General features: G+C 37.8%; 1 protein-coding gene across 1 annotated transcript; it reads left to right on the top strand.

Moving 5' to 3' along the window:
- Positions 1 to 17,879: 17,879 nt before the first annotated feature.
- Positions 17,880 to 47,525, top strand: LOC149261283 (serine/threonine-protein kinase SRK2A-like). Its single transcript, XM_089421971.1, has 9 exons — positions 17,880 to 18,781; positions 20,529 to 20,603; positions 20,692 to 20,793; positions 20,876 to 20,929; positions 21,053 to 21,145; positions 21,336 to 21,428; positions 46,328 to 46,432; positions 46,591 to 46,689; positions 46,832 to 47,525. Exons 1-9 carry the CDS (start codon positions 18,602 to 18,604, stop codon positions 47,117 to 47,119), a joined length of 1,089 nt encoding a protein of 362 aa, XP_089278097.1. The 5' UTR covers positions 17,880 to 18,601; the 3' UTR covers positions 47,120 to 47,525.
- The last annotated feature ends 16,563 nt before the right edge of the window (positions 47,526 to 64,088 follow it).

The raw sequence follows: 64,088 nt of genomic DNA on the forward strand, positions 1-64,088 counted from the left end.
TTCTCAACCAAGGCTTTGAACTCACAAAACCTTGAGAAGGTTTGATCCTTCTTTTTCATGAAATAGATCCAGCATATATGAGAAAAATAATAAATGAAAATGACATAGTACCTTTGTTTAGCGGTGGAGGCTGCCGAGAATGGTCCACACACATTTGTATGAACTCGCTCCAAGACTCCTTCAGCTCGACTGTCTCAATCTTGAAAGGAAGATTTTGCATACTTACCCAAGGTACAACCTTTGCATGTATCTATTTTCTCAAGTTTACCTTTGGGAATTCCGGTAGAGATCTACTGCATGATCTTCAAGGCCCCATGATGCAAGTGGCCCAACCTTCTATGCCATAACTCACCAATATCTTGGCTTTGCACCAACTCTGCTTTGGAACTCAATGCAACATAGTCATCTACCTCCAGCTTGTAGAGATTCTTCACTCAAATCCCAATCCTCTTGGTCTAACCCATGGTGATGTGTCTCAAGAATGCCTTTCCTTTACTGAAGACAACGTCATAGCCTTTGACTTCCAACATTGCGACGAATACCAGGTTCTTCTTCAGTCCATGCACATACTTTACATCAGTTAGGGTGAGAGGATCTCCATGCTCCCTCTGAAACACAACTATGCCTTCACCTGAAACATGGTACTTTCCATCATCACCCATCTCTATGCGCATCTAGAGGTCCTTCTCCTCCAAGGTACTGAATAAACTCTTGTCGTCGGTCATGTGGAATGAGGCTCCACTGTCCAGGTACCAAACACAACCCACCATCAATGAAACCATGCATGCGATGAGGGTAAAATCCAATTCGAATTGTGAGGCCAGTGCCTCACCATCTGATCCCTTCGAGGATCCCTTCTTGGATTTATTCTGTGGACAATTTGTTGCATAATGGCCCACCTCATGACAATTAAAGCATCGCACTTTAGATTTGTCAATCTTATTCCCACCATGGGAAGAACTCGATTTGGAATGGGAAGCCTTCCCTTTCCTCGCCTTACTTTCTAAGGCTAGATTTTCTTCATCATCATGCTTTGATGAAGAACCATCTCTGGTGCTTCTCTTGATCTCCTCCTGCATCAGCTCCGACCATAGTCATTCCCAATTTGGCAGTTTCTCTCTTCCATTCACTGAGTCTTGGTAGCTATGCCATCTCTTAGGAAGAGCGAGGAGAGCAAGACTCGCCATGTCATCATCGGTTGTCGTGATTCCTACACTTCCAAGCTCATCCTTACAGGTGGTGAGTTTGTTCAGATATGTAGAGATCGTGTTGCCCTTTTCACACTTCATTTTCCGAAGCTTGTCTTTCAGCGACAACTTCCTCTAATCGCTATTATTCTAATATATAGATCCTTCAATGTATTCCACATTGAAAACGGTGTCTCCTTCCCATGGAGACTTGAGACAATATGGTCTCAAACTCCCTCCAGAAGAATCCTCCTCACTCTCGCCACACATTTCTTCCATTTCGCTAATTCTTAGGCATTAGTTGTTGCTGGTGTTGGGCCTAAGAATTATCCTTAAAATTCATCTACTTTCACTCCATTCAACATTCACTTTCTCTCCATTCACACATTTTCTCACCTCTATTCCACCACCATGTCATCACATCTACTTCACTTTCATCATTATATGGGTTACCTTTGTGTTTTCCAAAATATTATTAATTCTTAGTATTTTTAAGAGAATTTGTGGTTAAAATTTAGAAATTAATATCCATATACTTATACCTAACAATTAGAATGAGTTTGTTGACATGTGTAGGTACAAAGGAAGCTTCCAAGGCATCTTTATGTGGCACTCTATGTTCAAATTCGAATTTGAGGAGATCATGGACCTCACAGAGAAGATAATGGAGGATAGGGTTATGTGTCACCATTGGTTGAGAAATATGTGGATCAAAGGAGGGAATAGTGGATTTACATTTATGAGTTTGTTATCATAGCTTTTGTATAAATAGGAGTGTTATCTCCTTCATTTTTAATCTTCATCTTTTGTATTCTTAATTTGTAATCTTAATTTTTAGAATCTTAGAACCTAGTAGAATCTAGAATAGTTTTGGTTTGGATCATATGAGCTTATAGCCATTGTACTTAGAAAATTATGACGAATAAAATGGAGCTTCTTTGATCCTCTACATTTGACTTCTCTTTTGGTGTGCTTGTGAATCCTTGGAAGGATCCCCATTGCCTAGCAATTACACCTTTGCTTTGCTAAGCTTTTATTTTATGTTTGTGAATTTCATTAGACTAAATTATTAGGTTCATATGTTTGAAATATTAGTGAATGACCTTTCGTAAGAAAGTATTAATGTTTCCTTCAATGAATCTGATTTGTTATTTAATGTTTGATTTCATAAGGTTAAGTTTCTGATTTATATACTTGAGATATAAAATAATAGTCTCTTGTAAGAGAGCTTTAATATTTCATGCATTCAATCAAAATTATGTTTAAAGAGATTTAATTTCATTAGTTTAAATAGTTTATTAGAAATATTAACGAACAGTCTCCTGTAAGGGAGCTTTAATATTTCTTCACCTAATTTAGTTTAGTTTGTCTCTAAGTCCATATATATTGGATGATCCTCGAAGTTTACTTACCCGGATTGATAGTAAATGAAACTTTAATTTGCATCGTATTTTAGACCAAATAGCTGGATTGGGGACTTCTTGATCAATGAAGTCCTTCAGCACGTTTTCCTCTAATACCGCTTCCATACGATCCTTCCAGGCTATGTAATTCGAGCTGCCATCCAGGGCATACTTGAGTCTCAAGCCATTGAACGCCATTAGTGAATTTTGAGATGTGATAAGAAATCGATTATGTACCTACAATCAAGAACTTCAAAACTTCAAACTTATCCCTTCTTTGTGTATTGTTCTCCGCTTTGATCACCTTTGCTCTGATACCATGTAGAAATTCTCACTGTAGATCACCTGATAATGCAATGTAACTAAAGCAAAATACTTGATCTACTTCTACAACAAACTTGTGGAAGCTTAATCGACTTTGAGCAAGATCAAATAGAACACATATAACAGATGAAGAAGAAATCAATCACACATGAACACAGAAGAATACTCTGGGGAAAGCCTCAGCTAAAAACCCCGCTATCTATATTACCATACAAGTGGAAATATCTGAAGATTACATAAAGCTTTAGCTCACAAGCTATCCAGCTCTCACTACAATCCCTCACTGCTGGTCATAGACAGAATAGACAACACATATGCCTTCCTTCAGTCCTCCAAGCCTCCTATTTCCTTGCTCTGTTTCTCCTGGGTCCTCAAGCTGCCACCTGTGTGTAATTACCTCACACACTGCTCATTAACCTTTGAAATAACTGCGCAATCCTCAAGGAAAGAATTCCTTCTGCGTGCAAGAGATATCCTCATGGGAATACTGCTACCACTGATAGTACAGTGTCCCATCCTTTGATCTCAACTGGGTCTCTATCTGAACTGACATGCATGAGTTATTTATGAGAGAATATTCAGTTATCTGAAGTACACTAGTTGATGCATGCATGCATTGACTAACTGAACTCACAATCAGTTCCACAAACTATTGGAACTAATATAACTAGATTTAACTCAATTAATTGAGCTAACTAATTACAACTCAAAGTACAACTCATCCTGATCTCCTTAATTAAGGGATAACTTCCTCAATCAAAGGGATAATTGTTGCATGTATTCACATATACTTCATGTTTGATTTTCTCCAACTAATTAACTCAAGATGAATTAATTAATTATTTTACAAATAGATGCTGAGATCAAATTCGAATTTTAGTTTAGGGACTAATTAAAATTGGAATGTATCCCAAAATGTTATCTATAACAATGTTATTTTTAGTATTTCTTGTTTTTATTTTCAACATGTGTAACTCCAAAGCCTTCCCTGAAAACCTTGCCATACTTTCTAGTGTACGATAAAGAAGATATCTTTCCCCCAACTTGTATCTCCCAGCCTTGCAGCTCTCCTAAGAGTCATAAGGTAAACCTTACCTACTGGTCCAGAGAAGGGTAGATACTTTACTCAATCATGAGGAAGAGAGGCTCAATGCCAAAGAACAATTTTTCATGCATCAGAGTCGTATAAAGCATTGGTTTGACAGAAAATCCGCAGGGGCAAAGATCTTTGATGTGGGTGACCTAGTTCTGAAATGGGATAAACCCCATGAGGACAAAGGTAAACACACTAAGTTCCAACCACTATGGATTGGACCATTCACAATCAAAGAGAGGCTCGGTCACAATGCCTTCAAGCTGAAATATTTGGATGGGAGGATTGACCCCCTTCCCATAAATGTTCGAGACCTTAAGCATTATTTTTAGTAGCAGCTACGAGTTGCACATCCTATACATATCGTTTTGTGCTTTCTTTTTATTTTGTTTAAGTTAGTAGTGTGTCCACTATGTAGTTATATCGTGTCATGTCTTGTTTTCAGTCATTATACATTGATAAGGCCTGTGTGTAAAGTACATGGCCAAAATACTTTGTAGTGCAATCAAAGAGCAATGTGACAACTGTAGCACTTGGATTTCTGTTTATTCTCCTTTGTTTGGGAAATTCCATAGGTTGAGGTAAGTCCAGATGGAAAATATGATTCATCCAATAGGATAACCCTGAGGGAACCTACTAGGTTCTCACTTATGCTAACACCTGAACTACTCAACTTGGTATGCGTATGCTTGTGTGTTAATGCTTGTCCAATCCAGTAGAGAAGGGATAAGGGGAAAATCTAAAGTGATCAAACCTAAATTAGAGGTCTTAAAATACTTCTTTGAAGGGGAAACCTCCTTTTCTCTCAATAAGTTGGGATCCATCTTCCTCCCATTGAAATAATAAGTGTCAATGAACAACTCTATTAAAGAAATAAATAAAGGGTGAAAGAAGAGAAAGGCTTCCTGCATAGGGAGGTGAAGCAAGCGACTTCACTAGGGTACTGTTCAGGCTTAGTGATAGTTAATCAGCTTTTGTGCTCTTGGAGTGACTCCGCCAGGGTATTATCCAGGCCTGCTAGTAGCGGAGCAACACTAGAGATGAAAAATCTATACTTTGAATATTATAAACTCGTCAAGCATATTAACCTTTCCTGAATTGAACTAATTGTGATACAATGTATCTTTTTGTGTGAGTTTACCCAAGTAGATAAAAGAGAGGATGCTATGTATGAAATTGGGCCGAAAGGGGAAACTTGGGGCAATCAATACTTCCTAAAGGTTTGACCCTTAATTGAAAGCTATTCCTAGACAAAGAAGTTGAAGTTTGCCCACTATGTCGCCAAGTGTTGTCACTGCTACAACACCGTTCAAAATTTTACTACATTCACATTTTGGAGCCAATCTTATTGTCGTATAAAATGTCGCCTTAGTCATCAAGTGTGATTTCGTGTTGTTTGATATGTCTCAAGTGTTCTTGAATGTTCTCAAGTGTTGTTGCATTGATTAGAACATCCTTATATGCATTTCATGGTCATAACACCTTTGTTGTTGTAAAACGACAATTTTGGGTCGCAATCGTAGACACTTCACTGTTTGTACTTGGGGAATGTGAATATAGTGGAATTTTGATATATATTCATTGTTGATCAAGCCTATCTAAGTTTTCTCGATGAGTTAGTATGTGTCTCACATGGTTTTATGTCTAGAGCTCATATTGCTCACCTCGTGGCCAATCATCCAGAATTAGACAAAATTTAGTTGCAAAGCGAGCCCATTAAGGGCAAGAGTGCATGAGTGCACTCTGAAGCCTTAATGGGAGACCCTTTGTTGTTCAAAAGTACACCTTGTGCCCTCCTAGCGAGTTGGGCACACTCCAAAAGCATGAATCCCCTTCCCTATTCCGAAAGGTGCCCTCCAAATTGACTAAGTCTTCTTTGAATGCACTCCTTCGATTCGAAGAAGTATGCCCTCCTTGAGCGCACTAGTGCACCCTGAAGACCCGAAGCTCAATCATTTATCCTTCCCCTATGCGCCTTGTGCCCTCTTGAACTGTTTGAGTGTACTAGCGTACTTAGAAGGCACGAAGCCCCAAACTTCATCCTTCAAGAGTGTGCCATGCACCCTTCCTGAGGCCTATTGAGTGCATGAACACACCCTAAAGGCACGAAGCCTTGACCTTCAGCCTTCGAAAGTGCACCTTGTGCCCTCCCTCTCTCCCTTGAGCACATAGCGCACTTGGGAAGCATGAAGCCTTCCCCTTTGTCCTTCGGACTTGTGACATGCACCTTGTCTTGATTGTTTTCTTCCTTAGGGCACGTGAACACATGCCGAAGCCTTGAAGTTCCTCCTCCTAGTCCTTCAGCCTTTCAGAGTGCGCCCTAAAGATTCTTTGACCCTTTTAAGTGCACCAAAATGCCACTAACAGGAAAATATGCATAAAACATGGTAGAGTAGGATATTTTTAGATTGATAGTTGCTCATCATGAGTGATTGTAGAAACAAGTATTCCAAGGACCTCATGAGAAGGACACATAAGGAAGATCGGGCAAAGAGGATAAACAAAGGAAGCACGAAAAGAACCAATAAAACACCTGAAACTTGATGATCGAAGCACCCTAAAGACTCCAAGACTGAAGACCCTTTGGAGGGTGGAAGCACTATGAGAAGAAGATGAACAAAGAACAAACACAATGGCAACTATGTCACCACTAAAGCAGATCCATGTGTTCAGTGACTGTCAGTCCCAGTCATCCAAGATGGTGATGTGTCTAATTTCATTATATGATGATGTGGAAGTCAAGATGTAATATCATAATCATTGTAAAGGACAAACAAGTAGAAGTCCAATAGTCAAGTGTGAACTCAAGAGTCATGGAAGTCCAAAGGACATGTAATACCAAAAGTCATATGTAATTCCAAAAGTCATTTGGAACTTCAAAGGTTGTAGAAGTCCAAAGATCACTAGAAGTTAAAAAGTCAAGAGTCATGAGGATATGAAAGGTCACTCCTCAAGTTATAAATAGATCATCATTCCTCATGTAAAGGACTTTTAACCTTAGCTTCTCCCATAAGGCATAAGAGAGATAAGTTCGTACTTTTGGGGAGAAAGTAGTGGCTCCAACACTCCACTATTGGAGTAAGTGATGTTCGTTGTATTCATGCATCTTGGGACTTATACTTAATAATTGAAGCCTGACGACCAACACGTTTTTCATACATGGATTATGAATGTTTTTAAGACTATTCTGTGAATGTTTATGATTCATGTTTGCTTTCACCAATACTAAGGTAGTTGAACTATTTCGGTTATTTTAGTGCTTATTCTATTGAGAACGTGTTGTAATGGTTGTAACAATCATCATGTCTTTGTGGACTATTCCATTGGATGTTAGACAAAACATTCTTGTTTATGTGTGTCTTTATTAGGGTGGTACTATTACCTCTCTCTTAGAGGCTCACTTTCCCCCCTCTATAGTAGAAGAACCTTGATGCACCTGCAACTGAACATTCACCAGGCACACTTGCTTGCTTTTTGAAGGCACATATGTGATTCTCTATCTTGTTGATAGTTAAATCCAAGGCATATATTTAAGTAGATGGCAGTCAGGTCGTATTTCGGATGGGGCTCCTATCCTAAATGGTGTGAGTTCTAATTGGGACCACTTATCAGGGAGACCCCCTTGAATGTTGGCAAGTCCAACATTGTCAACAAACTGCTTTTTGGACAAGATATGGACACTATGAGTTTGTAGTGGTACCCTTTGGGCTTACTAATGCCCCTGCCAATTTCATGTGCCTAATGAATAGTGTGTTGCATCGTTATTTGAACAAGTTTTTCATTGTATTTGTTGATGACATATTAGTGTACTCAAAGATTGAGGAAGAGCATAAAAAGCATCTGGTTGCAGTACTACAGTTGTTGAGGGAACATAAGATCTATGCAAAGCTCAACAATTGTGACATTTTGCAGTCACAAATACACTATTTGGGGCGTATTGTCTCCAAGGAAGGGATATTAGTTGATCCATAGAAGATCAAGGGCATAATAGAGTGGCCAACACCGAAGAATGTGAGTGAGATGATATCATTTATGGGATTAGCGGGTTAATATAGGAGGTTTATCAGAAACTTCTCCAAGATAGCCCATCCCATCACATCCTTGCAAAGAAAAGGAAAGAAATTTGAGTGGACAGTAGTGTGCAACAAGCTTTGAGCAATTGAAACAGTTGCTCAGGAACACGTCGATGTTGAGAATCACAGATCCTAATAAGGATTTTGTGGTATGCACAGATGCCTGCAAGGAAGGGCTCTGTGGAGTCTTGATGCTTGAAGGATAGGTAGTATGTTATGTGTCAACACAATTGAATGAGCATGAAGTAAATTATGAGACTCATGATCTAGAGTTAGCTATCATGATTCATGCATTGAATATGTGGAGGCATTACCTCCTTGGCAAAAAATTTACACTTATGACAGACCATACTGGGTTCAAGTATTTGTTTGAGCAACCCAAGTTGAATGCAAGATGAGCTAGATGGTTGGCCATATTTAGGAAGTTTGACTTTGAGATCGACTACATAAAAGGTAAAGAGAACAAGGTTGTTGATGCATTTAGTAGGAGAATTCAAGTAAATCACTTGGCAGCTATAAGATCCTACAAAATGGACTTGGTAGGAAGGGTCAAGAATGCAGGACAACATGATGAAAAATATCAACAAATGAGAGAAAAGTTGCTACAAGATGGTGGGGATGAGGAATATCACCTCACTGATGACGACCTAATTAGGTTCAAGAACAAAATTTATGTGCCAAATGATGATGAATTGAAGAGGCTCATAATGAGAGAGTTCCATGTCAAGCCATATTCATGCCATCCAGGTTACCAAAAGACTCTCACAGCCATTAAAAAGTTATACTATTGGCCAAATTTGAAGAAATAAGTGGTTGATTTTGTGGCTAAATGCATAGAATGTCAGCAAGTGAAGGTTGAATGCAAGCATCCAACAGGATTATTGTAGCCCATTCCCATTTCAGAATTGAAATGGGATGTGATCTCCATTGATTTCATCACAAAATGTACTAGAACCTCCAGGCAACATGATGCAATTATGGTGGTTGTTAACAGATTGAGTAAGGTAACTCATTTTGTAGCAGTCAAGTCCACCAACTTGCCTAGTCAGGTGGCCAAATCTTCATAAAGGAGATTGTGAGATTGCATGGAATTCCTAAGAAAAATATTTCAGATAGAGATGCTAAGTTCACTTCAAGATTTTGGAAGGAATTGTTTGCAGGTTTGGGGACAGATTTGGCATTCAGTACAGGCTATCATCCACAAACAAATGGGGAAACAAAGATGACAAATAGGATCCTCAAAGAAATGTTGAGGATGTATGTAATGCATCAACCTAAGAAGTGGGAGGAGTATCTTCCACTTCTGTAGTTTGCATACAACAACAAATATCAAGAATCCATAAATATGAGTTCATGTGAGGCACTGTATGGGAGGAGTTTCAATAATCCTTCCAACTAGAGTGATCCAGTGAACAAAGTGCATATTGAACATGACATTCTCAAGGAAATGGAGCAAAAAATTCAGATCATTAAGTAGAATTTGAAGGTGGCACAAGATAGGCAGAAAAACTATGCAAATCAACATAGGGTGCATAAAGAGTTCCAAGTTGGGGAACATGTTTATTTGAGAATCAAACCCAAGAAGAGTTCCTTGAAGATTGGGTCATGTGCCAAGTTAGCACCACGATATTGTGGGCCTTTTGATATCCTTGAAAGGATCAGAATAGAGGCCTATAGGCTTGATTGACCTCCTTCAGTTAAAGTTCATGATTTTTTCCATGTTTCTTTGCTTAAAAGATATGTACATGATTCTAATCATGTGATTGACTGGTATATGCTACAAGTGGAACCAGAGGGAGAGTTCCAGCCAGAGCCATTGTGCATTCTAGACAAGAGGAGTCTCATGCTCCAGAATCGAGCCATAGAAAAAGTCAAAGTGTAGTGGAGGAAATTTGGGCCAAAGGAAGCCACATGGGAAATGGTTGATGTCATGAAGTCTATTTATCCATTTTTGTTTGTTGGTTGAAGCAAAATGTATATAAAATTGTAAATACTATATAGATTTGTACATGTAAAGCTTCACGAAATAGTATGTGTTTTAATTTTGTTTCTTGTGTTGCATATGAACCTAAGAACACCAAGGGTGATGTTCCCTCGGGGGGGGTGGTGGTTGTGACAACCCCAACCATGGTTTTGTCATGAAATTCCATGTAAATATTTTAACAAAAAAATTAAAAAATGGGCCGAGTCAAAGGGACACAGATTCATGGAGAGGTTGCTTGCTTGGGATATATAAGGTTTCCTTGTGTTGGAAATATGTATTGTTTTGGAAACCATTAAAGGTTGGCGGGTGTGTTTTTAATGGAATGGTTTTTTGAATTTAATTAGGTTGCAAGAGAAGTATGCAAAACATGTTGCTTTGGGAAACACTTACAAGGCAGAAAAGACGAGAAATTTATGGAGTTGGGAGGTTGTGTAGATAACTAGGGGGGGAAGGAAGAAAAGTTGACCTCTGGAGGAGTTCGATCATCCTTCAGGAATTAGAGCAGGTATTCGATCATCATTCATCATTTAACAACAGAGCAGGAGGAACAACAAAGGAGACTTGCAAAAAGAAAAAGAAAGACAATGTGATATCAATTCGGTTGGCAGGGAGAAGGTCTCTCTTAGGTGAGGAACAATGACCTCTCGATTCCCTGTATAGCTAGAGGGTGGAGATGGTCTTTCTCTGGATTCCCTTGATGGTTGGGTTGGAGGGTTGTTTCTTGGATTCCTGAAAGGAGGATCTTTGGAGCCTTTCTTGTTGGGTGGTTTTACAGTGGATTTTGGATTCCTCAAAGTGGGTGGAACCATTGTGTTATGTTTGCAAGGTGGAGACTTGTTTCTTTGGACTCCCTTGACATTCTTAGGTGGAGGCAACAAGCTCTAGATTCCCTTAGTTTTTTTATTGGCTACCATTGGATAGTTGGAGGGTGGAGGTTGTTGGCCTTTGGATTCCCTGTACATTTGGTAACTGTTGAGTAGCTAGTGGGTGGAGGAAGGAGGCCTTTGGAGTCCCTGTTTCAGTTGGAAATTGATGTTTTATTCCCTTGAGAAAGACCCCTCAGTCTTTGGAATCTGGATAGGTGGTGACAACTACAAGTGAGGACTGGCTGCAACTGTCTATGGTTGGGTGGAGAGTCATAGTCCTTGACTCAATTGCCCTGAAATATCCAAGATAAGTGTTATTGTGTATTTGTTTAAATGATAATGAATTTTTGTTGCATTTCTGGTTTGAAATGGTGTTGCAGAGCAAGATCCATGACTACATTCTAACATTATAATGTTGAATATCATATTGTGCAAGATCTTTACAAGATAATGAAAGTATGTTGCATTTATGGTTTGAAATGGTATATTGTGAGAAATACATGTATGTGTTTTTGATGTCATACACATGAACTTCATAAGGTGAAATGTTAAAGGCACTGGAAGGGTCTATAAGAAGCTAGATTAAACCATACAATAATCAACATAAGGAACTTCTTATATTACAATTTAATTATTACATTTAAGACAACCTGTTTTGACATGGTCTGTGTGCACATACTGGCTACAAGCTCATGTTATAGTATAGGTGGCATTGTGTTAATGTTGAGAATTACCTTTTTACTTAACTTAATAACTTGTGATTTTACATGAGAGGCTTCATTAGTTTGTTGTGATAAGTGCCTTGCTATTGGGATTGCATCTCCACTTCGATCAGGATTTGGTCTAAAGGATTTATGTGCACTCTTGAGTAGAGCAGGACCTTATAAGAGGGATTGACTTGAATTCTATATCCCTGCATCTTCTATAGATGCACTTTTGCTCTATTTGCAGATTTGTTGAACTTACATGGGTTGGGAGGCAACACTATTTCTTGTAAGGTTTTTGTTAACCACATGGTGCTCCCAAGTGTGTGGCAAGAGATTTGGAGGCCCTTTAGGAGTTCACTGCAAGTTCTTAGTAGGGGGCAGCTGAAAGGTCGCTAACACAGACATGCCTAGAATTCCCTGTCCCTAAGCGAGGACATTCTCAAGTCTGAGAACTTATTCATTACATGCCTGTCCATAAGGCACATGCTTATATTCGAACCCTCAAAATTATTTCCCCATCCCTTCAATGAATGTCAATCTTTGTCTAGCCTTTTTGGTATCTTATGAATCTCGTGGATTCGGGAAGAGTAGCTTTGTTGTAAGCTCGGGAGGAATAACACTGTGAGTGCTTTGGTAAGCCATAGTGGCCATGGAAGAACATTGGCATAGATCCAAAATGGTTGTAGAACCACTGCAACCAAGCCATAAGTGAATCCATGCTTGAATGGAGAAGTTTTGTTATGAGCAAGGGCTGCAAGGAAGCTAGGCGGGAATTCACCCTTATATCTCTAATCAGATAACCCTTATCTAATAGCCTGGCGAAGACCTGGCCATGGAAACTCTGTATTGGGTGCCTAGATTTCACCTCATCGTTATTGAGCGAAGGAGGGGGTGACATGGTTCAGAGGTTATTTTTCTTGTAAGTTTAGCGGGGAAGTTTGTTTGGAGGAGCCAGATGACTAGGCACCAATCCAATTGGGCTCATAGCTTGAAGGTAGGAAGCAATTCCATTGACCGGAGTGGAGCCCATATAACAACTCATCCTTGAGGCCATAGTGAGGCCATAACCCTGTAAGTTGAAAGGGGAAGCTTGCAGTGGATGGGTAGGATGATGTGGGGTCGGGACATGGTGGCCTCCATGTGATTCTAGTTGCAATCTCATTGGTCGGAACAAAGCCACCCTACAACTCATCCTGTCATCAATTATCCCGTAATTTTGTAGGAGTTTGCTTCAAAGGTGTAGGATGACGTGGGGCTGGGACATGGTGGCCTCCACGCGATCACAGTCACAATGGTATTGGCACATGGTGGGCCTTGAGACAAATCAACAAGGTATATTGACCCCAAAATCTTTCAAGGGCACTTTAAAGAAGGGAACGAGGTGATGAGGTAGCAGGGTACAGTGGCAGTCAAAGTCAAAATGGCAAACCAATGGGAAAAGAGGTTGAGCGTCCCCCACCATACACACAAGCCTGATAATGAGGCCCTGACAGATAATAAAGAAGCATATGAAGAAAATCGTCGGAAGAACAGGACCGGGATGACGTGGAAGGGGTCAACAAGCAGAGACCTTAAGCATCGAGGTCTAATTGAGTGGAAGCCACCACTTCAATCAGACAGTGGAGATTTGTCGCTAGAGATCAACATCGGGCGCCTTTGTGACCCCAGAAGGGAGGCCCCCCTCTACACAAGTTGTTGATATCTTCATGGATCTAATGGTGGAGGTGGAGTGCAACATACCCCCCGTGACGTTAACAAGGAGGAAGGAGGGTGACGCAATAGATGGTAGCCATCGGATGGGCAGAAGTGCGAAGGACTGTCCGATGGAAGCCTTGGAACCTTAGGTTGGATCCATGATTGCGACAGGGGCCCACCTTTTTTACGCTTAAGTACATTAACTCGTCATAACCGATTTGTTGCTCGTCGATCTCCCTACTCTAATTGTGACCATTGGATTTAGTTAGTGACAGTGGGGAATGCCAAGACATAGCAGTGAGTGCGTGTTTCACACACACACACACACATATATGAGAAAACAATTATCCCATTCTTCTAACAACATAAGAGGAATCATATTAGTAGTAACCATTCCACTGGGTGAAGTGGTGGGGGTGTGTTACATTAGAAGGGTGTAAACCAGATTTAATCCACTCAAGTTCTTGATGGTTTAGATTGATGAGTTTTTGGGATTGAAACCTCGAGCAAATATATCTTCTAGGAGCATGGAGAGGGCTTTGGAAGTGACTCTTAGACAAGAGGTGGTTTCCTCTTTAAAGATTGTTTTATTCTTCGAGATCCAATTTGCCCAACAGAGGTATTGCAAAAGAGATTCCCAACAGTGAATAGGGATGGATGAAGCTTTTCTTGCCTAGGGGTATTGTCTTCTCTAACCTTTGAACATGTGATCCCACAAGCTTGGAATTGAATCTATAATGCAGATAGGACCAAAAACAATTTTCCATGTTTCCAAGGAAAAGGGACAATACCAAAAGAGATGAGGGATGCTTTCTTCATATTTGCAGCATAAGGCACATCTTTTTGGATCAATAATATTTCGTCACCTAAGGTTCTCGACTGTTAAGATTTTCCCATGGACTAATGCCCAACAAAAAGTATTGATTTTAGGAATGTTGTCTTTGCTTCATATCTTATACCATAAATGACTTGGAGGAGGGTGAGGGAGACACTTTATTAGCAGGGTGTATCCTTCCCAATTTATATATTTTTGGGTAGAGTTTTTTGTCCGCACACGACAATATTTTGATTGCTTTGAGACCGGGGCCATTCCTTTTAGGTGGCGCATGAGGATATGCCATTGGGCTAATAGATGAGGTAGAAGATCTGCCCTTGCCCTTGGATCTCACAATATTGACTAAAAAATATACTAAGAAAAAAACAAAACATCAAATATTTAAACTATACCTTTTTTTTCGCGGTAACTAGTGAATTGGTAACTTCAAAGGACTATTTTGGGCAAGACCCAAGATCAAATCACAATGGTTGCCACTATTCACCTCAATATCAAAATATTAAAATTTTCTCACCTCTTCGGACTTATATAAATTACTCATTACGTCTTTCAACTTGTTCAAATTTTTACCACACAAACTCACATATCTCTGAAAAAAATAAAAATAAAAAATAAAAATAAAAATAAATAAATAAAAAATTTAAACCTACTAACTACCATTCAAACTATTTTCATTACACCTTTTAAATTATTATCATAAACTATTTCAAACTATTTTCACTACACTTTTTAAAATTATTATCATAAACCCTTTCACATAATAATAATAACTATTTTCACTACACTTTTTTAAATTATTATCATAAACCCTTTCACATAATAATAATTTTATTGCTGAAAGTTAGTCACAATTAAATTATATATTCCCAACCCTAAACACATTACACTATATCTTTAAAAATTAGACATTTAAAAAACAACCAAACCTAATACATTAAATATAGTACGCTGTATGATACTATTTTATAAACACATCTATCTTTTTAACCTTATGTGTACACCATCAAAAGATATCTCCATCCACGTACGTGTATCCATATATATATAAACTTATATTAATAAAAAAATAAAAAAATAATTTATAAAATGGAGCACATATATACACATCTATCTTTATAACGTTATGTGTAACCCATTAAAATATATCTCTGTCCATATATATATTAACTTATATTAATATAAAATATTTATAAAATATCTTTATATATATTAATATAAAAAATTATAAATATTATTTATAAAATATATATTTTTTTATATAATTTTAATGGAGCAGGTATATATAGATATTTATCAATTGGAGTTATTTTGGGTGGTTGGACATAATGGTTATTATTATTTTTTCTAGCCAAGTTTAATTCCCCACAAATAACATGATGATGAGAAATATTATTGTCACAACTATATGCCTATGACTATTAGTGAATTGAGTTTAGTTTCGGTGGTTGGGCGGAATAGTTGTTATAGAGTAATTATGTTGCGCTCTTAAGTGAGCCTATAATGAGGGTTGACCTAGTACCAACAACCTCTATTAATCAATTGAGTTTAGCTTAGGTGGTTGGGTGAAATGATGGTTACAGACTAACTATGTTGTGCTCTTAAGTGAGGCTATAGTGAGCGTTGGCTTAGTACCAACAACCTCTCTTGCCTTCGGGTTGAGCGGGAGGAGGCTCTTTCTTCCTCGGGCATTACCTAATGCCCAAAAGTTTGTCAATTAAGTTTAACATGGATGATTGTGCAGAATAGTTGTTATCCTCCCCAAGCATGTTCAAGTCTAGTAAGTTGACATGCTTACACTCTGGAATAGAATGGGTTTATACTAAAAATTGGCCTAGTACCAACAACCTCTTTCAAGCTGAAAAAGAAGTTGACTTTCTATTTTGGACTGCATCCAATGGCATATATATAATAAAGTAAAATAGACCTTTATGAATTCAGGCCTTTGTGATCTATATAAGATTAAGAAGAGTCTTTTCGGTAAAAATCACATAGGAGAAAATTTTGCCAACGCGTTTTGAACCAGCTAGTGTGGTTCATCATCAATTCCAGATGAAGATGTAGATCATGGCCAGGCTTAGATCATGACCCAAACTTAAATAGAGGGCGATGAAAGATCATATAACGACAAATTTATGAAATTTATATTTTTAATAATGATTATTAAGATCAAATAATATTCCTATAATAGCTAGTTTAAGAATAATAATAATTAAGATTAAAAGAAGAATATTATTATTATTTTTTATCTTAATAATTATTATAAATTATAATATTATTATTTTCTGTATTCAAACTTCTGTGATCCTTAATGAATTGAGCAAAGTATTTCGATAGAAATCACATAAGAGAATTTTTTGGTCGAAGTGTTTTGAACCAACAAGTGTGGTTCATCATCAGGACCAGATGAAGAGACAGACCATGGCAAAGGCTTAAATCGAGAGCAATGTAGAGACATAATTTCAAGTAACGCCTATACAATAATATTTAAATTATAATATTAATTTATTAAAAACAAATATTATTAAGGGTTAGTTTTTGAAAAAATATATTAAATAATGATATTATTTCATTAATTTATTAAAAATATTAATAGGTAATGACTATATTCAACCACTAGTTTTTGAAAAATAATATTTAAATTAATTTATTAAAAACAAATATTACTAGTTTTAATAAATTAAATATTATTTTTCAAAAACTAGTGGTTTAATATAGCCCTTACCTATTAATATTTTTAATAAATTAATAAAATAATATCATTAATTTTTTTTTTTTCAAAAACTAGTAGTTAATAATATTTGTTTTTAATATATGAATAAATTAATATTATAATTTAAATATTATTGTATAGCCGTTACTTGAAATTATGTCTCTACACTGCTCTCTATTTAAGCCTTTGTCATGGTTTGTCTTTTCATCTTGTCTTGATGATGAACCACACTTGTTGAAACGCATCAGCCAAAAAATTATGTTATGTGATTTCTACAGAAAAACTTTGCTTAACATTATTATTCTTAAACTAGCCATTACAGGAATATTATTTCATTTTATTAATTCATTATTAAAAATATTAATTTTCATAAACTAGCCGTTATATGATTTTTTGGTCTCTATATCGCCTTCTATTTAAGCTTCATCTGGTCTGATGATATTTAAGTTTGTGCAATGATCTCTTTCTTCCATCTCATCCTAATGATATTTAAGCTTATAGTCTGCTTCTTCATCATAAAACAAATTCTATTACATAACTAAAAAAAATAAATTCTTTAACAAAATAAATCTTTATTTTTTAAAATACATATATAGAATAAGATTATCCATTCATTTTTTTTATTTTTCGACTTTTAGAAAGAGTAAATTTTCGTAATCTACCCATTTTAATCCTTAAATTCAACGAATACACTTCTAAATTATTAAGAGTAATAACAAAATTATTATTAAAATTGCTCATCTAAAATATTCCGCAATAAACGATAAAAAAATATTTAACCAATCATCTTACCCTTTTTAAATCAAGAAACGAATAAACGATTCATGACAGGAAAGTCATAGAAAGTGTTACTACGAGTGATGTGGAATACTATAAGCGTCACGCTCCATGGCCCACCATCTTTGTTGACAGTGACATTTATCCTACCATGTTGATTTATCTTCCTTGGTTAACCTTTCCCCTTGCTTCCACTAGGCCATACCCCTATGTTGACCTCACCTCTGTAAAAGTGGTGATCCCGTTGTACAATAACTCTTTTTTGTCCTCCCTCCAGCACAATTTTTTGTTCTCTTTTCCCATATCTGATTTCTCTCTCCGATTCTGCTGCCTTGTTCGTGCTGTTCTTCTCTGGTTGGCGGCTTCACTAACCAAGCCTCTCTCTGCCTTTCCATCTGTACCAATCTCAGGCTTGCCAACCTGACCATGAATTAAAAAATCAATTAAGAGAATTCCCTTGTTGCTCTCTGATAAGATCTGTACTCCACCCGTGGAATTTATATTCCCAAAGTATGCAAATCCCATATAAGTCTGCACACCAACAAGCAAGAACCATACACAAATAGGCCCATAACCAGGTCATATCCATATACAGAACGCCCAGTATATCCTGCTTTGAAGATCTCTGATTGCCGAAAGCAGAGGCACAGACCTCAAAAAAAAGAATATAGTATCTTTGTTACCATACCTCCGCTGCTGCTCAGGTTCCTCCCCCCAATCACCACCAGAGGCCCACCTCTTCATTTCCTCATCGTTACACTTATACCCATCTAGGTTCCGGAGGTGCCACGTCCGGGTCTTTCGTAGGACTGTAAGTGTGTATATTATATATCTATTTGTTGGTGTTTGTGCGTGTTTCGCCCCTTGTGGACAGGGCGTTTCTGGTCCCTTTTTCTGTGGGTGAGAATGTGAGGAGGCATTCCATTGTTGAGAAGTAATTGAAGGAAATGGACAGAGCAGCGGCGGGTCTAGGTCCAGTGGGCATGGACTTGCCCATTATGCACGACAATGATCGATATGAGCTCGTCAAGGACATTGGCTCGGGCAATTTCGGGGTGGCCAGGCTTATGCGAGACAGGCAGACCAGAGAGCTGGTGGCAGTCAAGTATATTGAGAGGGGCGAAAAGGTTGGTGTCTAAACCTTTTTATAGGTCTTGAATCAGGTTGAGCATTGCCTTACTATAACCTGATTTTACTAGAATTTGCAGATTTAGTATGTAAGTTTTTCGCAACTCTGAAATCATATGATTTGAATTGGGTGCTGTATAAAGGGATAATTGATTGGCTTTTACTGCCAACGAAAGAGTGGCAACAAGAATTGAATTGTTCAGAGGCAGAAGACTGGATTTTTGGGCTTTTAAGGTGTTGGTTTCCGTCATTAATTAGGTGAACTGAACTGGTTAGAGTAGATTTAGAGACTTTGGGCTTCTGATTTTCATGGAAAGTTTGAATGAATGTTGGGAAGCAAAGTGGGCGGCTGCCCAAGACCGGATTTCTTGGTTTATAGATGTTGATTGGCCTCCATGTTTAGGGAGAAAGAAGTGGGTAAGACTAGATTTAGAGGTTTTCGGGCTTTGATTTGAAGAATTTTGAGAGAAACTTCATTTTGATTGATAGCTTGTACTTAATTCCATGCTTATTAGGCGTCTATGTTCACATCTTGGCTTTGTATGTGTTTGCACCTATGTTCTCATATTGGCTTTGGAGGTGTTTGGAGTTTGGGCGTCGAGAATTGAAAACAGGGACTTTTGGATCTGCAGCCTGCAATTAGAAGCAACCCTCTCCAAAAAAGGGAAAAAAAACTTCTGTTAAAGAAATTGAGATGTCTGAGGTTATGAATTGAATATGAGTTTGTAAATGTCTCAAGTGTACATGGTGTGATTCGCATTTGTGATTTATAATATCTAGTTTCAAAAATAAAGAAAGTGTGTTCATATACACGAAACCTTTGAGCAGTTTGTTAGATAAAAACAAAGTGAACTGTGTGAAATACGAGATTAATCTCCTGTTGCTTGACTGTTTTTTCCACTTTTCTTACTTTCGTTTGGGGAAGCTCAGGTTCAAACATAAGCCCATTCTTATTAGGCACCCACGTCCTCACCGTTGCCGGGGAGGTTCTCACCAGCCACTTACCAAACGAGGAGTAAGAGCCTTTTTCAGGAACTTTTTACCTTATAAGCCGAAGAAATCAAAGTGCTGTGACTCCTAAGGCTCTTATCCAAAGCAATGTTGAGAAAAAGAAGTAGAAATCCAGATGTCTTTACTATTGGAGCAATTCTCAAGTGAATAATAGCTTTTGAGTAAACCAGATTTCTGAAGTTCCAACTTCTAATTTGAAGCAATTATTTGAAAAGAAGTGGGTAGCAGCTGGTAGGTAGCTTTTAATTTGAAGAAATAGTCAAAAAATAAACAGAATTGAACATGTTGGGAAACTAGATTTCTATGCTTTTTGTATCATACCCGAATGATTTTAAGAAGAAATAGATGTAATTATTGTGTAAAACTAAATTTATTATCTGCTTCTCGCTTCGGATTTAGCAGTTTTTGGAAAAAGAAGATAATGCTGTGGAAAATTCTAGATTATGATTTCTAGCCTCTAAAGCAATTATTTATTTGATATAGACAATTATCCCATGGAAAAATAAAAAGTGGGTTGCAGGAGTACAGTTGAAAATAGTGGAATATTTGATAGCCTTTCGCTGAAGCAATTATCTATTCGATGTCTAGACATTCTATGAATAATAATTGGAGGTTGCCTGAGAAAACTGCATTTTAGACATCAATCCAGTAACTAGAGAATTTGAGACAACAAAACTGAGTACTGCAGAGGAACAGATTTTCAAGATTTAGGATCTAATTCGAAGTCTGTGGCAGATTGATGAAAATGTTCAGAGGGAGATTATAAATCATCGCTCATTGCGGCATCCAAACATTGTCAGATTTAAAGAGGCAAGTAGATGAAATTTATAAAAACATTGTTTATTGGAGTACATGAATTGGATTGCAAATCATGGTTGAAATTGTTGATGGATTACAGGTAATATTAACACCAACTCACTTGGCAATTGTTATGGAGTATGCGTCTGGGGGAGAGCTCTTTGAGCGCATTTGTAATGCTGGTCGCTTTAGCGAGGATGAGGTTATTTTTCCTTTCTCTGAATCATAGAGAGTTTTATCTTAATTCTATCCTTTGTATTTTGCTGATTTCCAGTGTCATGCAGGCTCGTTTTTTCTTCCAGCAGCTCATATCAGGGGTGAAGTATTGCCATTCTATGGTAAGTGGATAAGCTGCATTAGAAGTATATTTTTGGATGCTGCTTTGGGAAAGTTGACAGTCAATCCTCTGGTGCTTTTGAAATAACCTCACTGTAAGGAACTTGCATTTGGGTCCTGTGCAGCAAGTTTGTCATCGGGATCTTAAGCTGGAGAACACACTTTTGGATGGAAGCCCTGCTCCTCGTCTGAAGATTTGTGATTTTGGCTACTCAAAGGTATTCATTTTTGACGTAATTGTTTCTTCTCTGAATATTGGCCTTTTAAGAATGTTCAGGGTCCATGGAAAATACAGAGAGACCGAGTTTGATCTTGGCTTCTTGTCTCAAGTCCTGGAGTGATGAATCAAGCTAGGAGGTAAGAAACTATTATTTTTGAGATTACCTTATAGTGATTTGTTCTATGCAGTCCTCGTTGCTCCACTCCCAGCCAAAATCAACTGTAGGAACCCCTGCATACATTGCTCCTGAAGTGTTATCAAAGAAAGAATACGATGGGAAGGTAAGGGACTCGGGAGCTGATCCAACATGTTTATGTTATAACCATGTTTTGATTTGGTAATTGTGTGCAAGAGAAATGATCAAACTTAAAAGTTGTCGGTTACAATTACTTGAATTTTGTCCGTGTCTTCTGTTACAATTGCAATAATTCAGTACTCACATTTGTTTGTATACCCTTTCAGCCAGATTTTGTAATGTGAACTTCCATGATTTTCCTAGTTTTTTTTTCCATTCAGCAATAATAAATAAGATCTTGAGCTTCAAGAAGCATGTCATTTTCTGGTTTCTCTAAAAGGGGATCCTTTCTACAACTAGGACAAATTTCTACTTAACTTTGACTGATGGTCTGAGACTCTGAGTCTGTCATGGTGCCTGTGGAGTGGTCTTCAATTGCCTCTATTTTGTCCCTAATCTCTGCCATGATTGTGCCTCTGTCATCCAGCTCCTCTTTTTTAAACACCATGATTACCTGATCCTTGTATGCTTTGATGAGTTGCTCCAGGTTTTTAGTTGTCTTAACAGTATGCATTGAAGTTATGACCACTGCTGCATATATCTGGTGGAAGTCAATTAGCAATGCCTTTCAGGATGTCCACTGTGCCACCATATAGATGTTCATAGCCACCATATAGATGTTCTTGCGGTATCTCATAGTTTTGGGGTCTTCAACTTAAATGGGTTGAAAAAACAGGGTTGCTGTGTGGTTCCTCTCGAATTCCATTCCTGGCTTCACGTCAACCTCTGTGCGTTGAACTCTGTCTATCGGCTCATCAACTAGCTCAAATATCCCTGCTTTCATTATCCCTTGAAAATTCCTAGGTGCCAAATTAACCAGAAAACAGAAAGTAAACTTGAAACTTTTGGGGAAATTCAGGGATATGCAGGGGGCAGGGTGGGGGAGCTTTCATGCCCGACCCCCCCCCCCCCGCCAAACAATTTATGCTCAATGGCCTGAGAAAAAGTCAATTCTTTTACACAAAAGAATCAAAACCCTAAAGTATATGTGAATATTTATGCCATGCTTTTGTTGTTCATATTTGTGATTTGTCATTGTTTCACGTATATTTAAATGTTTTGTTTTTTATGATTTTAAATGGGGTCTGTAACATTCCACTCTGTCAGGGATCCCAACATTTCTGATGATGTTTTTAAAGTTTGGGGGTTGTCTCCACATGTCCCTCCATTCCCGCATTCCCCCATATCAGAAAATTGGTGGAACATTGGTAATTATGGGGAATGTAATGTTCGAATTTAACAAAAGGAAAGGATATGGCCTTATTTGTACCGCCTTCCTTTTTGCTGTCATGATAATTATGTTAGTATTGCCATCTACTTTATTCAACTCTCTTCTAGTAAAACAAATTAAATCTTTTTGAAGGACTGACCTGATGCCTCTTTGTCATTGTCTTTATTCAGCTGTGAATGTCAGGTATTAAATGAAATTGAAATAAGTTTAACATTTCTTCAGTCTTTGTTTTGTCTGCAACTTCTTAGGACTATCTAAGTCAACTAAGAGCGTTGTTAAAATTAAACAGGGATGTTATTTTTCCCTATGTTCTTTGTTGTAATATTCCTAGGGAAAATTATAGTAAATATGCAAGCAAGCATAGACAAAAGCCACAAAATTAAAACACACAAATCAGATCACAGAAATGCACCAAAACTGCGCTGCTGAGCCATTTTATTAAATTCTGAAGAAGGTACAATTATGTGTTGGAAAGAGTGCACCTGGGCTTGCTCAAGGCAAGCTGGCTAAGCCCAAATGAACAATGGGAAATCCCCCTCAAGTATGTTGCTGCTCTGTCTCGTGGCTCTGCGCTAAACTGCCTAGAAATATGCTGCTGGGTGATAAGATCTGTTCCTAGGGCCTCCTGTAGTGCTCATAAAATTCCGGGAAATTAACCCTGGACTATCCTCAATATACCCAGAATAATCCACGAAGGAATTGGGCTATGGTTGACCCTGGAAATTCGGCCCTCTTTTGTCTCTATGGCTCTTCTGCTGGGAAATTCAGCCCTCTGTCTATGCTGCTGCAGATACTCCCAAAAATGGCTGCAAACTCCTTGCAAATGCAAAGGCTCTCCCGGACTCCACCTCAAACCTCAAGCCCAACTCCCTTTACAACTCAGCTCCCAAGTGAGCCTCCTACAAACACTGTGCAGACCCTGCGCTGCTGGCTGAGTCTCCTCCACGCAAAACTCGCACTCCACTGCTGGAACAATTGGAAAATGATGGAACCCCCTCCTTGGGCTGGCACTCGAAGTCCGTCGAAGCAAGGGTTGAGATCTCTACTCGGAGACACTCGTGTGCTAAACAAAACTGTAGACTTGGCTTCAGCTCAAGTGTGCTTTGTCAAAGGCACAATTTTTGAATAGATGAATGAATGACCAAATGAGTGCCTTCTCTTCATTTTTGTCAAGATGCCTCCAACGCCTTGATGTGGCCCCTCCTCGATTTCTTCACACCAAATTTCCCTCCAAGGGATGTGTATTCTCCATGTGGGTCGAAATTCCCATGAGGTGGCCCCCACACTCCACTAAGGCCACAATTTCCCCCCCTGCTCTAATGTTTGTTTAAGTCAAAAATCATATGTGGGGCCTCTAATCCCACATTTCCTTAGTACAACCTTGCATTATAGCAAAATTGGTCAAAATTGATATTTCACTTAACAAAATGCTAAATGGGAATATCACAGCGCTCCCCACCAAAACGGTGCTTGTCCTCAAGCAACTGCAATTAAGGATGTTGAAGTATATGCTCTCCCTCCCAGGTGGCATCCTCATCTGGCATATTCCTCCATCTGATAAAAGACTCCTTGATGACCCGGTTTCTCAAGTGCCTCTCCCTGGTATCCAAAATGGCCTCTAGCTCCAGCACTAAATGCCCCTCATCATCCATAGGGGGTAGTTCTATAGCGGCTGTCACCTGCTGCCCCAACGCCTTTTTCAGGCAAGACACATGAAAGATGTTGTGCATCTGACTCCCCGAGGGTAGCTCCAGCTCATATGCTACCTCCCCAACCTTCTGAGTGACACAATACGATCCATAGAAGCAATGTTTGAGCTTCTCGACCCCCTTTTGCTTGAGCGAGGACTACCGGTATGGTTGAAGCCTTAAGAAGACCAAGTCCCTCACTTCGAAATGCCTCTCAACTTTGCCCTTGTCTGCATAAAGCTTCTGCTGGTTTTGGGCCATTCGTATGTTGTCTTTGAGAGCTCGCAAAATTTCTTGGCTCTCTTGTATCCAATCCTTGGCCCTTGGGGCCTTGCCGTCTCCAAACATAACGTCAGCAAAAGACAATGCATTGTAACCATACAAAGCTCAGAATGGAGACATACCTATGGACATGTGGTATGTGTGGTGTTGTAGTAGTATTCACCCAAATGCAACCATGGTATCCATGCTCGTTGTTGACCTGTTACATAGTTATGCAAGTAGCCCTCCAGTCACTTGTTAACTATCTCTGTCTGCCCATCTGTCTGAGGGTGATAAATAGTACTCAGAGTGAGCTTTGTGCCTACCAATTGAATAGCTCCTTCCAGAATCCACCCCTGAGCCGCCTGTTCAGGTCACTGATAATGGTCCTTGGGAGACCATGTAGCCGAAACACCTCCCTGAAGAACAGTTCGACCACCTTTGAGGTCGAGTACTAGGCTAAGATGGCGAAGAAATGGGCAAACTTCGTCAGGCGATCCACCACCACATAAATGCAATCCTCGCCCTGTACTATGGGCAACCCAGTAATGAAACCCATCGATATGCTCTCCCATTTCCCCTTAGGGACAAGAAGCAACTGCAATAGGCCTGCAGGGTGTGACTGGTCACCCTTGTTCCTCTGGCATGTGTCACACTCCTTGATATGCCTTAGGACATCCTCCTTGAGGCCCCTCCATGCAAAACGCTCTCTAATGGCCCTATATGTCTTCGTGAACCCTTGGTGCCCGGCTAGTGGTGAGTCATGGGCAACCTGTAAAATCTTCTCCCTCAACTGGGAGTCAGGCACCAAGTAAATCCGGTCTCTGTAGTAGATCACCTCGTTCATCACCCTGTAGCGATCATCTGTCACTGCCCCATCAAGGACCTTACATGCAAACCGGGCCTTGGAGTACTCCATCAGTAACTGCGCCCTCCAATCTGGGGCCATGCTCATCAATGAAAGGGCAGTCAGTCTCCTGGACAACGCATTTGGCACCACGTTGTTCTTCCTCCCGTAAAGTCAAGGGATTGTGTGACTCTACTAGTCCACACAGTGGCTCCAACAACCCCTCTATGAAAGTGTACACCCTCCTAACCTTTGATAGGTCTGGCACCATAACTGAAACCAAAAAAAATTATGATATGTAGTGCTTTGGTTGGCTTGTTTGTCTAAGTTGGGGCAACTCTCTCAAGTGAGCCCCCAGATCCCTCCTATCAAAACGCTCCACCACTCTCCGGGTGAAGTCCTCATATGAAGTCACACTGGCATGTCCCAATGTGGATAGGCCATGAAACCACCACTCATGTATTTCCCCTTCCAAGTGTAGGGTAGCCATTTTGATGGCCTCCATCTCTGTCATCCGATTAAGCTAGAAATAAGTATCCAACTTCTCCACCCAAGTTTGAGCTGTGCTCTTGGAAGCAATGTTTTAAAAACCGGAACTGGTGATTGGACCGGTCCACCTAATGAACCGAGTTTCGAACTGGAACCGGTCGAACGGGACTGGTCAGGTCTAAACAGACCGGTTTAAATAAATACATTAAATAATTAATTTTTAATGAAAAAAACTACTTTTAAGATTTAAAACCATGATTCCAGGCCAATAGAAACAAAATATGCAATGTTTGCTCATCTATATACCATGTAAAGGTGAATATATCAAAATGGCATCGAGTGCAATACATATCCACAACAAAATACATAATCAATGATGCTCTAAATGGCCTCTAGATTCCGAAAACAATGCTCTAAGCTATGGGGTCACTAAACTACTACAAGTCTACATATCAGTGATCAACAACATGATCACTCCTCATCATGATTAAACTCATCACCACTACTAGACAAGAGATCATCAACATGAGCTACATAAATAATATGCCTCCGAGTTTGAGGACTCATACAACTCCTCTACAACTTTAGTAGTAGTAGCAAAAATAGACATCAAAGCTACAAATCACTGATCAACATGGTCACTCATGAAACTCATCATTGGTTCAACGCTACTAGAAATACATGAACATCATCTAGCTCAAAGTCTTTAGACTTGGATTGCTTAACCTTATAACATGATAGAAATTGAAAAGGTTTAACATGCCTAACCAATGATTTTGGTTTGAGTGAAGGGTTCATCTCCTCAACCTTATAATGTGGTAGAAAAAGATTAGCATGCCTAACCAGTTGTTTTCCTTTGAGTGAAGGATGCATTCTTGTTAAGGCCATGGTAGAGGAGTTCAACAATCAGTACCACCAACATCAACAAAGTTCAACAATCAATGCCACCACGATCAAGGTTCTTAAAGGGCTTCATGTTCTTGATCAAATGCCAATCTCATGCCGTCACGCATGATAGAATCAAATGGAAACATTGCAAACCCCCAAACCATGAAATCCTGAAAACCATTATGTCTGCTGAATTTTGAGTGAAATCTAAAATTCTAGTTTCTCCATATGAAATCCAATGAGGTTGAAACCACTCTCAAACATCCTGAGTCATTTTCATTTTCATCCTTTTACTTTAAGAATTTAACATTACCATTAATTGCCAACATTGTTAGGGTTGAGATGTGTTAGGAAACTGAGAGGGTAGGTATGTTTTTCTTGGAGGGACTATTTTTGGAGGAAAACAACCCCAAATTTCCCTCAAACCAGCTTCTAAACTCGCAAAAATGCATTTTGTGGGGGTTATAGTTGCCCTGGCAATAAACCGGTCGGTTCCGTCCTAAACCGGCAGGTTAGGGGGAAAAAGGCGAAATGAGGAGGTAAACCGGGTTTTTAAGCCGTTTTTACCCGGTGGGTTTGCTAACTGGTCAGTTTGACCCGTTACCGTTTTAGATCGGTCGATTTTTAAAACACTGTTTGGAAGAGTCATCATACGTGGGAACATACATCCTCCCAATAGTGCGTTGTAGCTCTGAGTTCTGCGAATTCTGCGCTCCATTGTACTTGCCCTTCTCATTATGTTTGAGCTGACAATAATCTCTGAATGACAGGCCGCTTTGAAATCCTCTCCCATGGCTTGCCATTCCCTAAAGAAATCCCCCATGGGCATTGGCTCATCTTGTCCCCCACGCTCACTGGGTGTTGATGGTAAGAAAGCAGGCAACATGGTTCTAGATGGCCCACTATAAGTTGTGGGTGAGTGGCCGGTGAAGGATGGTCGTACTGCTGTGAGGCTCTTGATGTCTCACCAAAAAGGAACTCACGATGGAGGCCCTTGTCCTCCTTACTTCTTGGTTCCCCCATCTCTGCTACCATGACTGTCTTTCCACGTGCCTTCAAATCAGGATTAATTTCCAACTCCCTTTCTCTAATCCTGTACCTTTGCCTTTGGTACGTGATGTTCTGCTTGTCCTCTGGTGTCATACACTGCACGTGATGTTCTGCTTGTCCTCTGGTGTCATACACTGCGCTGCTCCCACAGGCTGAGCCAAGTCTATGAGCTCTGATAACACTGTAATATTCCTAGGGAAAATTTATAGTAAATATGCAAAGCAAACATAGACAAAAGCCACAAAATTAAAACATACAAATTAGATCACAAAAATGCGCCGCTGAGCCATTTTATTAAATTTTGAAGAGGGTACAATTAGGTGCTGGAAAGAGTGCACCTGGGCTTGCTCAAGGCATGCTAGCTAAGCCCAAATGAACAATGGGAAATCCTCCTCAAGTACGTTGTTTAGTGATAAGATTTGCTGCTAGGGCCTCCTATAGTGCTCAGAAACTTTCGGGAAATTAACCTCGGACTCTCCTCAATATACCCAGAATAACCCACGAAGGAATTGGGCTATGGTTGACCCCAAAAATTCGGCCCTCTTTTGTCTCTATGGCTCTTCTGCTGGGAATTCAGCCCTTTGTCTATCCTACTGCAAATACTCCCAAAAATGGCTGCAAACTCCTAGCAAAGGCTCTCCCAAACTCCACCTCAAACCTCAAGCCCAACTCCCTTCACAACTCAGCTCCCAAGTGAGCCTCCTACAAATAATGCGCAGTCCCTGCATTGCTGGCTGAGTCTCCTCCACGCAGAACTCACACTCCATTGCTGGAACAACTGGAAAAGGATGGAACTCCCTCCTTGGGCTAGCACTCGAAGTCCACTGAAGCAAGGGTTGACATCTCCGCTCGGAGACACTCGTGTGCTAAACAACACTACAGACTTGGCTTTAGGTCAAGTGTGCTATGTCAAAGACACAATTTCTAAATAGATGAATGAATGACCAAATGAGTGCCTTCTCTTCCTTTTTGTCAAGATGCCTCCAACGCCCTCATGTGGGCCCTCCTCGATTTCCTCCCACCAAATTTCCCTCCAAGGCATGCGTATTCTCCATGTGGGTCGAAATTCCCATGAGGTGGCCCCCATGCTCCACTAAGGCCGCAATTCCCCCCCCCCCCCCCCCTCCCAGCTCTAATGTTTGGAGTGCTTTTAAGTCAAAAATCATATATGGGGCCTCTAATCCCACATTTCCTAAGTACAACCTTGCATTATATCAAAATTGGCCAAAATTGATATTTCACCTAGCAAAATGCTACGCGGGAATATCACATTTGTTCTTTACACAGATGCCTTAGGTTGATATCTTTGCTTGACTACTGGCCTAGATGAAGGTTTTTAACTCTATTCTTTGTTTTGAAATGACAATATTCTTTATCTTCCACTCCAGAGAGGTTGAAAAGGAAAATAAGCATACTTTTTTGTATGCTTTGAAGTCAGTCTTAATGTCACTAAGGTAATGGCTTGTAATATTTCTTGAGAAACCTCCCCCCTTTGGATTGACAGGACAATGTTTAAATGGCATCATACAAGCACTCAGTTGTTCAGTGTACTCTTCCTACTTTCAGTATGCAAACAGATTCTCAGTAACTGCGGAGGTGATGCTTCTAGCTGCATTTCCAGAATATCCCATCCAAAATCTATTTATTAATGCTGTTGTTAAACCTACAGTGCTTTATGAGTTCATAAATTTCAAATTTTGGGCGCAGTTTGGTAATGCTTGGTTGGCATATACAGGGAGAGTGGAAACAATTATGCTTCAACATATGAGTGTCATTTACTACAAAATAATGGTTCCATAAATTGCTATTTAAGTTTAGTTTGATGCACACCTACACATCTGGAGACTACCTTTAGGTTTAATAATTCTGGTGATGACATTCTATGAGAGAGTGGCTGGCCTGTCCAGACTTCCACCAGACATATGAAAGAAATTCATAACACTCTTGATGTCAAACAAGTCTGTTCACATTCCCCAGCTCTATTTGTTCTCTAAATGAATTAGAACAAGAAGTTCTAATTCAGAAGGAACAGGTGAAAAACATTTACTTGCTGGTATGATCATTGCCATTCTTCTCTTTGCTGATGACATAGTACTCATAGCACACACGATTGCAAGCCTTCAGCAACTCCTAGGTACTTCATGTATAATCTGCAATACTCATGGTCTACATGTGAACTTGGGCAAAACGGAGATCATGGTGTTCAATATGCCCAAGGACGAAGCTCAGGCAACCTAACTCACTAACAAAGGAAATTTGGTTGAATGGCCTCCTATTACACATACCTTGGAGTGCCTTTCACAGGGCCATTCCCTTAACATGCCCATTGCTGCAGAGGAGAGAGTTTGAAAGGGATATGCTGCACTTGATACACTTGAGAGTTGAGACATAATTTGACACAGGGATACGAGACACAAAGGATATATGGATACAAGTATCTGAAATGGGACACATCTACCACGGCCAATTATATGCAACCATGGTCAACCAAGATTAACTATGGTTAACCATAGTCAACCATCATGATTGGTTTAGGGCATAGGGAGTTAGTGGTTAGTATTGTCAACCATTGACATATTAGGGCCATTTAACCATGGACACCTATAGTTAACAATGGTCAAATAGAGTCAATCATAAACGATCATATTTGTTAATGGTCAGTATTGTCAATCATTGATATATTAGGGCTACTCAACTATGGACACCTATAGTCAGGCGTGGTCAAATGTTGTCAATCATAGACAATCATATTTGTTAGCGGTATTTGTTAAGAGAAACTAGGCACTCTATTTAGGTGGGGGAAATTTTTCTTTACTTTGTGCTTATAAATTTTTGAAATTTTGATTCTTTTAGGTGCTCAATTAATTCGGGTTAAGATAAATATATGCTAGACCACAACTCCAATGTTACTGAATAACAATTCTAGTGATTTCATCCACATTTTTTGAAATCAAGGCTGCTTGGGAGTGGAAGCGAAGCGGGAGCAGGGAGTGACATTTTCAAAAACTCTCAGATTGGGAGCGATTTTAGGAGCAAATTTTATATAATATATTATTTTATATATTTTGATGCATATATGTCAACAAAAGCATGTAGAATGATGAATTAGTGATTAAAAAAACATAAAAACATAAAAACATGGATTAAATCACATAACATCATTCATCTAGTAGTTATAATCTTCATCACTCACAGGTCCACAATTTACAAGTTTTCATTTATATAGCATGTAAGGGTGCACATAACCAAAATAGCATCGAGTGCAATCCATGCCTAAACAGAAAATACATCAACAAATAGGCTCTAGATGGCCTCTAGCATCCAAAAAAATAATGCTACAACAAACCTACATATCATCAAAATGATTGCCTATCTTGGGATCTTTGTCATTAATATCACCCTCTAGCATTAACATAAGATAGAAAAACGTAGCATGCCAAGTCAAGATTTTGTTGGAGTGATGGGTACATTTTTAGTAGGGTCATGATAGAGGAGTTTGACAACCAATGTCACCAACATCAAGGTACATAGAGGGCTTGGTGCTCTTGATTAAATATGAGTTCCATACCCTAGTACATGACAAAACCCAATGGAAACATTGCAATTCCTCCAATCCTGAAATCCTGAAAAACTGATAAGTCTACTGGATTTTGAGTGAGATCTAAAATTCTACTTTCTCCATATGAAATTCAATGAGGTCGGAACCACTCTCAAACATCTCGAGTCATTTCATGGTAATGTTAAAAAATTAAGTAAAAAGATGAAAATGAAAGATAAAGGAGAATGTCACTTTTACTTACCATGATAATGAAAATGAAACATTACCATGAATTGCATATCAATACTATTCCGTAGGCTTGAATTTTAGGCCGTCCCACTCAAAAATTATTTTTTTTTGAAAAAAAATTGCATTTGAAACGTCTTTGTGAATTTTTTTTTGCAAAGAAAGCTAGGGAGTGAATTTTTTTGTTTGTTTGTTTGTTGTGGAAGCCCACTCCTGAAAATTGGTCCTAAACGAAGCGAATCGGGAGTGTGCTCCCGATGCATTCCCGCTCAGAGCGTGCTTCAAGAGCGGACTCAAGAGGGGGGGCACTCCCCCGCAGCCCTGTTTGAAATTGCGACAAAGGCATGTGATACAAATTTACTAGGTTAATGACACGAGAATCTGCTGTGTAGAGTTGCACAAACCACTCTTGGTTGGGAACATGCCTGTTTGGACATACTTATGGACATTATTATGACCAAGTGAAGATCTAAAATTACTCATATTATTGCCCAAACCAAAGTTACAATTGATTCTACTATTGTTGTTACTATTAACATTGTAGTTCACTCTCTCTTGGTTGGGAACATGGATGTTACTATGACCAAATGAAGATGCAAAATTGTTCATGTTAGTGTCCAAACGAAAGTGCACTTTTGAGAAGATTTTATCAATGCTACTACCAATGTTACTATGGACACTGATATCAGTGCTACTAAGAATGCAATATAGGCATATGTCCACGCTAATTTAGATGCAAATGTGAACATAATCAGTGAGACACAAACACCCATATAAATATCCATTGGATGCAAGAGGACCAATTTCAAGGGGCTATTGGGGGGAAAGGGTTTCTTGAATGTTGTTTTGAGGGCAAATCACAAAAAATTCAAAATCTTGTAGCAGTATCCCAAATGAAAAATCTAGATTTTGAATAATCTGAGTAGAAAAGTTGTGTTGATTTAATTGTCAAGTCAAGGCTGTAGTCGGTTTTTGTTTCTATCATGACATTGGGGCATCTGCCATTTAGGTTTGGCAATCCCATTTCATAGGTTGTCTTGTTGGATATTGTTAACATTCCAACAAGAAAAAACTTCTATGGAGCTAACTAGATGATTGGAACATGTGAACTAAAGAAGCAAGAAAAGAAACAAACTGTGAAAGGTAAGAAGTCTGAAAATACTAAAAGGGACGATATCAAAGAATAATTTGGTACTCGTGAAAATCATTCAGACGTATTGGAGAGGGAAGACTAAAAGATCAATTGAAAAGATAATAGTGTTGCCCAACTTAAAAAATACATGACATGGTTTTGAATCATCCACAAACCCTTGGAGAAATTGCTAGCAATGGCTTAGGATAAGCCAGGAGAAATCCTCACAGAGTATAGAAGTAGTGGTTGGAAGTTGAAACTTGAAACTTAAGGGTAAGTTGAAGGAAAACCTTGAAGATTTGTAATAAGTGGTTAAGGATGAGTCTTGGAAAACTCTCTATTGAGAATTTGAGATCGCCAACCGAAGCATGGAATAAATTTCATATGGTGCTGCACCAAAAAAGAGGAGATATGCGGGTTAGAAATTATACAGGAACCCAAGAATGATTGAGTTAGTATTATTTTTGAAGATTACAAAGATAAGTTAAATTCTAGATATGCAAAGGATGTCGGATAGAGGATGCAGTCATGTAATGGGTGTAAGGCTGAAGATTCCAAATGTTCGTTGAAGGAGGAAATAAATGGAATGTCCTAAGGTAATTTTGCCCTTAGGGTTCTGCCTTTGACTAGGGTTTTTCAAAACAATCAGAAAAACCTATATAACATCAATGCACATTATACAACAGTAGATACCCTTCTATGTAAAGGTTTTCACAACACTAAAATTTCTTCAACCAATCCACAATAGATTAGGGCTGATGGCCCAAAACAGTGAATGTGTCCAACGCAAAAATCCACTAGTACAGTACTGCTTTTGCAATATCACAATTTAGCAAGCCAATATTTAACTGTAATTATGCTATAACATTCAATCCAAATGCTTCTATATTACTTCACTATCTACTGTGCAGATTCGGCTTACTGCATCAGGGGGGTCGAGTCTCCTTCCTGTGGACAGCTACAGAGAAAATCCTTTACCCAGCCGCAAGATCACCTTCTAACTTCTGAATGGTATTCTGAGGCCTCAATCAGATGGCTGTAGTAGTGGTTGAGCATTCAATGATGAATTGTTGTTGCTGTACGGAGTTGCGGCTTCATACCTTCAACCCAGAATACCCTCTGATCATCCACAAGTAGGGTCCGACTGTCCCTCTGTGAACTATCCGCAGCCCTAGAAGGGTCGAGTGCTAGGCTGCTGCAATAATAACAAGCCTGAAACTTATTCTGGCCAACACGTTGTCTCTTATTGTGCCGGAACCTGTCGTCACGAGTCTCAAATCATGCGTTCGCTTCCCTCAACAAACTTAGATTATCCTTAAGCAAGTTTCAGTCCTTGATATGGGAGCCACCAAAATCCTCAGGCTTATCAGAAACCTTCAATTTATGCCAAAGAATCAGTCAAGGTTTGCCCTAGATAGTTGATGACCTTCTACTGCTTCCTGAATAGTGTTTTGTAGCCAACTAGTGACCACAGATAATTGATTCAGAACAAGGTTGAGTTGCTTCAAGATGATTTGTTGTGCTAGAACAAAGGAAAGAAATGTCTAGTTAGGGTGGGATCATCTCCACCGAAACTAATCAAGAAGGTGTCTTAAAACCCTCAGAGCCCCAGGCCCAAGAAAACAGAGACGATTCAATTCCATTGATGATTATACAATGATTCCAACTCCTTTATTTATAGATTTACTCATGGGGTTTTCTCCTCAATCAAATGTGAGGGGTTCATGTGCAATCCCCAATTTGGGCTTTTTTCACCAGCTACCCCAAAATTTACCCAATGTTGCCCCAAAACATTGCATAACTGGGTTTCCCCCTTTATCAAAGACTATAGCCTACGGGGTTGGATAGGCTAGTCTGCCCCCCCTGCGGGCAATCAATCCATAGGGGACATTACAGTCCCCCCTTCCCCACATTGCTTGTCCCCAAGCAGTTGCAAACTTGGGTGCTGCAAAATTTGCCCTTCTATCTCCAAGAATGGGAATACCTTGTCAATTTTTACAACATCCTTCCTTAGTTTTTTCAACCCAATAATTAACTTGCTGATGCAGGATGTTATTAGGCCATAGCTGTTGATTTCACTTGGAAATCACAGAAGAAAAGGGTACAACTGTGTGCTACTGCTGAAGTAATTTCAGACAAAGTTCCTCCCCCTGGCATAGTAGCAATATTTAGTGGTTTTAGCAATAAATTGTAGGAAGTCAATCCTCTTTCTGGTGGTAATAAGTTCACAATAGTTTCCATCAACTGTCTATGTTTTTATAATGCCCCCACATCACTTGAAAGTGCCCCATTTCCTTTTTTTTAAGTGCTATCTTCTATGCATGGTTGGCTTTTTAATAACTTCATCCTTGTGCATAGGAAAGGCCCATCAACCTGAGAGGGATTTATGTCAATATTTCTCCCTTTACAGCCATCTAAACTTGGTAAGAATGATTTGGCAGCCTGTATTACAATCGTAGCACCTTTCCTTCTTCGAGATAAACTGAAAATTAGTTCACTTTTATGGACAAGATTTCCCTTTTTCATAGCTTCTGTTATCCCAAAATAATTTGCAGCATAATGAACTGCAACAACATTATAGGCATTGAGTGCAGTAACATCCCCATAACAAAATTTGGTACATAGTTCAAGGGTATAAGGCCTCTTGGAAAATCAACAGCTTTTGCTACAAAACTCTGTAAACAGTGGCTCTTACACAAAACATAAAACATGTGCAGATAAAAATTAGCATTTTCCCTATTTAGCTCTGTTACCACATACCTTTGTTCATGCTTTTTACGGTGCTTCTTACAGCTAGTATGTCTTGGGTCCCCGACCCCTTTTATAAGACTGCAATTAACTTCCGGAGAATTTGCTGTTGTGAGCAGATTTTCTTTGGGGGCTTTACCATCAGTCTTTAACCTGTTCTTTCCAACTATCTGTTCCATATTTATGCAATCCCTCATTTGAGGGTGAGGTTCCAACGTGACTTCAGCTGGTCTGTCATGTGTAGTTCTAATGAGATTTTCCCTGAGTGTAGATTCGGGAACAAAATATAACTAATCTTCATAGAAGATGATCTCATCTTCTACCTTGTACCTATCATCATGGATGAGTCCGTCCAACAATTTGCAAGAAAACTTATTTTTGGAGTACTCTACTAAGAGGTGGGCTCTCCAATCTCTCAAGAATGTGCATATATCATGTTCAATGTCCTCTTTGCATTCCAGCTCATAAGGTTGTAAATTGTTACTTGATGATCTGGGGCTTGCACTTTGTCCTGGTTAGGTATGACCTCCATTTGCTTGGCTGTTACAACTCGGGGGCCGCCATTGGTTATGTCTCTTACCACTACCTTGCTGCCATTTAGGTCTCAAAATTCCATTTCCATCGCTTGGTAGTTCATTTCGAATCTTCTTAGCAAGTTCAACCATTGTACTCCTAGCACCACATTAGTATTTGCCAATTCTATCACATAAAAATCATCAATAAGTGTATACTTACCTAATGTGATGCTCAAACATGGAACTACTTGTGTGCATGTCATATTATAGCCATCAGTTGCCCTCACTTCAAAACCTTCAAATTCCTTGGTAGGGATGCCTCTCCTTACCACCACAACTGCATCAATGAAGTTGTACGTTGCTCCACCATCAATCAATGCTATGATTCATTGTCCTCGTATGACACCCTTGATTTTGAAGGTGTGATATTTAGGGACTCTTGAGAGGGTGGCGATAGTACCTCCAATTTTTGGATGTGGCTTCTTGTCTCCCTTAGTCTCTTCTAGGGATGATGCTTCTTCGGAAGTGCTAGGCTCTTTGCTTGGTGCCTCTGTGGTATCATTTTCATTGTCGCTATCGGACACTACTTCGATGTAGTGAATCTTTCCCTTTCTTAGACATCGGTGACTAGGTTCCCATGGCTCTTTGCAAGTGAAATAGAGCTTCTTTCTTCTAAGCTTGTTTCGAGTTTCTTCATCCAACCAACCCCTCTTGGTTTTGTTCTTCTTAAATGCCCCCATGTCCTTGTCTGTTGGAAGGATTTGAGGTGTGGGTGGAGTCTTCACTTGTGGTGCTGCACCTCCCATATCTCGTGTCTTGGTGATGGCCTCTTGTAGGGTAGTGGGCCTGAGGACCTTAGCCCATCCATGTAGGGGTTCGACTAACCCTTTCGTGAAAAGTATAATTAACCTTTGTTTGGATATGTCTATCACCATGATTACTATCTAGTTGAATTTTGCAATGTAAGCCTTTGGTGTTCTGATATGTTTGAGTTGTGCCAACTCTCTAAACTGTATATCAGGATCCTTCTGATCAAAACATTCTATCAACCTTTGGGTGAAGACCACATAAGAAGTTATGTTGGGATGCCCTAAGGTGACTAGACCATGGTACCACCATTCGTGTGCTTCCCCTTCCAATGGCAATGTGTATAGCGTCTGCTTCCTGCATGGGATTAAGTCATAAATAAGTGTCCAACTTTTGCACCCAAGCCCTTGTTAAACATTGGATGATCCACCGAAGGAGGGAATGGACAACTTCCCCATTTTGATGATTAGATTGTGATTCTGTTGTGCCTTGGGCTTGTTTCTGTACTTAATATTGTTGTATTCGTTGAACATCATGTGTGCTCGAACGTCTTCTCCCAATGCTGCATATTCTCAGAAATATTCTGTAAAGTTATTTTGTTCTATTGCTCCTTGGTTTGTTGTCACTTGATTTTCCAAAAACTGAGGTAGTAGGGGCCTATAGTTACTTCCATTGGTCACCCTTGCCTTGGATTGTGCAAAAAATCCAGGATTGTGATTGTTACTCCCTTCAACACCAGTCCTATTACCCACATTAGCAACATTGTTGCCAATGTTGTTTAGATTTTCCAAGGCTTGGGTAATGAGCTGCATCATTTGTTGTTGCCCTTGGGGTATTTGCTTATGCCCTTGCATTAGTATCTGGTCCTTCTCGTTCTCCCCTATTCCCCATGGTTATACCGCAGATAATTATTTTTTTCTTACTATAACGTTACTTATATCTTCAGGAAGCATACAAGGTTCATACACTCACAAGCTGAAAGGACACGTGAAAATTCCTGAATCTAACACATTAGAAACCACTACTGCAATTACTGGTTTACAATCTCCTACTTGTTCTTTACATTAACAAGTTATTTAATTGCATAAACATTGAAGTAAACACTATTCCAGCATTCTCAAATATATAGATCATGCACTGAAATAAACAGAGACAATAACACAAGGGACACCGTTATTTTTGGACAATCGTCCCCGGAAAAACCCAATTTGGGAGAACCGGTGCAGCATATAGAGGGTTTGTATTATTAAACAAATTTCGTGAATAAACTAGGGTGCTAAAAATGGCTCACCCAACAGAGAATATCCCAAGCAGTAGTACCTCTATTTGGAGACAGATATTCCGACAAATCAACAAGCGGATGGTCAAACCCCACAGTGACTCTGACTGTTACCTATGCTGGACAGCGAAAGCTGCTCCAAGCACTACTTTGGAACTGCGTCACTCCTCCAGGAGTTGCATCACCCTCTCCCGGCTTGGAATCTGCTAATTTTCTCCCAGTCTGCCCCACAGAATCTCCCCAGTGCTGCCTCTAAGGCCCAGCGTCAGCCTCTATGGCTTCTGCGTCACCTGTTTCAGCCTTCTGTGTCCTCTGTGTCAACTCTTCGGCCTTTGCATCAGCCCTTCTAGGGCCTGCACTGTCTCTCTCGACACTGCGTTGCCTCTCTGCTATGTATTCTTCAACCTCAGATGAAAATCCCTTGCTGAACTGCCCTTCATTGCGACTCTAATCACTAACTTGATTTCCTCAGCAAACCTCGCCCCAAAAAATCGAATTCTTTGATCACTTAGTGTATCTTCCACTGACCTTCATGCCTCTTATACTTTTCATGTTGACAAATCAATGACCGAGATTAAGTCCCTAATCAATGGCTAAGATTAGAACTAGCTTGATCCTTGTCACTTAGAACTTTCTCACCCATATTTTATTAATACACATTAATATTTTTATTTTCCTAAGTTTAGACTTAGGAACTCATTAAAAATATTAATTATTTTAATAACTCCTCATCCGGGTGGAATTTCTCCAAACGATTTCTGGGTCTTGGAGATATCATGTGCTTAAATATCTCCACCAATTTTTAAGGCTAGAGCACATCCGATGCTACCCAAAATCAACAGGACACACAACTCTGATAACACTATAATGTCCTAGGTTAATTTTGCCCTTAGGGTTCAACGTTTGACCAGGGTTTTTCCAAACAATAAAAAAAAACTATATAACATCAATGCACATTATACAATAGTAGATACCCTTCTATGTATGCATGAGTATAAAGATTTCCACAACAATATAATTTCTTCAACCAACCCACAATAGATTAGGGTTGATGACCCAAAACAGTGAATATGCCCAATCCAAAAATTCCACCAGTACTGCTTTCGCAATATCACAATTTAGCAAGCCAAAATTTAACTATAACTATGCTATAACGTTCAATCCAAATGCTTCTATACTACTTCATTATCTATTGTGCAGATTTTGGTTACTACATCAGGTGGGTTGAGTCTCCTTCTTGTGGACAGCTGTAGAGAAAATCCTTTACCCAGCCGCAAGATCACCTTCTAACTTACATGGGATTCTGAGGCCTCAATTACATGGCCGTAGTAGTGGTTGAGCATTCAATGATGAATAGTTGTTGTTATACAAAGTTGCTATTTTATGTTGAAAATAGTAGCAAGAAAGTGATTCCTTGATTTGTGCCTTAATTCAAGGAGTCAAATTCGAGTTTCTTCTTTGTCATACTCATTTTTGTAAAAATTAGGAGATTCCCTATAAATTAGGATGAGTTCCTATAATTTAGGAATCAGTCCCTAAAAATTAGGACAAGTTAGGATGCAGTTAATTGATGTGTTGAACTTGAAAGTCGAGTTCTTGATTTCCTAGTGTGAGTTGATTGAGGAAAAATACAAGTGATTGAGTTTCAAGTGGTTGACTTGAAATAGGGCAAGTTGCATGATTAGTTAACTCGTGCTAACTCAATCAATCACAAAATCATTCCTTAATTAGAAAACTCACTAATTTTAACCATTCAAATTACCTTTAAAAGAAGGGACGAAGGCATAAGTTTAATCATTGTTTTGGTGAGCACGAGTTGGTGAGACCAAGCAATAGGAAGCACAAGTTTGTGCGTGGAGCTTATGAGAGGAAGAGTGTGCAAGAGAAGCTTGTGCACATGTTGGTAGAGGGCAGCAGAGATCAGCAGTCTTGCAAGGGTTTCAAGCTTAGAACAAGCAGGAAAGACAAGTGTCTTTCAGATTGAAACAATTGTATTTTGTAAGATATCAATTGCTCAGTGTCTCTATTAATAAAATTCTCAAACAAGCAGAGGGTTTTCCCAGTTGGGTTCCCTAGACAATTTTGTGTTTTTGAATTGTGTGACTGTGCTTTTATTTCTGTTCCTATTCCGCTGCATCTAGTAGATAAATTTTGTGTTTATGTGAGAAATTTTATTTCAGATTGCTCATATTAGCAGATAAGAATTTTGTGGATTTTCTACACTTAAGACCTTAAATCTGAAATACCCTAATCATCCATGAGTAGGGTCTGACTATCCCTCTGTGAACTATCCACAACCCTAAAAGGGCAGAGTGTGAGGCCGCTGCCCTAATAACAATCCTCAAACTTATTCCGGCTGACTCGGTGTCTCTTATTGTGCTGGAAACTGTCCTCACGAGCCTCAAATCGTGCCTTTGCGACCCTCAACAAACTCAGATTATCCTTAAACAAGTTTCAGTCCTTGATATAAGAGCCACTGAAACCTTCAGGCTGATCAAAAACCTTCAATTTACGCAATACAATCAGTCAAGGTTTGCCCTAGACTGTTGATGATCCTCTGCTGCTTCTTGAACAAAGTTTTGTAGCCAACTAGTAACCATAGATTATTGATTTAGAACGGGGCCGAGTTGCTTGAAGATGATTTGTTGTGCCAAAACAAAGGAAAGAACGTCTAGCTAGGGTGGGATCACCTCCATTGAAATTAGATAGGGAGATTAGCTAGGGTGGGATCACCTCCACTGAAACTAGTCAAGAAGAAAGGGTCTTAAAACCGTCAAAGCCTCAAGCTCAAGAAAATAGAGACAATTCAATTCCAATGAGGATGATAAAATTTATTTATAGATATCCTCATGGGGTTTTATCCTCAATCAAATGTGAGGGGTTCATGTGCAACCCCCAATTTGGGTTTTTTGCCCCAGCTACCCCAAAATTGACCTATTGTTGCCCCAAAACACTGGATAATTGGGTTCCCCCCTTTATAAAAAACTATACCCTACGGGGTTGGATAGGCTATTTCATCCTCCCGTGGGCAATTAATCCATAGGGTAAATTACAATAAATATTAAAGTGCTTTTTAAGGATAAGATACAAAATCAAGTTAGATCCTAATTAGAGACTCTGGATCAAATCACATTAATTGTATAGAAGGTGACTGTGAAGATAGAAAGATGTTCCCCATCTTGTAGATGTTGATATGGTTCAGGTTTAGCCACAAAAAACCCAAGATGCTCAAAGTCAGATCATAGAATGCATGATTTGCATTGAACTAGCTTATATATAGAGCCCAGTTCTAGCATATTCAAAGTTACCATGGATGGTTCCCTAAGTACGCTGATAGATGACCATGTTGTAGAAGGGCCTAGCAATAAGAAGGGAAAAAATTGGTCAAGAAAGTTGATTCCCCCCATCTAGAGGGTGGAAAGACTGCATGAGATAATATTAACATCATTAATGCTGTGTCCTGTATGTATTGAAGTTCTGTTGAACGTGCTTTATTTCATAAAACCCTATGGAGCATTGGTTATAGATGATGCAGGAAAAGAAAGCAGTCAGAATTGAGTTCAAGGTGTCTATACGAGGATTCATGGAAAACATATGATATTCTTTTTCATAGCATTTTTCTTGTTATTATTAGCTGCTGGAGAAATTTTTGGCATAACATGTTTATGGTCTTTTGGTCCGACACATGTGTTTCCTCTACAACATCATCCTATGCTGGTTTTGCTAGAAAATATCATGAGACTTACCATGCACTCTCTTCTCGAGTCCTACCTTAACTTGTCATCCATCTCGGGTGGTGAAAAATTAGAATTGCATTGGTTCCATCCTAAAATATAACAAGTTAAAATTTTCCAGCAATCCCTTGACCTTGTAATAATTCAATGTGTTCAACGAATTATCAATTTCATGTTGGACTGTTGTGTTCTCAAAAGGTTGTTGCTTCCTCCAGACCTTTTCTTAAAGAAACAACCACACCTGATCCTAAAAAGTCAATATTGTGAATGAAATATCACACAGAAGCAACCAAAATTTCAAGATATGCAATTTGTGTTTCATATATATTATGTATATATTTTCTTCAATATGATGCAAACCTGCAATAGAATTAATATTCTTGTTTCTAGTTGAATCCATGCATATCCCAACTAACAAGCATTATTCTTCTGCTTTCCAATCTTATCCACAATTATTTTTAAACAGACTTTGTGAGTTGATTTGGAGAGACCATAAAACTGAACTTTTCACCTGAATATGTGCAGGGTGTAAATCCAGGTGATAACAAATATCTTGCACTTCCCATCTCTTATTAAGTCCATCTGTAACAATGGGGCATGGTCTAATATCCTCATATAGAACTTTTTAATGCCACAGCTAAGCATCATATATTATTGCTCCATTCCAGTCCTTACAGATGGACCTTGAAACTCGGAGAATCAAGCTGCATCTTGAACATAGTGAATTATGGAACTATTTTGATGACTTTGTATGGCATGTTTGTCAGAAGCAGGGAAGTAATTGTCTTTAGTTTAGACATGATTGTGTGTTTCTATCTGAGAGATCCTCTCATGAGGGAGCCTTTCCATGAAATCCTTTTTCATCATAGCTTGCAAGGAGGTACACCTTCCCTACTGGAGTTGAATAAATTTAGATATAAGTTTCCATCTGTTTGTGGATCATCATACTTTCAAATTCTTTCTGATGAAATTAACTGCCAAGCTGGTCACATAACCTGAAAGATTTAGAATCGACAATGACATTATGAAGACAAAATGGGGCTTTGATGCCGTTAATGTGGAAAGCTGTTCCCAACCTGTACCTTATTAAGAGTTGCTATGAACCATTAGCATAATCCCCCTTATAATTCAGTTGGCTTGCAGGACTGTTCCCTGCAGTTGGATATCCATCAAACCTAGTCCTTGCTCTCGAGAAAGGGTGCACATCTCTCATTCTAACAATTGGAGATATTTTTGTATCCTTGATTCACCCAAGCAAATCCTTTAAGAGTGGAATTTAACTTTTTGTAGCCTGTTATTGAGGGAAAATGCATTGGAAAACTTGCCTGGCAGCAATAAGTATATCCTGGATAGTGAGCTTATGGTTAGTGGCAGATCCTTCTGAATCCAGTTTTGCAACTTGCTTTGAAAAGAATTCAAAACACATCTCCACTATTCAGCCAGGGAAACATTAACTCCAAAGTATAAGTATCTACCAATATTCCCTTGTTGAACAGTGTTCTGTTGGCTTGTCAGCAAATTTGTAGAGTTTCCCTGCAGCCTCAGCAAAAGTACCAAGGCATTGTAAAGTTCTCTTTCAAGTGAGGTCTGTTGCAAAGGCCGAGTCATCTAATGTGAGCATTAAGTGTCTACTTACCTTCAGAAAGTTATATATCTGTAAGCTAGAGCCAAACGTTCTTGTGAGAGGGATGAACTCTTCTGATGTTAAGGTGCAAAATATGCCTTTATTGAGGATGCCTCATACTTCATTATTGTCAAATATAACAGGTCATAGTTTTCACCTCTTACCTCTCTAGTTGATGGTTGCTAATGTGCCCAGGTTTTCATAAATTCATACATTTACTGATCATCCCATAAAAAGGTAGAAACTTGAAACCCATGAAAAAAGTGTCTGGTTGGGCGAGCATTAAGTGACTACTTACCTTCAGGAAGTTATATATCTGTAAGCTAGAGCCAAACGTTGGGATGAACTCTTCTGATATTATGGTGCAAAATATCCCTTTATTGAGGATGCCTCATAGTTCATTATTGTCAAATATAACAGGTCACAGTTTTCACCTCTTACCTCCCTAGTTGATGGTTGCTAATGTGCCCAGGTTTTCATAAATTCATACATTTACTGATCATCCCATAAAAAGGTAGAAACTTGAAACCCAGGAAAAAAGTTTACGGTAGGGCCTCTTATTGTCATATTGTCGCCTTACATCTTCTTGTTGAAACTTATCACGGAAATTGTAATAGTTTAGGTTGGAAGTTTCTCGTATTAGAATTGAACTTTGTTGGGTAAGGATTTGTTTATAGAAACTGTCAAAATGAGCATTGCTCACATATCTAAAACTTTATGATATTGACTGGCCCTTTTGTTTTTAATAACTTTCTTTTCATCAGTTCTTATTTTCTTGGCCCCCTTTCATACCTCTAATGCAGTTTGTCAATTTTCTTATCTCCATGTTTTAATTGTTATCCACATCAATAATATGTTTTGGGAATTTGGTGCTTGTTCCATTTTACCTTGCATGATGTCCACATATTTGTCAGTGACTTCGGTCTATTTTTGGTCTGACTATTTCTCAGCTGTAAAATTTTAACCAAGAAAAAGGGTAACAACATGACAGTAGCACCCATTGGCCTTCAGACTTTGGCTTTGCAGTATCAGCTTCATGAAAATAGAGTACTTACTTTGACATACTGGAAACTGATTATAATAGCAGTGCTGTACTCGTTTGGGGAGAAAAACAATATAAAGGCATCTTGAACTACTTAAATGCATTATAAAAATGGGTACAGTTAGCATGAACCTCCTAGATGAAGCCCTGTACTCAAGGAGGATTGTTCAGTGGATGATCTTGTGATTTGCTGTTATCCAGTCAGCCTCATAATATAAAAGAACAGATTTGCAAATTTTAATCAAACTTGGCCTAGGTGCTTGTATATTTTGGGTGAGTTGTAGAATTGCACAAGGCATTGAACCCTGTCACCAGAATTCATTGCACTGAGAGAAGGTGCTCTCTACAGCTCAATATGGTTGAGATCAAGATGTGCAACATAGAAGAACACTAATAAATTAAATTGAAAGAAAAGTTGAAGGCTGTAATAGAAAAGTGAAACAAACAACTCACCATAATCATACAAAGGAATATTATAAAAATCACACAAAAATAATAAATTTAACCATCTTAGATCTGTCTTTACCCCTATCTTTTAAGCACTGAGAAGTTTGTGTTTTAGTTTCTCTTTGATCCCTCTCAATGCTTAATCTGGGGTTAAGATGGATCTATGCTGACAGGTTGTAGTAGGAACCCAAGCTAAGCTCATTGAAATAATCCCTACCTATGACTCAACTTGGATGTCTATAAATTTATTACTGTTACAAGTACCTGAAACATGGGAATCTAGGACCTCACATCTGAAATTCATGAAGTTATATATCAATAATATACATACTGCATAGCAAAAGACTGGAATGACTATCATTGTTAATTGCATTGCTATAATGGATATAATATTTCCAAGGCTTTTGTAAAGCATAGCCGATATTATTGAGCCAGTTGCAAAAATCTGTTGATGTGTTCCTATTGGTTGAAACTTGTATAATCAGCTCCTCTAAGAGTCTAAACTTCTCAAATTCTTTATACGTTACAAGTTTGTGTAATTTTCGATATGATGCTTGATGGGAAATTGAGATTAAGGCTTAAAGAAACATGTTTGAACTTTTTCAAAAAACGAAATTACTAAAATTGCTTTCTCGTTATCTAGATGTCTCAGTAGAATATGTATTTTACAATTAGAACAATGTACTGGCAACAGGCAAGAATACAGCTAAACATAACCATGGCCACTTTTAGCAGCTTAAAACTCAAAAGCTATTTACGTGAATGCTCCACTAAGCAGGACTTGAATTTGCTGCAGGTGTGCTGAAACTGACAGAGATCACAAGGTATAAAACAAACCCCTTTACAAGGCGGTGATCGATTCCACTACCTGGTCTAAGCTCTGAATTTCTCAACAACATAATCCTAATGCAAAACCACAATCACAAAGGATAACTGACTTGAAAATTTCAAGAAAACTATTGCATTGACTGAATCCCAAAACAGAAAATGTCACTGCTCTAACCTCAACTGATACCTTGGACTTGATCTTACAATTACCTGAAACATAGATCGACCCTGAGAAGGCAGAGGTCAATTCAAAGATACATGTGTTCCAACCCCGGCATGTTTGAATGTTTGAAACTGGCTAGAAAAGGAAAGCATTTCAACTAAACAATTATTTATGTATATACACCAATGTGAAACTTTTGAATGAGGTTCTATCCTGTCAGAATATTTATCTGTGTCTTTTGAATGAACTCTGAAAATCAGAATATTCATGTATATCTTTTTTAATCCTTTGCTTCTGTGGATGATTGCTCCTCCTTTTATTTTTTCAGATTGCAGATGTTTGGTCATGTGGAGTCACACTTTATGTTATGTTAGTAGGAGCATACCCATTTGAGGACCCTGAAGAGCCGAGGAACTTTAAAAAGACTATTCAGGCAAGAGATATCATAACTTTTTATATTGCTGCAACTATGTTATAATGCATGGTTTATAGCAAGAGATCACATACATGTTCAGCTTAATCGTTATTGCATGATTTCTGGAGGGTGGTAGATATTAATTGTGTTTGTTTTCCTGGCTTTTTGGACTGCAGCGTATTTTGAATGTGCAGTATTCGATTCCAGATTATGTTCATATTTCTCAAGAATGTCAACGCCTCCTTTCTAGGATTTTTGTTGCAAATCCTACCACGGTCAGTCCCCATCCCTTCTGTGTAAAGTTTAAACACGAACTTGAAATTGTTCTAAACTTGCTATTTTATCTTTCTAGTATGGTTGCAGCTTTCTACAACTGATACTTCAATTATATTCCTGTTGATAATGTTCACAAAACAGAGAATATCGATTCCTGAGATCCAGAATCATGAATGGTTCTTGAAGAATCTACCAGAAGATTTGGTAGATGCAGGTGAAAGTAGCAGTCAGTTTGATGATCCAGGTCATCCACCACAAAGTGTTGACGAGATTATGCGTATCATTGCTGAGGCCAGAATACCTGCCCCAGGGTTTGGTGGGATAGGTAATTATTTTGGAGGAAGCCTGGATTTTGATGACATGGACCTAGAGAACGATGATGCAGACCTTGATATTGAGAGCAGCGGGGAGTTTGTAATTGCTATGTAACTGTATTCTTATTGGAATTTCTTTGAATTTGCAACTGGGTCTCTAGCCTGCAGATTGCTTTTCTTAGTTTATATCTTCTAAGCCAGATCGAAACTTCCTTTCGGAAGGCTTGGCAGCACGAACTGCTGTTCATTGCAAGCTGGTTAGTGCTATAAGTGTAGTTATAAAACAGGTTAACGGTATGTAAGTAATGTGTGGTAAGAAAAATGCTAGATGCCCTGTATGCTGTAGTGAATTCATGGCAGCAGGTTGTAAACATAAATATAGATATTTTGTAGAACTCCTTTTGATGTGGTTCTAACTCTGGTAAGGAGTGCGGTGTGTTATTATTCAGAGTATCTGACCACGGGAGCATTTTAAAGATAAACCGTAATTGTGAACTCTAATTCTCATGGATTCTTTTTCATAGTGGTTCTTTTGTTCTGTCATGTATTCAGTGGTTGGTTATGAATATACATGACCTATATAAAGCCGAATTAAGGACAGTTAAAGCTTTTGTTCACCGCAATATTGTTTGAAGTTTTTCTATGGTATGCCCATCTTTCTTTATAGGAGTGGCAATAGTATTTTGAACAATTTTTTCTTCATAAAAATATGTCAATATGCGATGGAACGTAAGATACAACTAACAAGATTGAAACTTGAACCTTTGGCTGGAATTTAACCTTCTAATCATGGTAGCGTGATTCATTTTATGTTTGTTGTAGCCTCTAGGTAGAATAGTTTGTTGTTTAATCAGCATCTTATGTGTTGGAAGTTTGACAACTATTTATGTAAATTTGGGTAAAATGTATTAGTTATTAACAAGTTAGTTTTAACCCGAAACATCGGTTATGTAACTGAGAAGGCTCATATAAAACAGAGGAATGCCCGAACTATTGTAAGGAGAATTTTATTGATCGAATAGAGATTCAAATCTCTTGCCCCGTGGATGTTTCCTTGACACTCTGTAAGGGTTTTACCACGTAAATCTTGAGTTATTACTCTTGTGTTTATATTCAGTTTTTCCTATCAATTACATTCCTTTCTTGGTTAATCTATAACTGTAAATGCTTCTTTCTTTCTTGATCAGTAACTCATCTAACTACAAATGGTATCAGAGCAAAGTTAGTTGAGTTGGGTTAGCAATCTGCGTGTGAACCAGAGCGAAAAATCGTGGAGGTTCATTGCTGCGTGAAGGCGAGTAGAAGTCCATTGTTGCGTGAAAGAGAGGACCACGGTTGTGTGGAGATCGAGGAGACTCATTGTTGTGTGGCGTGAAGGCTCGAGGAGGCTCTGTCAAGTCAGCGTGCTGGAGCAGAGAGGAAGAGTCTGCGTGCTGGAGCAGAGAGGAGTTGTGACCACGTGCTGCCAGGAAGTGTGCGGGCTATCTCTGCGTGCATTGTGCCAGAGCCTACAAGGAAGTGTGCTGCCTTTGCGTGCTGTCAGAGCAGTGGAGGAGGGGCTCCAGAGCTTGGCTTGCTTGTCGCCAAAGGAATTCGATCAGCGGATATGGATCCTGGTAATTTTTTTTAAATAATTTGAGAGATTTTTTTTTCCAGGAAATTTTTCCAGAGATTTGTTCAAATTTGGAGGAAAGAAAAACAAAGGGATTTGTTCAAATTTGGAGGAAAGATTAAAATTTGAAGGGAAGAAAAAAAAAGGATTTTCATTAATTTGAAGGAAAGAATTTTTTTTTTTAAATCTGTTGAAGGGTTTCTTTGTTTGAAAAAAAAGGGGATTTTTTTTGAATCCAAAAAGTTTTTGTGAAAAAAAAAACCCTAGTTGAAAGACTGAAACCCTAGGAGGAAAAAAATGGCCAAGATGTCGAATGCAAAATTCGAGGTGGAGAAATTCACCGGCAAGAGCAATTTTGCTCTTTGGAAATTGAAAGTTAAGGATTTGCTGGTGCAACAAGGGTTGCACAAGGCATTGGACAAGGCAAATAAGAAACCTGCAAGCATGACTGATTCGCACTGGGAGGACGTGGATGCCCGGACTCTCAGTACCATCAGGTTATGCCTGGCAGATGAAGTTCTCTTCAACATTGTTGAAGAGAGTACAACTTCAGGTTTATGGGAAAAACTGGGGTTGAAGAGAGTACAACTTCAGGTTTATGGGAAAAACTGGGAAAACTATATATTACAAAGTCGTTAACCAATAGAATTTATCTGAAAAGACAACTGTACAGTCTTCGAATGAAGGAGGGTTCAAAAGTTTCAGAACATTTGAATGTTTTTAATACACTTATATGCCAATTAATAGATATGGAAGTTAAAATTCAGGAAGAAGACAAAGCTATAACCTTGCTGTGTTCTCTGTCTGAATCATGGGATCACTTCGTAACTTCAATCAGCTTGAGCATCGCTGATTCTTTGAAATTTGAATCAGTTGTGGGAGTTCTCTTGTCTGAAGAAGTACGAAGGAAATCTAATACAGAAACTGCTGCATTAGAAGCCACGATAGCTAGAGGACGGTCAAAGGAAAGAGGAGAAAAAACAAGGATATCTTCCAGATCTAAATCAAAGGGAAAGAAGTGTAAGGCAAAATGTTGGCATTGCAATAAAATTGGACACCTGAAGAAACACTGTTGGAAACGACAAGACTGATAACTCGAAGAAGGAAGCAAATCAGGTTGATTCAAGTATCGTAGACGAAGTTTTATCTGCTGAAGAATTATGTATGATAGATGAAACTTCATGTAATGTCTCTCAGGGTGTTGAATGGGTGTTCAACAACCATTTATTATACATACATTTTTCAATAGATTAAGAGGCACATCCATTTCTAAGAAGCATTTCAAAAACTTTGATATCATTGATTAGTCCCATAACGTGCCTAATTATGTCATGTACTTTGAACTTAGCATTTTTAAAATGACTTCGATTTTGATCAAACTAGTGTGATACTCATCTTTGTTGAATGCTAAGTTCAAATACACTAGTAACTAAATTGCAAAACATGTCTCCTTGTTTTGGCTTGCAAATGGTGATCCCTAAGACTAATTGAACAATAAGATGTATGGGGCTTAGAAATTTCAAACTAAGAAAAAATCATCCATACCAAGTCTTGAGTTACTTCCCCTTTTTCCCAACTTATAAGATATAAACTAAGAAAATTTAATTTTCCTAAAATCTTATTTTGTTGAAGAATGTAACTAGGTTCAGTCTTCATATTTATATTTGAGTCAAAGAATGAAAAAGAAAAAATTATTATTATTACAATGACTTATTAAAGCATAGGTTTCATGCTTGGTTCATCATCTTATAGGTCAAAGTCCCCATTGAGGACTTCTAGGTTTTATATTGAGTCATTAGATTCATTGTACATTTAATGAGACCCTTCTTGGGCTTTTGAATCATGTAAAAAGAATTATTATTGAGTCAAATATGTAATTTGTCACCTTCACACCAAGTCGGCCCTTGCCTGATGAAGTCGGCCTATAAGGGGACAATTCGACCCACAAAAGAGGCTATATATACAAGTGCAATTCACTCTATTTTCTCACCAACTAAACAAGTTCGATACACAAAAGTGTAGGAAAGTGCAAAGTTCAAGGAGAAAAAAGAAGGTTTGTAGAAGAAGAACAAGTCAAATTTTTTGGGCTATCTCTTTCTCTCTCTTTTATGCAACGTTACTGGGATATTTGCTGGGTTGAAGTTCTGCTGCTAGGAAGGTCAAAGTTTTGGATTTGCTGGGTCGAATTTCTGCTACTGGGAAGGTCAAAATTCAAAATTTGTTGGGTTGAAGTTCTGTTGCTGCAGGGTCAAAGATCTAGATCGAAGTTGCTAGAAGGAAGGGCTGACTTGGTGGTTGGAGGAAGTCTATGTCTAGGTCGAAGAGTCTTGGATTATCTCTTCTTAACTACTAAAGGAATACGTTTCACTGGGTTTTCCCCTAGATAGGGGTTTTGCCTTGGCTAAGTGCCTACATCTTGTGTCTCTTGCTCTTGTGATCTTCATACACATAATTTGGTAATTGTTTGATGAAAGATAATATAATAAATAAGTAAAATAAGCTAACATAATTCACAAGTAATTTTCAAGAAAGAGAAATCAAACCCTAATTCTGCTAGCACTGATTTCTCAACATGGTTTCAGAGCTAAGGTCAAAAAGATTGGAGACCACTCTGTTGGCTTGAAAAGAAAAGTTACTCCCTCTATGATAAGATACATGAAAATGGGATTCAATATTGCAGGAAGTTGGATCAAAAGAATCACCTATAACTTATTCAATAAGGTCAAAAACAAAGGGTTCTTAATTGCACTCCAATGTTCACTCAATGATGACAATGCATGGATTATTGATAGTGGAGCATCAAGGCACATGACAAGGGATAGAAAACAACCTCACTCTCTAGCAAAGGAACACTATTCTCGTTAGAGAAAGATTTTGGCGAAAATCATACTAGTTGGTTCGAAACGCGTCGACAAATAAGATTCCATGTGATTTTCGCCGAAATCTTTCTCTAACTTGATATGGATCACAGAAGCCTAAACTCGATTATTGAACAATATTCTCATGCAGTGGAACTGGGAGACAACAAAAGTTATGTTGTTAAAGGCTCGGGATCAACTTCTTTGAAGATGGACAATGGAGCAAAGCTACTTCTCAACAATATGCTCTATGTTCCAGGTTTGAAAAAGAATTTACTTTCAATTTCTTTCTTAGAAGATAAAGGTGATAAAATTGCTTTTATAGATGGAAAAGTTCTGGCTTGGGGAAAATATTCAAGCATCGATAAAGCTAGGGTTATTGGAGTACGTGAAGGAAGTCTATATAGAGTCATAACACCATCTCCTCAAGCCCTAGTTCACATGGAAATCAATCCCATTGAACTATGGCATAGAAGATATGGACATTTACATTATAAGGTTATTCCCTCTCTCAATCAATTGGTAAATGGCATTCCCAATATCAAAGAAGATTGTGAAGGAATATGCAAGGGATGTGCCTTAGGAAAGAATACAAGGAAGCCCTTTACATGCAGTGAAACAAGGTCTAAAGAAATATTGGACCTTATTCATTCAGATGTGTGTGAGCCTATGTCCGACAAATCACTTGGAGGTCATCTTTACTATGTAACCTTCATTGGTGATCACTCTAGAAAGACATGGCTCTATATACTCAAATCAAAGGACGAAGTATTTGGAAAGTTCAAGGAATTTAGATCTGAAATAGAGACCTTAACTGAAAGAAGAATAAAGATTGAGAGATCCAATAATGGTTGGGAATACACTTAAAAAGAAATAATTGCATAATGCAAAGAAACATGAATTAAGAGGGAGCTTATTGTTCCCTACAATCCCGATCAGAATGGAGTTACAGAAAGGAAAAATAGAACACTTGAAGAATGTATACGAACAATGATTTTTGATCAAGATGTATCAAATTTTTTATGGGGAGAAGCAGCAATGACAACAATATATATACAAAATAGAATCCCTCATAGAATCCTTGATAATATCACACCTGAAGAAGCATTCACAGGAAGGAAGCCATGTGTGGACCATCTCTGAATCTTTGAATGTACAACCTATATCCACGCTCTAAAGGACAAACGAAAGAAGCTGGATTCTACAAGCATTAAAGGGATTTTCGTTTGCTACATTATTTATTCAAAGGCATACAAAATCTACATCAAGGAAGGAAGACATATTGAAGTACGCAGGGACGTTACATTTGATGAAAATCATGCCTACAAAAGATACAAAGATATTCCTATTGATTCTGATGATGAATGCATACCACTATTCAAAGAAGAAGAGCACAACGACAATCCAACTACAAATCAAGAAGAATAAGAAGAAGGACCAAGTGAGCCTATCCAACTTGTGATCATACCTAACACAAGGAAGAGGCCAAATTGGTTAAAATCTACTCTTGAAGATGTCAAAGGACATGGAGACGCGAAAGGAACTTTTAGAGAAAGCAAAAGACCAAAAAGATATTATGGATATGTTGCATACATGAAAAAGCTGATAGAAACTGAACCAACTACATTTGAAGAAGTTTCTCATTAAGAAGTATGGAAAAAGGTAGTGCAGGAAGAATGTCAATCCATCATGAAGAATGGGGTTTGGGAAATAGTTCCTAGACCAAGTGACAAATCGATTGTCACTTCTAAGTGGATCTACAAGATCAAGCATGTTGTTGATGGAAGCATAGACAAGCACACAACTAGATTCGTTGCAAGGGGTTTCTCTAAAAAGGAAGGCATAGATTATGAAGAAACATTTGCACCTACTGCAAGATATACTACTATAAAATCCTTGGTTTCATTGACTATTACAATGGGATGGAATATCCATCAAATGGATGTAAAAACAACATTTCTGAATGGAACCATTAATGAAGAAGTATACATTGAACAACCTGAACGCTTTGAAATAAATGGAAAAGACACTCATGTTTGTAGATTCAAGAAGGCCCTATATGGTTTGAAGCAACATCGTAGGGCATGGTATGAAATAATGGATGCATACCTTCTAAGGATCGGGTTCATCAAAAGTATTGTTGATCCAAATATCTATATCAAAGTTGTGGATAATGAGTCAGTGATTGTTCTACTATATGTGGATGATCTATTTATTACATGTGTAGAGTGAAGGATACAAGAATGCAAGAATTTGTTGGTAGCCGAGTTTGAGATGAAGGATCTGGGATTGATGCATTATTACCTAGGTCTGGAAGTATGGTAGAAAACTGGGGAGATATATATAGGGCAAGGAAAGTATATAATCAAGTTGTTGCAGAAATTCGGTATGATGGATTCCAATCCCATGACTACTCCCATTATCACCAATCTCAGGAAGTTGAGAAGCTCTAACTCACGTCTCGTAGATCCTACCACCTATCATAAGTTAGTGGGTTCTCTAATGTATCTAGTAAATACTAGACCGGATATATGTTTTGTTGTGGACACTCCTAGCCAATTTCAGTTGGATCCTTGTCATGATCATTGGATAACTACCAAGCATATATTAAGATATCTACGTGGCACTATACATCACTACCTAAAGTATGACAACTAGGAAGTCAAGTTGACAGGTTTTACAGATTCTGATTGGGGTGGTAGTGAGACGGATGAAAGAAGCACTCTTGGGGATGTTTTAGTTTGGGATCTACGATGATCTCAAGGATGAGTAGAAAGCAAGATCATGTTGCTTTGAGTAGTGTTGACGCCGAGTATGTGGCTGCATGTGGAGTAGGAAAGGAGGTTGTATGGTTGAGGAAACTTCTGCCAGATTTGTTTAAGAAGCCTCTAAGTCCTATTGTGATAAATTGTAATAATTAAAGAAGCTTTATGATGTATGAAGATCACGTGTTCCATGCAACCACAAATCATATCAACAATAAGTACCAATACATTAGAAATTTGGTACATGATGGGATTGTGAAGTTATAGTATGTCCTGACTGACGAACAAGTAGTTAATGTGTTAACAAATTCTCTTCCTAATAACAAGTTTGAATATCTTAGAAGCATGATTGGTTTGGTTGATATCACTAATCTCACTGACGATAACAGTTTGGAAGATATTTGAGGAGGCTTTGTGTGTAATACACATTTCATGGGAGGACATATGGATGACACTATGTGTTGATGTCTAGTTCCCGAAATAGGGAGGGTGGCGTTGGTCATAGAGCTCTGAACTTGCATTACACATGTAGTTTCCTGGGTTGATGGTTAGTAAGTAAGCCTGATGGTACCTAGAGAGGTTGAAAGCTTTAGTCCATCTTAGTCCCGCCTGGATGGATTACCCTGGTCAGGAATTTAGTCTGTGGCATTGTATGTGCCTAAAATCTTCGTAGTTCGTGTTTTTTGAGATCTTCCTTGTATTTGTATATCTATGTGTAAATTATGAATACATCCCTAGTTAAGAGGGAGTGTTGAATAATGTAACTAGGTTCGGTCTTCATATTTATATTTGAGTCAAAGAATGAAAAAGAAAAATTTATTATTATTACAATGACTTATTAAAGCATGGGTTTCATGCTTGGGTCATCATCTTATAGGTCAAAGTCCCCATTGAGGACTTCTAAGTTTTATATTGAGTCATTAGAGTCATTGTCCATTTAATGAGACCCTTCTTGGGCTTTTGAATCATGTAAAAAGAATTATTATTGAGTCAAATATGTAATTTGTCACCTCCACACCAAGTCGGCCCTTGCCTGATGAAGTTGGCCTACGAGAGGAAAATTCAACCCACAGAAGAGGCTATATATACAAGTGCAGTTCGATCTATTTTCTCGCCAACTAAAAAAGTTCGATACACAAGAAGGAAGTGCAGGAAAGTGCAAAGTTCAAGGAGAAGAATGAAGGTTTGCAGAAGAAGAACAAGTCGAATTTTCTGGGCTATCTCTCTCTCTCTCTCTCTCTCTCTCTCTTTTATGTGAAGTTACTTGACTATTTGCTGGGTCAAAGTTCTGTTTCTGGGAAGGTCAAAGTTTTGGATTTGATAGGTCAAAGTTTTGTTGCTGGGAAGGTTGAAATTCTGGATTCGCTGAGTCGAAGTTTTGTTGTTGGAGGGTCAAAGATCTAGATTGAAGTTGCTGGAAGGAAGGGATGACTTGGTGTTTGGAGGAATTCTTTGTATAGGTCAAAGAGTCTTGGATTATCTCATCTTAACTATTGAAGGAAGAAGTTTGACTGGGTTGTCCCCTAGATAGGGGTTTTCCTTGGCTGAGTGCCTATATCTTGTGTCTCTTGTTCTTGTGATAATCATATACACATAATTTGGTAATTCCTTGATGAAAAATAATATAATAAAGAAGTAAAAGAAACCAGCATAATTCACAAGTAATTATCAAGAAAGAGAAATCAAACCCTAATTCTACTAGCACTGATTTCTCAACATATTTAACATTGGTATGGAAGCCTTCATGTGGCTTGGAAAACATCAACTAAGAAAAACAATAAGATGACCACAAATCTAATTGCATATCCACAATTAGCAATAAGAGTACAATTAAATAATGTTTACAAACTTTCTAGTGTTCTCAATATCAATCTCTACATTTAGGTTAAACAATATTTTCTCCAAAGTAAAGATCTATCCCTATATGATTGGCTTGGGTATTCTAGCCTTAGCAATGGTGTACATAATCTTATTGGCACTTTGTGGTGGATGGTTAGGATCATCAAATTAATTGATAACATCAATGACATCTATAAATCCATTGATAAATTTTTCAAGACCCATTTATGATTCTTAATCTTGGGATTATCCAACTCAAGTATGTAATCATTTTATTATAAACTTATAATATTGTCAACCTCATGTTTACGGAAAAAGGACTCACTATGGTAGGGTTCGTTATAATGTATTAGTTGTAGCAACTTGAAAAAATCATATGAAATCTTGTCTAAATAGTCTCTTTCAAATTTCATGATGCCATGGGTTTCTGAAATAGATCTTCCCTTAGTAAATAATGTGTTTTCACAAAGCAAATATGTGCAACATTTAAATAACTAGTTTTAGTGTATTCATTAAAAGGATGTAGTTAAATGTTTTCAGAGGAAAGGACTTTATTCAAAAGATGCATGTTAACAGAAATATATAACATAATTTGTTTTTAAAATGTTTTGGTTCTCATTTAATAAAACATTTTTGAATTATTTATAAAATTTGATTACAAGGATTTCAAATAACCATGTGCAACATGAATTTTTCATATTATCATAATATATCTTATTTAGTTTTTAATTACTAAATAATTTTGTTCATTTTTAAATATCTTATTTTTTCTATAAAACTATTTGTCTATTTCTAATTTTTTTAAAATTATCTTATCTTATTTCAACACCAAAAGCTTCAAACTCCTTTATATGTTGACAAAATCCTTCTTATACTTCTCTATCACAATTTTCTCCATAAACTTCTCATAGAAAACTTCTTATGATGGCATCTCTTAATTTACCAATATCTTTCTCTTCCTCTGTGTTTTGTATTAGTATAAATTTGTTACTTTGGATTCTAACACAAGCCATATAGTCAGAGTATTCTCACCAACTTCTTGGTATTTCCCTCTCAATAGGAACCTCTTACCAATGTCATCCCACAATGGATGTATCAGTCAATTCGAATCATGGACCCAACCTTTTTTAATCATAACACTTGTTTCAAATAAATTTTTAGGTCCTTATATTAATAGGGTAGCCCTCTTATTTTTATTGTTAGTGAAACCCACTTATTTTTATTGTTGTGCTCATGTAGCCCCCATATTTTTATTGTTGTGCCCCATAGAAACTCACTATTGTTATTGTTATGTAGGCTCTGATTATATTGTGATCCCTTAAACTAATATATATACCAAAGAGGTCTTATCATTTGTATCATCCAATAATTTTTCATTTATGTGATTTAAAGGAGGTTTCCCCTTCGAAGAGGCTAATTTTCGAGTCATTGATCTATCTTTCTTTTGTTTTGTGATCTGGTTGCATAACATTTAGTATTGAAACTTTGGATTCTAAGGTTCCGCTACTTCAAACATGACATCTTGGAATTTTCACTATAAATGTTTTCATACAAAGCTTTCTAGTTGAAATTTCGACCACAAGGGGCCAAAATTGTGATGAATTTTATATAGAAATTTCAGATCTTGGTTTGCTATATTTTCTAAGATATGGTATGAAGAAGTTAGGGTTTTTGCATGCTCTAGAATTCAGTCTCAAACAGGAGACCTAGGGAAAGTTATTATAACTTTATTTTCAAGAATCAGATTTGAAATATGTAAAAAATGGTTGATAGTGCAAAGATTGTAGTTTCTCATGTATCAATTTCAGGGCTGAAGGTTGAAACAATGACATGTGGAATTTTGTACAAGTTAGATCTACTGAACCAGTCCATAATCAGGCCATTGTGGGATATTTGGCATAAATTTACCTTGAAGAATTCAATATTGATCTAACTTGAGGCATTGGAAAGAACACTCGTAGTGATACCACATGAGTGAATTTCAGACCTTGGAGAGTCGAAATTACAAAGTTATAATAGTTTCAATATCGAGCTCCAAAAAGCAAGAAAAAATTTGTTTATTTTTTAAATTTGCATAACTTTTATTTGAAAATTCATTTTGAAGTGATTCAAAGGGCATAGTAAAGCATAGATATCATTATTTGGTTCCAATATGCCTCGCAACAAAAAGATTGATACTCTAGTAATAAACCAGAAAGCTCTAATATGACACATGAAGAAGAGGAAGAAATGCAACATGATATATCAAAATTATGGGACCAAGTGCAACAAATTTTACTCTCACAAAGAGCTACAAAAAATGAATTGGATGGTTTAAAATCAAACATGGAAGGTTTAAAGTATGGTTTAAAATGATACATGGGATATTTTAAATTATACATGGAAGCGGTGAATGTCAAGTTGGAAGGGTTGACAAAGTTGTTGCAAGAAAGGCTTCCCAATGGTGACAAGCGAATCCATGAAAATCATGATGAGGACAAAAGGAATATGAATTATGTTTTTAGAGACAGACTTGCCACATCCCAAAAGTTGATATGAGGAAGTTTGATGGAAAGGATACAATATAGATACTACAGATGGAGCAATAATTTGATCTCCATGATTTGCAACAAACATAAAAGGTACACACTGCATCTTTATATTTATAAGCCAATCAGTTTGTATGGTATCAATGATTTTGTAGAAATTCCCACTATAGATCACTTGATAATGTAATATACTAAAGCAAAATACTTGATCTACTTCTACAAACAAACTTGCGGAAGCCTAATCAATTTTGAGCAAGATCAAATAGAACACATATAACAGAGAATGAGAAATCAATTACACATGAACACAAAAGAATACTCTAGGGAAAGCCTCAGCTAAAAACCCTGATCTCTGTATTATCATACAACTGGAAATATGTCTGGATTACACAAAGATTTAGCTCACAAGCTATCTAGCCCTCAATACAATCCCTCAATACAACTCATAGACTGAATAGCCACAACATATGCCTTCCCTCAGTCCTCCAAGCCTCCTATTTCCTTGCGTAGTTTCTCCTGGGGTCCAATGTTGCCACCTGTCTGGATTCCCACATCACACACTCATCAAAACTCAGAAATAACTGTGCAATCCTCAAGGAATGAATTCCTTCTGCATGTAAGAGATATCCTCAATGGAATATTCCTGCAAGTGATAATCCCGTCATCGGATCTCAATTGGGTCTCTAACTAAACTGACATGCATGAGTTATTTGTGAGAGAATATTCAGTTATCTGAAGTGCAACAGTTACATGCATGCATGCATTAACTAACTGAACTCACAATCAGTTCCACAAACTGTTGGAACTAATTTAACGGGACTTAACTCAGTTAATTGAGCTAGCTAATTACAACTCAAAGTACAATTCATCCTGATCTCCTTAATCAAGGGATAACTTCCTCAATCAAAGGGGAAAATGTTGCATGTCTTCACATAGACTTCATGTTTGATTTTATACAACTAATTAACTCAATATGAATTAATTAATTATTTTACAGACAGCTGCTAAGATCAAATTCGAATTTTAATTCTCAATTTTAGTTCAAGCACTAACTAAAATTGGAATGTATCCCAAAATGCTATTTATAGTAGTGCTATTTTTAGCACTTCTATTTTTAGCATTTCTTGTTGCTATTTTTAACAGACTTTGTCTTGTAAACCACTTGTCACTTGGTCAATTTTATGGAAGAAATGATATCACATTATGAGGATACAAAGAGAAACACCTTCTTTAGCCAATTGATAAATTTCAAACAACAGGGTTCAATGACGGAACACAATGAGAACTTCCAAAAATTGAATATCAGGGTAAATGATATTCCATAGGAGCATAGAATTTATGTCTTCATAAGGACTTTAAAGGATAACATCCAACATGAGGTTCTCCTTTGGGAAATTGATTCATTGGAGAAGACATTGTAGTGGCAAGAAAAGTTGAAAGAAAAATTATGGCAATAAGGAAGTCTACCAGTCACAACTATAAGGATGGAAATGTTGTTTCTCCTAACCTTCCATAATCTACAAGGTTGACACCACAACAATTGGAGGGAAAAAGAGCAAAAGGGATTTATTACAGTTGTGATAGAAAATACATTAAAGGTCATAAGTGCGTTGATAAGAAATTATTTTAGATATATTGTGAATAGGAGGAAGAAAAGGAACAAGAAACATCAAAAGAATAGGATATACACCAAGAACCAACCCTAGAGAAATAATAAATGAATCCGACCATATCTTGTAATGCATTGGCGGGAATTACCACTCCTCAAACTCTCAAGCTAGAATGATATATCAAGAAGAAAAATGTAATAATGTTGATTGATTCGGGTAATACCCATAATTTTCTTCATCGTAAGATAGCCAAAGAGTTGAATTGTTTTCTATATCCAACACCAGAGTGTACTCAAGTGATGGTTGCAAATGGAAGAACTATATATTTCTCTAGAAAATGCCATAATATCAAGTTAACCATGGGGGAATATGTATTGAATAATCCAATGCTTTCCACTCCAGTGGGTAGTGCTTATGTTATATTAGGAGTCTAATGGTTACAATCTTTGAGGATGATAACTTTTAATTTTCAAGAACTTGTCTTGATTTTTTTTTGGAGAATGAAAGGAAATTGAATTAAGGGGTTTCATAGGGAAACCAGGGAAGATAATTAACTTTAATGGCATGACAAAGCTTCTGAAGAAAGAAAAACATGGTGTAATTGCACAATTATGCTCACTAGCGGTTCAAACATCGAAATAATCTATTTCTCCAGATCTCGAAAAAGCCTTGGACAACCATTCCAAGATATTTGAGACTGCCAAAGGTCTCCCACCTATTTGTGATTATGATCATGCTATTCACTGAATTCCAGGAAGTGTTCCTCCTAACATTAGGCCTTACAAATATCCCCATGCCCAAAAGAGTGAAAGCGAACATATGGTTACAAAAATGCTAGAGGCTGGTATAATTCAACCTAGTCAAACTTAATTTTCTGCTCCATTATTATTGATGCACAAGAAGGATGGATCATGGTGTATGTGTCTATATTATAGGGATCTCAACAAGTTCACTATTAAAGATAAATTTCTCGTTCCTATCATTGATGAATTATTGGATGAATTACATGGAGCAATTTACTTCACCAAATTGGATCTTCTTTTAGGATATCATCAAATTAGAATGAAGACTGAAGACATTCTGAAAACAACATTAACAACTCATGAAGGTCAATATGAATTTTTGGTCATGCCTTTTGGCCTTACTAATGCACCTTCCACATTTCAAGGCTTGATGAATTCCATTTTCAAACCATTCCTTAGAAAATTTGTGTTAGTATTTTTGATGATATACTAATATATAAGAAGTTTTGGAAGGATCATGTTCAACATGTTGACAGTGTGCTCAAACTATTGGAGGAGAATCAATTATATCCAAAAATATTCAAATATTTCTTTGGAGTACATGAGGTGGAATATTTGGGTCATATTGTATCTCATGAGGGTGTTAAGGTAGATGCTAACAAAATTAAAGCCATTAAGGAATGGAAAATCCCCACAACCATATATCAACTTTGAGGATTTCTCGAGTTGACAGGGTATTATCGCAAGTTTGTTAAGAATTATGGAAGAATAACAACACTCATGACAACATTATTGAAGAAAGATGCATTTTCTTGGACTTCAGAAGCAACTAAGGCCTTTGAACATCTTAAAGAGGAAATGTGCCAAGCACCGGTCTTAGCAACACCAGACTTCACAAAAATATTTATTATGGAATGTGATGCCTCAAAAAATGGAATCGATGTTGTTTTAATGCAAGAAGGAAGACCCATTTTGAAAGTCGTCCAATCAAGGGAAAGTATTTACACAAACCTATTTATGAGAAGGAAATGTTGGCAATACTAAATTCACTAAAGCAATGACGACCTTACCTAATGGGAAGAAACTTCAAGGTAAAAATAGATCATGATAGTCTTAAATAATTTTTCGAACAAATATCATCTTTAGAAGAGAAACAAAAATGGGTCACAAAGATATTGGGTTATGAATTTGAAATCATCTACAAAAAATGGAAGCAAAATTTTGTTGCAGATGCACTATGAAGAAAGGATGAGGCTATGGAAGCATTGCTTTGTGCCATTTTTATTATCCAACCTGATTGGATAAATGAAGAAAGGGATGAATGGAAGAATGGCGAAAAGGCTTGGACACTCATTCAAAATTTGCAACAAGAACCCAATACATCTAATACGTTTATATGGAAAAATGATTCATTATGGTACAAAGATCGTTATATCTTTGTAAGAATTCCCACAAAATTTGCAACAAGAACCTAATACATCTAATACATTTATATGGAAAAATGATTCATTATGGTACAAAGATTGTTTATATCTTTGTAAGAATTCTGAACTCAAATAAAATATTCTTTTGGAATTGCACACCTCCCCTTTAGGAGGGTACTCAGGATTCTTAAGAACTTACTACAGGGTCAAGAAGGAATTTTTTTGGGATGGCCTTAAATCTGATATTCAAAAGTTTGTGGCTGCATGTTTGGTTTACCAACAAAATAAAGTGGATAAAATTAAGATCTTGGGTCTATTACAACCTTTAGCCATTCAGAGTCAGCATTGGGAGGAGGTCTCAATGGATTTTAACACATGTTTACCCAAGTCAGAAGGAAAGAGTGTCATCATGGTGGTAGTTGATAGACTTACCAAGTATGCACACTTTTGTGCATTATCTCATCATTTTAAAGCCATTATAGTTGCTACTGTATTTATGGAAAAAATTCAAAAGCTACATGGAAACCAAAATATTATTGTAAGTGACAGAGACCCGTTTTCATTGGAAATTTTTGGATAGAATTATTTTCTTGTCTTGGTACTCAATTAGCTCATAGCTCATCTTATCATCCTCAACTTGATGGGAAAATTGAGATAGTGAACAAATGTTTGGAAGGATGTCTTCATTGCTTTGTATTTGCTATAAAAACACAATGGGTCAAGTGGTTACCTCTAGTTGAATGGTGGTATAACACTTCCTTCCATACTGTAGCAAAAATGTCTCCATTTATGGCACTTTATGGATATCATCCACCATCCATCACATCATCTTTAAGAGAAAATTCTAAAGTTCAATTAGTGGAAGATCACATCAAGCATCAACAACAAGTTCTCCAAATCTTAAAGGATAACCTCACTCTGGTGCAGAATCAAATGAAATAAAAAACATATCAACATTGTAATGAAAGAAGTTTTGATAGAGGCGACTGGGTATTTTACAGCTATGATCGTACAAACAAATGTCCCTTAAGTAAGCTAAGAAGGATAATAAATTATCACCTAAGTACTACAGTCCTTACAAGGTGTTGCAAAAGTTTGGTACTATGGCATACAAATTGGAGCTGCCTGCATCTTCCCGAGTACATCTAGTTTTCTATGTTTCATGCTTAAAGAAGGTTATTAGTGACAAGCTCCCAGTTCAAACAATATTGCCAGAAATTGACGAAGAAGGAAAAATCATATTGGAGCTTGAAGCAGTAACGGAAACAAGAACTTGATAGCTACGAAATCGATCAATTTCAAAGTATCTCATTAAGTGGAAGAACTTACAAGCTGAAGATTCCACATGAGAGGATGAAAATTTTATACAGAAGCATCCAAGGACAACACTTTTTTGAAAGAGAGGGGCATGTTAGGCCCCTATAATAATAGTGTATCCCCCTTATTGTTATTGTTGTGCCCATGTAGCCACAATATTGTTATTGTTATGCCCCATAAAAGCCCACTATTATTTTTTTTAGACAGAAACGGTTAGATATTATTAAGCGGCGCCAAAACAGCAGCTGTGAGCTGTTACATTACTGCTCTGGCTAAGAGCACAGAGCAGGATTCTTCTATTGCGACAGGAATACTTGCTGCAGGTACTGAGATTCCCTAACATGGAGATTCTGTTAACAATGATTCCTTGGCCGGAAGAAACCCTGTG

This window comes from Pinus tabuliformis, chromosome 6 (genome assembly GCF_031772625.1).
Source record: "Pinus tabuliformis cultivar Carrire ecotype Pingquan chromosome 6, CPIR1, whole genome shotgun sequence".
Lineage (NCBI taxonomy): Eukaryota > Viridiplantae > Streptophyta > Pinopsida > Pinales > Pinaceae > Pinus > Pinus tabuliformis.

Bases quoted from the DNA above. Each gene is read 5' to 3' on its own strand.
- LOC149261283 (XM_089421971.1), top strand. From the start codon at position 18,602: ATGGACAGAGCAGCGGCGGGTCTAGGTCCAGTGGGCATGGACTTGCCC. The intron at 21,146-21,335 runs GTATTCATTTTT...TGTTCTATGCAG, and splicing joins GTGATTTTGGCTACTCAAAG to TCCTCGTTGCTCCACTCCCA. The intron at 46,690-46,831 runs GTCAGTCCCCAT...TTCACAAAACAG, and splicing joins TTGTTGCAAATCCTACCACG to AGAATATCGATTCCTGAGAT.